The sequence below is a fragment of the Notechis scutatus genome, chromosome Z, assembly GCF_049901735.1.
Source record: "Notechis scutatus isolate UNSWTSFEM ecotype Mainland chromosome Z, rNotScu1.2, whole genome shotgun sequence".
NCBI classification, from domain to species: domain Eukaryota; kingdom Metazoa; phylum Chordata; class Lepidosauria; order Squamata; family Elapidae; genus Notechis; species Notechis scutatus.
In genome coordinates this window covers 135,295,581-135,367,669 of record NC_142025.1, presented here as the reverse complement: position 1 = coordinate 135,367,669, position 72,089 = coordinate 135,295,581, and the positions used below count along the sequence as shown (strand labels likewise).

At 40.8% G+C, this 72,089-nt stretch overlaps 3 protein-coding genes across 7 annotated transcripts; 2 read left to right on the top strand and 1 right to left on the bottom strand.

Annotated features, from left to right (window-relative positions):
- The first annotated feature begins 43,592 nt into the window (after positions 1-43,592).
- Positions 43,593-48,428, top strand: GRWD1 (glutamate rich WD repeat containing 1). Its single transcript, XM_026682378.2, is given in 8 exon segments — positions 43,593-43,750; positions 43,753-43,827; positions 44,781-44,898; positions 45,550-45,712; positions 45,820-46,033; positions 46,123-46,265; positions 46,860-47,057; positions 47,817-48,428. Coding segments are annotated over 8 exon segments (1,368 nt in total). The 5' UTR covers positions 43,593-43,602; the 3' UTR covers positions 48,126-48,428.
- A 1,551-nt stretch (positions 48,429-49,979) lies between these two features.
- TSEN34 (tRNA splicing endonuclease subunit 34) lies at positions 49,980-56,585 on the bottom strand. The gene is made up of 5 exons (XM_087948392.1): positions 56,291-56,585; positions 54,057-54,313; positions 52,808-52,976; positions 51,779-52,033; positions 49,980-50,991 (listed from the first exon to the last, which is right to left on the bottom strand). Exons 2-5 carry the CDS (start codon positions 54,303-54,305, stop codon positions 50,804-50,806), a joined length of 861 nt encoding a protein of 286 aa, XP_087804518.1. The 5' UTR covers positions 54,306-54,313; positions 56,291-56,585; the 3' UTR covers positions 49,980-50,803.
- Positions 56,556-70,958, top strand: LOC113421800 (membrane bound acylglycerophosphatidylinositol O-acyltransferase MBOAT7). 5 transcript variants are annotated; one of them, XM_026682397.2, is made up of 8 exons: positions 56,560-56,768; positions 60,063-60,143; positions 61,060-61,189; positions 62,912-63,038; positions 63,129-63,285; positions 65,553-65,913; positions 67,693-67,875; positions 68,834-70,958. In XM_026682397.2, the coding sequence occupies exons 2-8, from the start codon at positions 60,068-60,070 to the stop codon at positions 69,213-69,215; spliced, it is 1,416 nt and encodes a 471-aa protein (XP_026538182.1). In that variant the 5' UTR covers positions 56,560-56,768; positions 60,063-60,067; the 3' UTR covers positions 69,216-70,958. The 5 variants fall into 5 exon arrangements, with proteins under 5 accessions (XP_087804516.1, XP_026538182.1, XP_087804514.1 ...); XM_087948388.1 differs by having other exon boundaries at positions 60,035-60,143; XM_026682399.2 differs by lacking the exon at positions 56,560-56,768 and adding an exon at positions 56,911-56,934.
- Positions 70,959-72,089: the final 1,131 nt, after the last annotated feature.

The following is a 72,089-nucleotide window of genomic DNA, read 5'->3' as shown; positions in this document are numbered from 1 at the left end:
ACTCCAATAGACTGGCTGGGACAGCACAGTGACCCTAGCCTGGCTGAAAACTACAGACTAATCTCACTGTGTTGCGTCACATGCAAAATCATGGAATCAATTATTAACCAATCCATCACCCTCCACTTAGAGTCAAACATCCTACTCTCCAAAAAAACAATTTGGTTTCAGGAAAAAAATTGTCCTGCAATCTACAACTCATACATTGCAAAAACATATGGACTACTCTACTCGACCAGGGTAAAGCAATGTACATAGACTTCTGCAAAGTCTTTGATTCAGTAATACATGAAAAATTACTGTTAAAACTAAACTCTTACAGCATTTCCAGATCCCTTCATAAGTGGATGACTGCGTTCCTGTCAAACAAGCAACAGATAGTAAAAATAGAGAGTGCTATATCTAATCCTCCTCCAGTTAACAGTGGTGTCCCCCAAGGCTGCATTCTAGGACCCACACTCTTTATACTTTATATAAATTACCTTTGCAATCACTTTATAAGCAACGGCATCCTTTTCGCGGATGACGTAAAACTATTCAATACCACCAACAATGCTACTGTCCTTCAAAGCGACCTTAATTATGTGTCTGAATGGTCAAACAATTGGCAACTCCAAATCTCAACCAACAAATGCTCTGTCCTACACATTGGTAAAATAAATCAGTACACCAAATACAAACTAGGCAGATATGACCTTGTTGATGACCCTCACTCTGTCAAGGACCTTGGAGTACTCATATTAAATGACTCATATTAAGCACCAGAGCTCATTGTAACAGCATTGCCAAAACGGCATTAAGAGTTGTCAATCTAATCTTACAAAGTTTCTCCTCCGGAAATATTGAATTGCTAACTAGGGCATACAAAACCTTTGCTAGACCAATATTTGAATACACCTCATCTGTTTGGAATCCGCACTTTATATTGGACATTAATACAATTGAGCTTGTCCAGAAGTATTTTACGAGAAGAGTACTACACTCCTCAGCTCGCAACAGAATACCCTATATCACCAGGCTTGAAATTTTGGGATTGGACAACCTTGAACTATGCCGCCGAAAGTTGGACTTAAGTGTAGTACCCAAAATTACCTGCTACAATGTTCTACCAGTCAATGACTACTTCAGCTTCAACCGCAACAATACAAGAGCACACAACAGATACAAACTCAATGTAAACCACTCCAAACTTGATTGCAGAAAGTACAACTTCAGCAACAGAGTGGTCAATGCCTGGAATACACTATTTCAGTGGTCGCTAACCAGTGAGCCAGAGACCACTGGTGGTCCGTGAGAAAATTTTGGTGGTCCACAGAGAAATGTCACCCCCAAAGCACCCCCCAAAGCAATTAATCCAGGCTGTGTGGGAACACAAGGCTGCACCACCCACATGGCCCACAGGAACACAAGGCTTGCATTGCTTGCATTGTGAACAACACAAGATAATGAGAGGAGGGGGACAGGGTGGAGGGGGAGCACTTGCCCCACGCACCCCATGTGCCTCGCCTGGCCACCAGTCTTTCTTCTTCTGCTTTAGGCTGCATGCAAGGAAAGCAGCAAAAGTTTTATTTCTCTCCCCCAAACTCCGCCAGAAATGAGTCTTTGAGACTCTGCAAGGCATCCTGCTCCAAGAGGCTGCATCGGCAAAGACTCCTTTCTGGTGGAGTTTGGGGGAGAGAAAGAAAGACTTCTTCTGCTTCTGCTGCTTTCCTTGCATGAAGCCAAAAGTCTCTCCCCCAGAATGGAGCTGGAGACTGTAAAGAATGATCAATTGGTAGGAAAACCGATTTACCCTGGGAAAATCCCCAAAAAAGTCAGCAGGAAAATCCCCTACCCCGTTTTCCTACCAATCAATCGTTCTTTATTTGAGATCGCAGAATACCATCGAGAGAGAGAGAGAGAGAGAGAGAGAGGAGAGGAGGGAGGGAGGAAGAGAGAGAAGAAGCACATGGGGGGCAAGTTCCCCCACTCCGCCCTTTCCCCCCTCCTCTCTCCCCCTGAGAACGGAACTGAAAAGCAAGTTACGAATGTGGCTGCCTTGGAGGGTGTGTGTGTGTGTGTTTGTGAGGGACCTCTGTGTGTGCGTCTTCGTGTGTGTATGTGTGTGTATGTGAGAGAGAGAGAGGGGGAGAGGGAGAGGGAGAGAGAGAGAGAGAGAAAACATCACTGTCAGACCTCCGAGGTTAGATTGGAGATCTCTCTCTCTCTCTCTCTCTCTCTCTCTCTTCTCTCTCTCTCTTCTCCCACCAACGTCAGCAAGCCACCGTCAATCAAAATTCATATTAGTGGTGCACGGGATTTAAAATTATGAGATTGGTGGTCCCTGAGGTCCAAAAGGTTGGTGACCCCTGCTCTGGAGCACTGTCCTATCTGCCACTGTACAATTAGCAAACTATACACAGGTGCAGGAAGTTAAAATACTCTCTATAGTGCAGCGGTAGAAGGTCACCAGCACTTTTTCATTCAGTTGTTGTTTCCTGAGAAGTAAGATAGTATAATAGTGTGCCTTTGATGTTGTCTCTCCATCTTCTTTGGGGTCTGCCTTGTGTTGTTTGACCTTGTCCTCTTTTTATATTTGCCTTGTACAGTATGAAATCTGAAGACATCATCTCCAGGTGACCAAATCTCTTTATTTGCTGTTTTTGTATGAAGTTTAAGATTGGTTCTATGCCAATTCTTTTTCTTATGATCTCATTTCTGATTTTATCCTTTTGGGTCACTCCAACAGTTTTCCTCAAACATCTCATTTCCATAGTGACTAACTTTCACTTATTGTTTTATTGTAAATGTCCATGTTTGGCACTGGTAATATAAGATGAAGATGGATATCTTTTTTCCCCTTATGATCTGCATTATTTTAATTTCTTTCAAAGGTAAATGATATGATGATCTATATGTAGGTTTTAAGTATGTTCAAAATAAAAACAAAAAGAAGGGAAAATAATTAGCATGTAAAGAAATGATGAAATGCTGTTAAGTAAGAAAAAATAGAGCTATTCTACTTCTGTTTGGGTTCATTTTTCTCCAACAGAAAGGTATATGCTCCAACAGAAAACAATGATAAGTAGCATGAAAGTGCAGGATTGAAGCTTAAAATTAAACAGGATCAGGAATTACTTATTTACCTTGAATGAACTGAAATCTCCAGTGTTTATGTAATATCTCAGATAAATCATTGAAAATTGGTGAAGTGTCAGATAATGGGAGAAAAGTCAATAGGTTCAAAAAAGGAAAAAAAGGAAGACCTGCAAAATTAAATACCCATCAGACCACCAGCAATATCTGAGAAGATTATATATCAGATCATAATGGGATTGATTTGTAAGCACTTTGAAAGAAATATGGCCATTGCAAGAAGTCAGCATGGATTTATCAACATTTCTTACTACACTAATTAACTAACATTAACACAGAGGCAGGACAGAAAGAATATGGATGCTTTTGAATGTTGTTGTTAAAGAAGACTCCTGAGAATACCAGCAACAGCTAAGAAAACAAACAAATGAATCAATTCTCTCAAGATGAAAATGACCACACACATATTATTATATTTTGGTTGCCGTAGGTAAAAACCCAGCTCCCTTGAGGGGTGCCTAATGTTGGGAAAGGTGGAAGGAAAAAGAAGAAGACTGCAGTAGCAAAGTGAGATGGACTTGATTACAGGCGGGTTGCAGGGGTGGGATTCTACCAGTTCGCACCTATTCACTAGAACCGGTTGTTAACATTCTAAGCAGTTCAGATAACCAGTTGTTAGAAGAAATTACTGGCCTAATCCTGTAAGGAAGACAGGAAGGAAACATTCTGGTGTTGCTTACAGAAACTGCCTCTCCGTTAACCCTTATTACATTCTTGGCAGGACTAGACTTCCTGTCTCTGAAACTTCTTTGGAGTTTTTTTTCCTCCTTTGCTGGTTCTTTGTTTGTGTGGAGTGACCATTCAAAGTTACAATGGCACTGAAAAAAGTGACTTATGACCATTTTTCACACTTGTTGCAGCATCCCCACAGTCATGAGAGGCCAGGCGAAGAGATGTGTGCCTCGATGTGAGTGATATTCAGTTGGCCACGCCCAGCCAATAACATGACCACCAAGCCACGTCCACCCAGTCACATGACCACCAAGCCACGCCCACCAACTAAGCCACGCCCACAGCACTGATTGTTTTAAAAAATTTGAATCCCATCCCTAGCGGGGTGGGTACAAAGTTGAAAGCCTTGATTGGCCTGTCTAGGATTAAGTGATCCTAAAGAAGATTATTTGTTTGTTTGTTTATTGTATGGCATATCATACATGGACTAGCAATATATATTCATATTTCACTTAGATTAGTAAAACACAACAAAACATAAATATTAAAAGGGTTTCTGTTCAAATACCAATGTCTAGACCAGGGGTCCCCAACCCCACAGTCCATGGAATGGCACCGGGCCATGGAATGCCAAAAATGAGGCCACATAAACAAGGTAAGCCCCCTCTGTGGGATGCAAGCAAAATGTGAAACCGTGCCTCTTCTGTTCAGTGGAAAAACTCTCTCCACAGAATCGGTCCCTGTATGCCCAAAAGATTGGGGGCTGCTGGTCTAACCATTGAAGCATAGCATCATTTATATTTTTTAAAAAAATCAGATATTGGACTGGTAGATGCCCAGAGGCCTATCTATGTGATACATAATCAACCAGCCAAATTTCCTTAATAAATTGTGGGGGTGTTGTAGTCATAATACAGGTAGTCTTTGACTTACACCAGAGGTGGTCTTCAACAGGTTCTGACCAGTTCTGGAGAAGTACTAGCGGAAATTTTGAGTAGTTCAGAGAACCAGCAAATCCCACCTCTGACTGGCCCCGCCCCCATCTATTTTCTGCCTCCCAAGTCCCAGCTGATTGGCTGGGTCTTCTTTTGTTGCCCTGTACAGGAGAATGGAGCTGGAAAGCAGGTTAGTGGGGAGAGGAGGGAATGGGGATTTTGCAGTTATCTTCCCCTGCCACACCCACTAAGCCACGCCCACCACGCCACACCACAGAACCGGTAGGTGTTTTTTTTGAATCCCACCACTGACTTACAACCACAATTAAGCCCAAAATTTATGTTGGTAAGTGAGACATTTAGGTGAGTTTTGCTCCAATTTACGACCTTTCTAGCCACAGTTGTTAAATGAATCACTACAGTTATTGAGTTAGTATCATGGTTGCTAAGTGAATCTGGTTTTCCCATTGACAATGATGTCAGAAGGTCACAAAAGGTGATCATATGTCCCTAGGACACTGCAACTGTCATAAATATGGGTTATTTGCCAAGCGTCTGAATTTTGATCACGTGACCATGAGGATGCTGAAACGGTCGTAAGTTTGAAAAACACTCGTCACTTTTTCAGTGCTATTGTAACTTTAAATGGTCACTAAATGAACTGTTGTAAATTGAGGACTACCTGTATATCTTGATTTTAGTCATGGTAAGCATAGGCTGAATAGTAAGATAAGATATAGTCTGTTCAAAAAAACACAGTAATGGTTCCTCATCAAACAGTATAGAGGTATTGAATGGAGTGTCATGAGATTTAGCCCTGCACCCTCAACTTTCAATAGTTTTATTAACAGTTTGGATAAAGAAATTGAGAAAAAATGATCATGCATGGAAAATTGAGTGGGAGAACTAATTCACTGCAAAACAGAAATAAAATTCAAAACCAGTTTGATAGGTTAGAGAAAGCTGACCATAACAAAGTGAAATTTAATAAGACACAAATGCAAACTCTTCATTTAGGAAACAAAATGAACAAATATCAGCTGGGGGATACCTGCTTTAGTAATACTGTACAACTTGTGAGGGGGGGAAGTGAAAAAAAAAGTGAAACTGAATATGAGTCAGCAGTTATCACACAGCTGCAGGAAAAGGCATGTGCAATTTTTAATCTTCATCAACAAAAGTCTAGTTTCTAAATAAAGGGCAGTAATAGTTCCACTTTATCTGGATGCCATCCAAATAAGACACAATCTTATTTGGGCAGAAGCAATCTCAGCAATAGTTCACTTTTGAACATGACACTTTAAGAAAAATGGAGACAAACTGAAACAAGTTAGAAAAGGACAAGAAGGAGAATTAAGTTGATTAGAAACTCCTTTTGAGAGAGACTGAAGAAAATGGGTACAGTAGGTTTAACTTTAGATAGAGAAGACAAAGAGAGATATGATAGCACTTCTCAAAAATGTGAAAGGATGTCATACAGAAGTTCAAGATCTGCTTGCTACTGTTTCAAAATAAAATGTGGAACCATGAGTTAAGATTGCAGGTAAATAGACTTCAATTGAAGGTCAGAAAAATCTTCCTAATAATAAATTCAGGTAGACAGTACAGCCAGTTATATAGAGAGGTGGCAGTTTGTGTATCTTTCCACCCCATAGTTTACAGTATGAGCAGGAGTGGGATTCTACCAGTTCGCACCTATTCGCTAGAACCGGTTGTTAACATTCTAAGCAGTTCGGAGAACCGGTTGTTAGAAGGAATTACTGGCCTAATCCTGTAAGGAAGGCAGGAAGGAAACATTCTGGTGTTGCTTACAGAAACTGCCTCTCCATTAACTCTTATTACATTCTTGGCAGGACTAGATTTCCTGTCTCAGGAACGTCTCTGGAGTTTTTTTCCCCTCCTTTGCTGGTACTTCGCTTGTGTGGAGTGACCATTCAAAGTTCCAATAGCTCTGAAAAAAGTGACTTATGACCATTTTTCACAGTTACGACTGTTGCAGCATCCCCACTGTCATGAGAGGCCAAGCAAGGAGATGCATGCCTCGATGTGAGTGATATTGAGTTGGCCATGCCCAGATTTACTAACTTAGCAATTGCAGTGATTCACTTAACAACTGTGTCATGAACAACTGTAAAATGGGGCAAAACTCACTTAACAACTTTCTTATTTAACAACAGAAAGTCTGGGCTCAGTTGTGGTCATAAATCGAGGACTACCTGTACAGCCAATTGCCAGAGATTCTTTGATATGGATTCCTGTTGGACTCCAAGACGTGTGCCATTTTCCAGCTCTATGCTTCTAAAATACCGGTCCATTCCAATCCATTTCCTGTTCACCAAAACCCTGGTTTAGTTTAGTTTAGTTTATTGTCATTGCACGTCATACAACAAAATTAAATACCATCTTCAGTGCACATTATAACTTTAAAAACAAACACAAACACACATCCTTCACATTCTATACATTGAATGGAAAACCCCTGATATTGCATTCATGTTGCACTGTACAGCAGAATTCCAAAGAGCCCTGGGATAGAAGCTGTTTTTCAGCCTATTTGTGCTTGTTTTTATTATCCTGTACTGTCTGCCAGATGGTAATAGTTCAAAAAAAGAGTTCCCAGGATGAGATGGATCTTTGAGAATGTTTTGAACTTTCTTATGGCAGCGGAAGCTATAAAGCTCTTCCAAAGAGGGGAGAGGGCAACCAATGATCTTCTGGGCAATGACATTAACCCTCTGGAGTGCTTTCCTATCTGCCACGGTGCAATTGGCAAACCATACAGAGGTGCAGTAAGTTAAAATGCTCTCTATGGTGCAGTGGTAGAAGGTCACCAGCAGTTTTTCATTCAGTTTAGCAAATGTTTAGCAAACATTTCTATTAGTTTTAACCCATTTTCCATTAAACAGAAATATATAGAGGTACTCCTTGACTTACTGACGTAGTTGAGCCCAAAATTACAGTTGTAACTTATGGTGGTTACCATTTAACAGACCTGACTTTATGACTCTCTTTGTGTTGTTGACTGAATGTGATGGTCATTATTTAAGCAAAGGCCATTGTCTGCAATGAGTGTTTTTTGCAGGAAAAATGAAGTAAAGGCCAGTTTCCAGAGAAAAAACAAGTTGTAAATTGCAGTCATGTGATCACTGCAAACAGGGATGGGATTCTGCTGGCTCGGACCAGTCCGGGCGAACCCTTAGCTCCGATGATCGGTTGGTTCTGAATCGGTTCGCTCCGTCGATCATGTGGGCCTGCCTCCCTGCCCCTGTGCTGTACTCACCTACATCTGCTCAGCTGAATCACGTGGCAGAGCGGATTGCCACAACAAAAAAGCAGATTACCCATATCAATAAGGAAACTTCAATCCAAAAAGAGATCACTCTGGCGGAAAAACAAATCTGGTCACGTTGCCAATTTCAAAAACCGATACAAAAATTTATGCCACCAGATAAAGACTGAATGCACCAATTATCACATTAAACAAGAGGAAAACCTTCTAAGCACCAATTCCACCCGTGCTTTTTACAATTTTGTAAACAGCAAACTAAAAGACTCAAGGTCCATCCCTCCCTTGATAGGACCTGATGGTAAAGACTGCAACGACGACACCATAAAAGCCAACATCTTTAACACATTCTTCGGCTCAGTATTTGTAAATAGCAATGGATCATGCCCAGTATTTCCTAGCCGTACCACAGATAACAACAATGATCTAATACATATCGATTTCACAGAAGACAATGTTGAAAAAGCACTACGCAACCTAAAACTATCTCTATCTATTGGACCGGATGGAATATGTGCCTACTTCTTAAGAAAGCTATCCACTGCCATAGCCAAACCTCTAAGCATAATCTTTGAAAAATCTTTCAGGACCAGCTCCTTGCCTAACCTATGGTCACAAGCCACAGTCATCCCCATCTTCAAAAAGGGAGACCCAAGCCTAGTTGAAAATTACAGGCCAATCTCCTTATGCTGCGTCACCTGTAAAGTCATGGAATCAATTATTAACCAATCCATCATGCTCCACTTAGAGACAAACAACCTACTCTCCAATAAACAATTTGGTTTCAGAAAAAACTATCCTGTAATCTGCAACTCTTACACTGCAAAAACATATGGACGACACAACTCGACCAGGGCAAAGCAATAGACGAATCTACATAGACTTCTGTAAAGCCTTTGATTCAGTGGTACACGACAAACTACTCCTAAAAATAAAATCCTATGGTATCTCTGGACAACTGAATAACTGGATAGAAGCATTCCTATCAAACAGACAACAAATGGTCAAAATCGGGAGCGCCCTATCAAATCCAGTACCTGTCAATAGTGGTGTCCCTCAGGGCAGTGTTCTAGGACCAACTCTCTTCATGCTCTACATAAACGACCTCTGTGATCATATTAAGAGCAATTAGCGCCCTCTTCGCTGATGATGTAAAGCTGTTCAATACCACAGACAATACTGCTACCCTACAAAAGATCTTGACTATGTATCAGAATGGTCAAACAAATGGCAACTTCAAATCTCAACAAATAAATGCTCTGTCTTACATATTGGCAAAAAAATCAGAAAATAAAATACAAGCTGAATAGTCAAGAACTTGTTGATGACTCAAGCTCTGTAAAGGACCTTGGAATACTCACCTCTAATGATCTAAGTGCTAGAGCCCACTGCAACTACATAGCCAAAAAGGCATTAAGAGTTGTTAACCTAATCCTACGTAGCTTTTTCTCTGGTAATATCACACTACTAACCAGAGCATACAAAACATTTGCTAGACCAATACTCGAATACAGTTCATCAGTCTGGAACCCTCATTACGTATCTGATATTAGCACAATTGAGAAAGTCCAGAAATATTTCACAAGAAGAGTTCTCCACTCTTCTACTCGTTATAGAATACCTTATACCACCAGACTTGAAATTCTTGAACTAGAAAACCTTGAATTACGCCGTCTTCGGTCTGACTTAAGCATGGTATATAAAATCATACATTGCAATGTCCTACCCGTCAATGAATACTTCAGCTTCAACCATAACAACACAAGAGCACACAATAGATACAAACTCAAAGTAAACCGCACCAAACTTGATTGCAGGAAATACGACTTCAGCAATAGAGTGGTCAATGTCTGGAATACTCTACCCGACTCTGTAGTCTCTTCCCAAACCCCAAAAACTTTAACCTTAGACTGTCTACTATTGACCTCACCCCTTTCCTAAGAGGTCTGTAGGGGGCGTGCATAAGTGCACCAACGTGCCTACCGTCCCTGTCCTATTGTTTCTCTTATTCTTTTATTTTTCTTATATGTACCCATTTCATGTATCCACAACTATGTATACACTTATACTTACTATCTTGTAAACAATTGGCAAATCAAATAAATAAATAAAATAAATAAATAAACTCAGCTGTGTTACTTCCCTGAAGTAACATTGAATGTAAATAGTTTTGAAAGCTGTGCATGCATGTGCATCGTGCATAAGGCGTGTGTACATGCAAAGCGCACAATTAACGAACTGGTTGTTACACGGGCAACATCCCACCACTGACTGCAAATAGCCATAAATGCAGACTGACTGCCAAGAGCTCAAACTATGATCACATGACTATAGGGATGGGCGGCCATCATAACTTTGAAACTTCAAAAAGAGTCATCACTACTTTTTTGAGGGGTGATCTGTTGTAACTTTGAATGGTTGCTAAGATGAGAATAGACCAAGATTTTCTTCTAACATGTTCTGTTTTGCCTCTGGTCTGTTCTATATTTCCTTTACAATTCTGATATCTCGGTTCCTGTAAATTATTCTATTTTTTGCTCATTAGCGTTCTGTTCTGCCTCTCACCTTAGTTTAGATCCTATTAGCTCTGTTAAGCATTTTCTCTTGTACAGTGGGATTAAGAAAGAATGCTATGTAATGTGTTCCTTCTTCCAGAAAACTCTTTCTCAACTCAGGATTTTTATGTACAGTAGTGCTTAATCACAGTGTGACTAATCACACCCTGACTAAAGGGTGTGGTCAAAAGTGCTAAGGTGCTGCCAAACCTAAAAATAAAAAAATAAAACAGATGGAATTTTAATTGTATCACTGCAGCAATCGTTTTGACTTTTATGACCATACCCTGCAAGTAACTTGCTTATTAAATCCCAATAGGTAAAAAAATAATAAATTATTCAGCAACATTAATTAAAAGTTTCCTACCTGTGGATAATGCAGCCTGGGAGATTAGAAATGGATTTTCCTTTAATTTTGCTCTCCGAACAGGATATTAAATTTTGTGCATTTATTATTATTAATATTAACAATTATTATTATTGACTTTGAATGTCAAATGATTCCCCAAATAAAAAGATAGAGAAAAAAATATAAGCACAGATAACTATAATGTGTAGTGCCTGGTTTCATTGCTTTGTCCATTTAGAGGTTGCCAACTCCAGCTAAAACCAGTCTTACAGATATCTCCTTTCTCATAAATGTGAGTGTGTGACACACCTATATATGTCTGTGTAAGCTCTATGGCCTCCCCAAGATACACAAAGAAGGAATACCACTCAGACCCATAGTCAGCTCCATAGGCTCACCTCTACAGAATCTTGCCAAATTTCTCGCCAAACAACTCCAGCCCTACACAGAATCCATCACCTCACACGTACAAAACTCCTTCCACTTCATAGAAACAATAAAGAAACAAAACCTACAACCCAGTGACCTACTCGTGAGCTTCGATGTGATATCCCTCTTCACCCAAGTACCCATCAAAGAAGCCTTGACAGCCATCCAAAACAAATACAACCCCCCCAAACACATCCTAGATCTGCCTAACCAACACATACTTCATCCACAATGGACAGAGATACAAACAGATAGAAGGAGCACCCATGGGATCACCCCTCTCACCCATCATCGCTAACCTATACATGGAACACTTTGAAACCAACACTCTAGACAAATCCGAACACAAACCCAAACTCTGGCTCAGATATGTAGATGACACTTTTGTAATTTGGCCACATGGGAAAGAAAAACTGGACAACTTCCTCACACATCTTAACAACCTACACCCCAAAATACAATTCACCATGGAAACAGAAACCAACAACCAACTTCCCTTCCTGGACGTCCTAATTTACAAAAAAACCCAATGGCTGCCTAGGACACACCATCTACCAGAAAAAAACACACACCAACCGCTACCTAAATGCACAATCCCATCACCACCTTGCACAGATCAACTCTGTTGTGAATGAATAAAAATTACTAAACCTAAATGCAAAGCAGGTTTTGGAAGCCTGCACATTTGATTGGTCCTTAAACAACGAACAAGGATTGGTTCATAACAAGCCCCTGATTGGCCAAGCTTAGGACACTTCTTATTGGTTATTAGTTTGAACTTGATGCACTTAGTATTGGTTAATAGGGTAGCAGCCAACCCTATAAAAGGGGCTACTGCTGCCCATAGCTCTGCTCTGTTCTATTCTATTTACTGTTATTAAAGAGTTGAAGTCACTGGTCAGATGTCTGGTCTCCATTATTCTCCAAACTTAACAAACTCCGTAGCCAAGACCCTCATCTCCAGAACCAAACGCCTAGCTGACAAAGACCACCTGAGAACAGAACTACACACCCTCACTAACGTATTAATTTCCAACGGATTCCAAAGAAACACTATCACCAATCTAATCCGAAAAGAGATACCCCCCAAACACCAAGACACAGAACAAGACAACGGTATCGCACTCCTCCCCTACATCAAAAGCACCACAGACAAAATCAGCAAAATTCTCCATAAAAACAATATCAGGACAGCCTTCGGCACTGACCAAAAAATAGCCAACATCCTAAGAAACCCCAAAGACAAGATCCAGCTAGAAAACCAAGGAGTTTATGAAATACCATGCAACAATTGCCCAGCCACATACATTGGACAAACCAACAGGAGAATAAATGCACGCATTGCAGAACACAAAAATGCAGTCAGAAGAGAAGAAAATACTTCCTCCCTCTTCCAGCACCTTAAAGCCACAGGACATGAAAATAATTTTGAAGGAACCAAATTAATATCCAACACTGAACACTCCAGCAAGAGAATAATCAGGGAAGCCATCGAGATAGACAAACACCCCCATAACATGAATAGATGGGACGATACATCCCACCTACCAGACATCTGGAAGCTAGCCCTCACCAACATACGAGTCCCAGCCACCAGACCAAAAACAATGTGGGATACCACTGCCAATCCCCCTCATCAGACCCAGGCCCAAACCCATTCTATAAACGAAGGACAACCACCATCCAGAAAACAGACCATAGCTGCTTCGCCAGCTGTCGCACCCCCCGACCCCAAAACCAAACAAGCTGACACACACCAAGAACACAGACCCAGACCCCAAACTCGAAGCCAGACTAAAACTCAGAATGCTACATCACAGCCACCCGCTCAGGACATCATATCAGAAAACTCACAAAATTACACCACAAGAACTCAAGAAGTTACAACACAGCAAATGACCCAAGATATCACAGCACAAGACCAAGGATACCATAGCAATAAATCTCACAAGGTCATCACACAACCAATTACCCAAGCCGTTACTACACAGGAGGCTAATGGAAAAGAGATCAAAACACAAACGACCCAGGAGATTACAAGGACCCGGGATACCACAACAAAAGAACTCACAAGCCCATCACACAACCCATTGCCCAAGCCCATCATACAACGCATTGCCCAAGCCATTAAAACACAAGAGGCTAATGGAAAAAAGATCACTACAAAACAAACGACCCAGGAGATTACAGCACAAGATCCAGGATATCTCCACAACAAAACTCACAAGGCCATCACACAGCCCATTATACCAACATCAACTCCCTCAACCAATCAAAAGGCAGCAGCGCAGCCACCCAGCCCAGCACACCAGCCCCCCCACCAGTATATATAGAAAGATGGCAGCTCTGATCACACACTGCTTGCACTGGCACAAAGCCGAGGGCACCAGCCTGAGGATGGCGAGTGGGACCTCATCAAAACGTCGCCAAGATACTCTTAATCTTACACGGGAAAAGACCCAACCCACGTCATTATAGTTGTGCTTTTAAAGTTGTAGCAACGTTTCGGCAGAATCTCATCTGCCATCATCAGGCTTCTGTATTGTGTTCGTCTGTGAGTCAGACTTTTACAGTTGTTTCAGTTTTAAATTTGGGGCTAGCCTACATATATATATATATATATGTATATATATGTAGTCCTCAGCTTACAACAGTTCATTTAGTGACCATTCGAAGTTATAACAGCACTGAAAAAAGTGACATAGGACCGTTTTTCATACATACAACTGCTGCGGCATCCCTATAATCATGTGATCAAAATTCAGGCATATTTATGACAGTTACAACGTCCTGGGAAAATGTGATCCCCTTTTGCGACCTTCTCACCAGCAAAGTCAATGGGGAAGCCAGATTCACTTAACAACCATGTTACCAACTTAGTAACTGCAATGATTCACTTAACAAGTATGGCTGAAAAGTCGTAAATTGGGGCAAAGCTCACATAACAAATGTGTCAATAGAAATTTTGGGCTCAAATGTGGTCGTAAGTCGAGGACTACCTGAATGCTAATGTAACAACAGCCAGAAGCCAGATTCCCCCCCCCCCCAATTAAGAAAAAATACCAATTGAATTATTTCTGATTGAAATAAGTCACCTGTAAATGGCCCCATTTATAAAAGGCATATACAGATACATTGTCTGCATATACCAAACATTTTCCCTCTTCCATATTTGCTAAAAAAAGGGGGGGAAACCTACATGCATAGAATGAGAAACAGAAAGAGAGAGAAACTCTTTATGCTTTCTTTCTAGCAAAGACAGAGGAAAAAAAAGAATAAGATAGTTTAAAAGAAAGGGGCATTTATCCTGGACAGGAAGGAAAGAGAAGGAGAAAACTGGATGGCGGGGAGGAGGAGAATTAAGCTACTGAACAGAGAAGGAAAAACCCTCTTTTGAAATGCATTACAAATGTGCTGGTTTCAGCAGGCATGCAGCCGTTCTCTGTGATGGCCGATCTTCAAAGCAACTCAGTATAACAGGTATGCAGCCATTTGCACCTCCTACTACCACTTCCCCCACCCATTAACATTTTCTAGTCTTCTCTGCAAATATAAGAACACTCCCTCCCTTCAAAGGAAATTGTGGGGTGGGGGAAAGAACCTTCTTCCTTTTAGCTAAATACGGTATAATGTACTATATAACAAGAGGGAAAGAAATAATGGGAGGAATCCAATAATTTATGCATCAGGCATATAGGGAGCTGCAGCTTTCTTTGAAGGCAATTCATCTCAGTTCCTATACTAAATAGGATAAAGTAACCCAGACAGAACAGTTCCAAATCAAACATGAAATTTTACAGGAGGTCTATAAATGCCATCATGTGTCATTTGTAACCATCCCGTGTTTTCTCATCATTTATTTTATCTTTTTCCCCCCTTACAATAAAAAATCCATTAAGGAGGGGAAGATGGAGCAGCTGCCCAATTCCTTTTGATTAGAAATGCTTAAGTGTCATTTGTCTGGAAGCAGCCCTGATAATCCTCGCTCTGATTTCATCCTAGGACATTACAAGGAGCACCCTTCCTTTCTCTGGTTCCATCCAGGACATCCTTGACCTCCAGACAGGCCGATCTCTTTCCTATAGGGGGCAAATAATCAGAAAGATTGGTTTAATTGATCATTTCCATCCCAGCTACTAAGGGATCAGACCCACCATTTCACTGCTTCATGGTTTTATTGGGTTGCAGGTAGTCCACTGAAATTGAGCCCAAATTTTTTGTTGCTAAGCAAGGCAGTTGTTAAGTGAGTTTTGCCCCATTTGTGATATTTTGCCATATAAGGGGTTCTTGGCTTACAACTATAATTGAGTACAAAATTTCTGTTGCTAAGTTAAGTAAGTTTTGCCCTATTTTACAAGCCTTTCTTGCCACAGTTAGAATAGAATTCTTGATTGGCCAAGTGTGATTGGACACACAAGGAACTTGTCTTCGGTGCATAAGCTCTCAGTGTATATAAAAGATATAAGAGATGAATCATGATCATAGTCATCATAAATACACTCATCATGAATCATGATGTTAAATGAATTGCTACAACTGTTAAGTTAAAGGTTGTTAAGTGAATTTGTCTTCCCCATTGACTTTGCTTGTCAGAAGGTCGCAAAAGGTGATCTCGCATGACTCTGGGACACTGCAACCGTCATAAATATGAGTCAGTTGCCAAGCGCGGCTGAATGTTGATCATGTGACCATGGGGATGCGACAGTAGTCATGTGAAAAATGGTCATAAGTCACTTGTTTCAGTGCCGTTGTAACTTCAAATGATTACTAAATGAAGTGTTGTAAGTTGAGTACCTGTACTCAACTTAAGTGAACAACTGCAATTGTTTTTTTTTTTTGAACAAATTTTTATTAATTTTTAAGACATACAAAACATACAAAAATTCAAGACATAAAAACATAAAAAATCTCTTTTCTGAAAGTTGCTTAATCCCGGGTCAAAACTCTTGGTACAGACACACATTCAAATTCATATTCATTTACATACCATTCCATATCTTATTACATTTTCATTTTTCTATATAGCTTCTCCTTTCTTTTAAATTTTCTCAATTTTATTTTATTTATCTCCTCTCAATTCAAATCATAATATTTATTCTTTGTCTGTTCTATTTCCAACTATCCGTTTATCTTTCTTCTTAAAAGAAAAAAAAAGAAAAACCTTCTCCTGTACACTGATTGGAGTATGACGCCTATGTCTCTTTCCCCTATATTTATAATACTTGATTTAAAATACATAACTTACGTTGGGATTCTGTCTGGTACATTCTGACATTATACAATATCATCAAAACCAATACAAATCTATTCATTAATATTAATATTTATTCATATCTTAAACATCTAGCACATTTCTTATCAATTAGGTCACATATTTCTATGGGAGCACCTATTTGCCATATTAATTCAACTGCAATTGTTAAGTGAATCATGTGGTTATTAAGCAAATATGGCTTCCTCCATTGATTTTGCTTATGAAGATCACAAAAAATGATCACATGACTCCAGGACAGTGCAACTGTCATAAATACATGACAGTTGCCAAGTTCCCAAATTTTGATCATGTGACCATGGAGATGTTGCAATGGTCATGTGAAAACTGGTCATAAGTTGTCTTTTCCAGTGCTGTTGTAACACAGCTATTAAGTGCTCTTGGAACAGGAACTGCAAGTCCAGAAACACCTTTAACTTTCTCCAAAATTGGGAAGTCCAACCTCACCTAGGAATAAACACGGAAAATCTCTGGTCCAAACACCATCAGCCACACAGTCTTGCTTGAGCTAAGTCTGAATTTATTCCTCCCACCTACCCACCCTGGACTCTGACAGGCTTCCGACACAACTTTGACAAAAATCACATGAGCAATCCAGGACTGTGATATACAACTGGGTATCTTTGGCATGCTATATCTGACCCCAAATTGACAAATAACCTCATCTAGCAACTTTCTATAGATGTTAAAAGGAAGGGAAGAGACCATTCCATAAGTCAGGGACTTGAGGCCTTATCCCCATGCAAGATGGACTGAACTCTCCCACAAAAAAAGGAGGGGGATCCTAAAATTCCTCTGTGAGGTCCAGAAGGCCAGTATGATTCAAGGCATTGAAAGATGCTGAGAGGTCAACAAGAACCAGGATGGTATCCCAACTCCATCCCAGCTCTTTCAGAGGTCATCAGCAAGCATGATCAATGTTTTTTCATCACTATATTCTGATGTAAAACCGACTTGAAGGGGCTTCAGATAATCATTTTCCTCCCTGAAGCAATAATTCTTCAACTACTTTCTCTAACAAGGAAGAAAACTGGAGAATAGATAAAAGTTGCCTAGAATTGTTGGATTATACTTTTCTCTTTCTTTCTTCAAAGACATATCACACATGCAAGAGATATCTCTCCTCCTTTGCCACCCATCATTAGCCCTCCCCCTCCAGATGCCTTCCTCCGTTGGTTTCGCCCATTGACCAGACAGAGCTGGGGTTGTACCTGATGACAAAATACTAAGCCTTGCGTTCTTCGTAAACTTTACAAATCTTTGGGATTAACAGCCTAGTTAAAGATGAATTTGTTGCCCAAACCTATTCAGAGCAACTTCTCAGAGTTAATGAAATAGGTAATCAGAGATCAGAGAAGAGAGAAACAAGGCTCAAGAGGAGACAGTTTTGCCGAAGGGAGGGGAGGAAATCTATTCTCGCATAGGGAGCATGGGTTCTAATCTGAGATTCACTGGCTTTGTCTCCCAGCCTCATCATCGGTCACCTGGGTCAGGTCAGAGCAAGATAAATTGGTAGCTGCTCTGACGTGACACCCAAGTCCTTGAATTCTGGCAATTTATTATTCATTAAAAGCTGTGTGAGGCAATCACCTTGGATAGAGACATCTGTCTGCATTTATGAGACATCCCCAAAGTGGAATGCATCCAAAGTGGGTGGAAGGCAAGTGTATAGAGAAGGATGGACTTGGTCATATTCCTGATCATAATACAATGTGATAGAGCACATTTCAAATGTCCAAAGTGCTTTGCATGCATCTGCTCCATCTTTGCTAACCAAATTTTAGGTTCAGAGTTGAGAGGAAGGATGAATCTCCGAAGGCCACCCTAAACAGTTAATGATTCAGGGTAGCATTTTACTCAGGGAAACATTCATTTCTACACCCCAACTTCATATAAATGGGTCACCACATGTCTTCCATTGTTACCCAATGAGACAGAAAACAGCCATTGTGGGATCGTTTCCCAGAGTTTAATCTAAAAATCTGCTTTTGGTGCTCCATCCTAGAAGCGAAGCTGTCAGGAAAATAAGAGGGCATGCAGTCACATACCAAATGTGTTTTCTTCAGAGCGCTAACTACCATCCACTCCATTCTGCATCAGGGATTAGGTCTCCTAGGACAGAGGGAGGGCCTCAGATTCTGGCTCTGGCCCCAGAATCTTTCATTGTACAAATTAAACCATGAGATGAATAGCTTGGAAGGACGAGTGGGAAAAGATACAAAAGGTAGTCTGTTCCAAAAAGAATGTGGAGATAAATAGGAGACTGGGATGAAGATACTTCTGTCACATCACACAAAGGGTGTGGTGGTGTTTCCCCACACTTAGCAGATGTAGTCCTTGACGTATAACCGCAACTGAGATCAGAATTTCGGTTGCTAAGCAAGGCGATGGTTAAGTGACTCATAAATGAAGGTGAATATACATGTCCCAGGATAATGTTGCAGGATCCAATCTGGGTTGGTCACTGGGACCAGAGGTTTAGTCTTGCAAACTTTCAGACTCATGCAGGGGCCCATCGTAGCCAGAGAGAAGTTCCCTGAGGATACTGGACTTACTTGTTTTTCTTTGAAGACTTTTCGCTTCTCATCCAAGAAGCTTCTTCAGCTCTGATTGGAAGGTGGGGAATGGAAAGATTTATATTCCTTGCAGACAGCTGATCATCTGCATTCTTTTAGAGAGTCCCTGAGGCCACCTGGAGGTTTATCTGTATCCTCAGGGTCACCTGAGTAGTGCAAATGGGTTAGGTGCCTTCTTGGAACTACTCTAAGATTGTGTTGTAGACTGGAAATAGATGATGTCATATGCCTCTCTCTCTATTGAGAGAGGGACGTTCAATTTTGACATAGATGGCCTCTTTGATCCCTCGTTCAAAGCAGCGGTCCTCTCTGTCCAACATGTGGACTTTGCTTTCTTCAAAAGAGTGGCCATTGTCTTTTAAATGCAGATAGACTACTGAATTTAGTTCTGATGGGTTTGTTCTCCTATGTTGTGCCATGTGTTTATGAAGTGGTTGTTTTGTTTTCCCAATGTACAGATCTGCACATGGCTCACTGCATTGTACTGCATATACCACATTGCTCTATTTGTGTCTGGGTGTTTTATCCTTGGGGTGGATGAGCTTCTGCCTTAGTGTGTTCTTGAGTTTGAAGTGTGCATGTATTTTGTGTTGGCTGAAGATCCTCCTGAGCTTTTCTGATATTCCTGAAACATATGGATTGATAACATTGCTTCGTTTAGTGTTCTCTTTGTTGTCTGTTATGGAGGAGCTTCTGTTGGGTCTTTTTTTGAGATTTGAATGGCCCACTTGGGATAGCCACATGTTCTCAAGGATTCCTTGATGTGTTTTAGTTCTTTGCTTACTTTGCTTATCAGAAATTGGCTGGAAAGCTTGCAAATGGCAATCACATGACCTGTTGTAAATATATGCCAGTTGCCAAGCACCCAAAGTTTGATCACATTCTCATGGGGTTGCTGTGATGGCCATAAGTGCAAGGAATGGTTGTAGGCCACTTTTTTCATCACTATTGTAGCTTCTAATGGTCATTAAATGAATGGTTGTAAGATGAAGACTGATTGTATGCTACAACTAAAGAAGTCTTCTCCAGAAAAATCCTGCCCAGACAGTGTACATATGTAGTGCAATCACTTATTAAATAAAAGCCTAATAAGATGTATAGGTTGTTTGAGAAGATCTGTCAGTCTCCTTCTACAGAAGATCACTATAAAACTTGGACCTATGGAACAACAGAAAGCAGAACTATCTTTTCTGTAACATGGTCCAGCACATCATTAGCAGGAATGTTAAAGACAGTTACAGGATATTCACAAAAATTGATTATCATCATCATGCTAGCCATTGTCTGTCCACTGCAAGATGAAAGCCTCGACCACATGTTTCTAACCAATGATTGAGTATATTTGAGAACTATCTGTGCTGGGACATGTTACAGATAATGACACTATTAATTATTTCAACCAACTGCAATAATATTTTCATTATTTCAATGTAATAATATGGTCTCTCATCTTAAGTGATTCTAGGTGGCTAACATGGAATTAAAACATATTAAGACAACAACACAATAACCATTCATCCACGAACCTCCCAATCTTCATGCTTGGAAAAATGTCCATGTTTTAAAGATTTTATGAAATGCTAGCAGAGTCAGGACCAACCAAATCTCAGGGGTAGGGGTGGGAAGGGTATATTGTTCCAGAAAGCAGGCACAATAGAAAAATCCCACCCATTGACATCCCCCAATAGACAGGATTTGGAGTATCCCATTTTGTGGGACCCAGTAAGAGATACTCCCACAAATAACCCAGATGCATTAAAGATCATAGAAAAAGAAAGAAAAAAACCTTTGATTTATAGCCCTGTCATGACATGGCATGACAGCGTGCTATTTGTTTTTTGCTCCCAAGAAGAAAACACTCAGTTGAAGTTTGCATACTCACCGCTCCAGCAGTCTATTATCTAACAAATTCAAAATCTTTCCTTGGTGTGTGGGAACTCAGCTGATGGTTTTCACCTAAACACATTACTTTCTCCAGCAAGATGTGCTATTTACAAAAGAGTCTTTTGGGAACTGTAGTGCTACAGTCCATTTCCCCATTCCAATCTAAATAAATAAACTAAGCAGACAAACCTACTTCCCGGCAGGACATAATGGTAGACAAAAACAATATGAGACCTGCTTTACCAAGAAGATGGGTTGGCATATCACTATCATTTGTTACTGGAAAGATAACATAACAGAAAAGATGAAAATACAAAACAGTGTTCTGTTCCTTATTCTGAAGTTCTACAGCTACTTTTGTCATCTCTGGCACTGATAATTAGGTCTTTCCACCAGTTACCATGGCATGGATAAGTCTACCAGACTGCCTGAGAAATAGAAAACAACATGGGACAGCAGCCAACCTAATTTTTCTAAGAGGACAAGTCATAATGCAAAGTCCACTACACCTTATCAACAAAATGTGATGGCTTCTTCTGTTTTGCACAGGTGGCCATCCAAGACAGGAAGCATTTCACAAAATGCTATGATGATGCAAAGTAGACACCGGTGTTGGAAACATCCTCTTAAGCAACCCTAATTGACAGAGAGATTACAGAGCACCCTGGAGTACAGTTAGTCCTCGACTTACGATCATAATAGAACCCAAAATTTATGTTGCTAAGTGAGACATTTGTTAAGAGAGTTTTGCCCTACTTTATGACTTTTCTTAACACAGTTGTTAAGTGAAACACTGCATTTGCTAACAACCCGCTTGTTAAGTAAATCTTTCTTCCCCATTGACTTTGCAAAATCAATCAATCAATCAATCAATCAAACGTTTATTGTCAATGCACAACATGTGTACTATGAAATTGAAATGAGCCTCTCTTGGTGCAGCCCCCCAAAAAAAAAAAAACATACACCACAAAATACATCTTGCATGTTGTGCTGGCCCTGCAAATCTATCATATTTGTGGTGTTATATTGCATTCAGAAGTCTGACAGCTCACGGATAAAAGCTATTTTTCAGCCTATTTGTTCGGCTGGCTATGTTTCTATATCTCCTGCCCAATAGTAGGAGCGTAAAGAAGTGCTGACCAGGGTGTGAATCATCCCTTACTCTGAAAAAGGTAATCATGTGACTCCAGGACACTGGAACCGTTGTAAATATGAACCAGTTGCTAATTTTGATCACATGATCCTGGAGATGCCACAGTGGTCATAAGTGTGAGAAACAATCATAGGTCACTTTTTCAGTGCTGTTGTAACTTTGAACAGTCACTAAATGGACTGTTGTAAATCAAGGACTACCTGTACTTACAAAGGGAGAAGACACACAAATACCATAGTTAAATAAGGTGTCGTCATTTACTGGCCAAGCTGTATTTATCTTCATCTCTGCTTTATTTAAAAATTAATAATTTCCAGAAATAAGCAAAGCAATATCTTGGAAATACTCCGAGAAAGCTAATAGCCTAAGATGAGGACAACATGGATAGTTGTAAAGCTGACTTAGGGTGTCTTTGTATCATTATGGGAATTCCATGTGGAGGAACTATGTCGTCATGGTTTTTTTTTGACTCGTCTGTCCTACACAAAACCCAGATTCTTATTTCCAAACAATGTAAATTTCCATCAAGACTGTTCAATGTAGAACCCAGAAATCCTGCTTTCTACTCTTTCTGAGTTCTGAGTTCTTCACTTGTCCAACTCCTTTTTCAGAAAAGCCATAATATTAATCCAGCAGCAATAGGGGGTTAAATATTAGGACTCCTGTTGCGAAGGGTCATTGCTTTCTTTTACTGCCCCTGCTGGGCTCAGTCAGACATTTTCCAACCTGTCAGGAACTTCATTTTTAAAGCCAGGCTGATGTCTTCCTCCCTAAGGACGATGATAGGTTGAACTACAGGCCTCCCAGGTGGGTAGGGGAAGCAAGGGCCTGAAGAGAGTCACGTAGAGCTGTAAGAGATGGTGTTAAGAAAGACCATGGTTGCAATGGCCCTGGAGCCTTGAGAGAAGGCTCATTATAAAGAAATACAAAACACATTTCCCGTTCTTTATGAACCACCATTGTTCCACCTTGTGATCCAATTTTACAAACGAGGAACTGAGCTTGAAAAATGGGGAAGTCACCTAGATGGCCCACATTGGTTTTAATCTGTGACCCACTTACCTTGTTTCTCCTCCAATACTTCCCTCTCCTTTGTTCAGCTGCTTCCACGCATCTCTCCACTGTTCCAGTTTCCCCCCACAGATATTCACCCTCCCAGATACCGCGAGATTGTTTTACTAAAATGAAAATCCATGCATATACCTGGAAGTGTTGTTCTAAATCCTGGAAACTTCCTTCAGGGTGACATAGAACTTGGGCTGCTTTCATTTCACTTGGGAGAAGAACAAAAAAAGAGAGGTTGGCAGATCTCTAAGAAACCAGCTCATCTCCCCAAACTGTTTCTAACTGATCATAACGAACAGCTACCTTTCACTTTTGAGTTTCATTTTTAAATTTTTAAATTACTATTAATCTTCTCATCAGTCCTTATCGCCCATCCCCTCCCACTTGTGACTGTATGATTAACTGTTGCTTGTACCCTAATGATTTTTATTGACTGTTTCCTAGTATGATTTGATTGCTTATTGTACCCTATGACTGTTATTAAGTGTTGTACCTGATGATTCTTGACTCTTGACAAATGTATCTTTTCTTTTTATGTATACTGAGAGCATTTGCACCAAGACAAATTCCTTGTGTGTTCAATCACACTTGGCCAATAAAGAATTCTATCTATTCTAAATTGTAGGGTAATCAACTGGCACAACCTTGTATTTGGTTATCTTAAGCCACTCTGAGAACCTTTATTGCTAAAAAGAAGGATTACAAGGCACGAATCAAACGAATATCCCCTCTGCCTCCCCCATCTCTATCAGGTGAGAGTACACAGCAGTTATTTAAGAGTTTCATCTTACCTCAACTCTTATTTTCATGCACGGTCCAATCAGTGGAATGTAGGCAGCAGCAACCAAATTATTTAGAAGCTGAAGCTGATTCCCAGTGAAGGTAAGCTAAAGCATTAGGTGAGTTCAGTTTAAAAATATAATAGCGAGACAAGAAGGCCAACAATACCGAAGTTTATCAAATTAAGTATGAAAAGTGGAGAATGTAGATAGGGAAGATTATTTTCTCCCTCTCTTATCGTGCGAGCAGTTGAAGCCATCAATGAAATTGATGGGTCGTGGATTCGGGAAAGAAAGCAGAAAGTGTTTTTTTTTCTACAGCACATAATTAATTCATGGAATTTGCTACTGGAGGACAGGATGAGGACAGAGCGATAGCCATGAGCAAGAATACTTTCAAAGATAGCAAACCTCTAGCTTCTGGTTAGGAGAGGTATTGTGGAATCAAAGCTGGGTGGGAACAGCAGAAGTTGTCCCCAGCAGTGACTGTAACATACTGCTGAGCATTAATTACTACAGGCCAACAGCAGCTGCTACCTATTACCTTCTTGGGGGTTTCTGGAAACATCTGGTTGGCCACTGTAGGAAGTGAAATGTTAGGGCTAGATTGCCAGTTCAGATATATCTCAACAATCACCTTCTGTTTTCCCAAAGTGTGGAAGTTATCGGAATTCCAAACATCTAACACAGTCAAAATAACCATACCCAGCTTTCCATTGCTATACAGATAGTCCTCGACTTACAACAGTTCATTTAGTGGCTGTTTGACGTTACAATGGCATTGAAAAAAGTGACTTACAACCAGGGGTGGGATTCTACCAGTTTGCACCTATTCGCTAGAACCGGTTGTTAACATTCTAAGCAGTTCAGAGAACCGATTGTTAGAAGAAATTACTGGCCTAATCCTGTAAGGAAGGCAGGAAGGAAACATTCTGGTGTTGCTTACAGAAACTGCCTCTCCGTTAACCCTTATTACATTCTTGGCAGGACTAGACTTCCTGTCTCAGGAACATCTCTGGAGTTTTTTTTTCCCTTCCTTTGCTGGTACTTTGCTTATGTGGAGTGACCATTCAAAGTTACAGTGGCACTGAAAAAAGTGACTTATGACCATTTTTCACACTTGTTGCAGCATCCCCACAGTCATGAGAGGCCAGGCGAAGAGATGTGTGCCTCGATGTGAGTGATATTCAGTTGGCCACGCCCAGCCAATAACATGACCACCAAGCCACGTCCACCCAGTCACATGACCACCAACCACGCCCCCCAACTAAGCCACGTCCACAGAACCGGTTGTTAAAAAATTTAAATCCTACCCCTGCTTACAACTGTTTTTCACACTTACGACTGTTGCAAGCATCCCTACAGACACATGATGAAAATTTGAATGCTTGGCAATTGACTCATCTTTATAAAGGTTGCAGTGTCCTGGGGTCTTTAGATCACCTTTTGTGAACTTCTGACAAGCAAAGTCAACATGGAAGCCAGATTCACTTAACAACCGAGTTACTAACTCAACAATTGCAAAAATTCATTTAACAAATGTGGCAGGAAAAGTCGTAAAGTGGGGCAAAACTCACTTAACAACATAAATTTGGGGCTCAGTTGTGATCGTAAGTCAAAGACTACCTGTATTAATGTTTGCCAGGGAACAAATATTTTAAGACATGCCTTTATCCTTATCCTGGCCATTAGTACCCATCTCCATCCTTATTTTGGCTCTGTTGCAACAATGCTGTATTATTTTGTACTTGTGGAATTCAATGTAAATGTGAAATAATGAAGAGGAGGAGGACACTCAAAGGCCAAGAGTTGTGTAATGCTGTTACTTGGAAGTGATGCCAAAAGGTGCAGAAAGCCAAATCTCACAGGTTGGTCCAGAGCCAGATTGAGAACAACTGGATTATTCAGTTGACTTAATTAGCATGTATAAGTTAGCAACAGGTAGGGATTTTTCCTTTTCCCCTTGGAGACATTGCCAAGATCTTCCTTGTATCTCACTTTTTCTTTTTCTTCTTTTTTTTTTTTTTGGTATTGCAGCAAAGAATCACTGAATTTTGACTTTTGTTCTGAATCTATTGTAAACATCTTCCTAGGCTCTCAAAAAACTACTGATCCAATCTCTCCCTTAATAGAGATTTTTTTTTTCTCAGGCAATCTGTGACAGCCAGGCCAGGTCTCATCCTAGATCCAATTCAAGAAGAAATGAAGGTGATGCTGAAATGAGATGACAGACTATGTCTGGTTACTTGCTAAAGGTGAACGCTGCACAATTGCACTGGCTTTCTAGAATTAGAGAGGGAGTAGGCAGAGGAAGAGGGGGAAAGTAATGGTACCCATTTTTCTTGCCTTCTACAGGAAACAAGAAACCTTCTACAGGTTTTTTTTAAAGTATTTATTTATTATTAATGTCCATGGCTGCGAATCTTAAATTCACAATTCTGGGCAGATTACAGTTCAGTTTGGGATGCTGTGTGTTAGCTTATATCCATTCCACAACTGCGGTCAGTAGATAACTTCTTGTATTGAGGTGGTATTCAGCAGGTTCTGATCAGTTCTGGAAAACCAGTAGCGGAAATTTTGAGTAGTTCAGAGAACCAGCAAATACCACCTCTGACTGGCCCCGCTCCCATCTATTATCTGCCTCCCGAGTCCCAGCTGATCATCTGGGTCTTCTTTTGTTGCCCTGCACAGGAGAATGGAGCTGGAAAGCAGGCTAGTGCGGTGGGGAGGGAATGGGATTTTGCAGTAACCTTCCCCCAGGAGTGGGAAGGGAATGGAGATTTTATAGTATCCTTCCCCTGCCATGCCCACCAAGCCATGCCCACCAAGCCACACCCATAGAACTAGCAGTAAAAAAAAATTGAATCGCACCACTGATTGAGAAGGATCACACGGCAAAGAGATCAATCCTCTCTTTGGCTTGGACTGTGGAACAATAGTTCAATGACAAGTATTTTTTTAGTATTTATTTGATTTGTTAATCGCTTACAAGATACAGGTATAAGGATAAACATAGTTTTGAATACATGAGATAGATACTTATAAGAAAAATAAAAAGAAACAATAGGACAGGGACAGTAGGCACGATCGCTGCGCTTATGTATGCCCCTACAGACCTCTTAGGAAAGGGGTGAGGTCAATAGTAGACAGTCTAAGGTTAAAGTATTTGGGGTTTGGGGAAGAAACCACAGAGTCAGATAGATTATTCCAAACATTGACCACTCTGTTGCTGAAGTCATATTTCCTCAGTCAAGTTAGGTGCGGTTAACCTTGAGTTTGTATCTATTGTATGCTCTTGTATTGTTATGACTGAAGCTGAAGTATTCATTGACAGGTAGGACATTGCAATGTATGATTTTATATACTATACTTAGATCGGACCGGAGGCGGCGTAGTTCTAGGTTTTCTAGGTCTAGATTTTCAAGTCTGGTGGCATAAGGTATTCTGCAATGAGTAGAGGAGCGAAGAACTCTTCCTGTGAAATATTTCTGGACTTTTTCAATTGTGTTAATATTAGATACATGATATGGGATCCCTATCATATCATATCATATTCAACATTGCAATTTATATCTGCCTTCTACTGCTTGGCAGAATCCATGGCTGTGGTTCAGACCCTTCCAAATACAGTCAGTTAAAATAAACCCAGAGGGTTACAAGCCTCAGTCTCGGAACATAGACCATAAAATAATAGAGTTGGAAGAGACCTAGAGGGTCTTCTAACCTAACCCCCTATCTGAGCAGGAGATCTTATGCCATTCTGGATGAATGGATGTTCAGCCTCTTCTTGAAAACCTCCAGTGATGGAGGACCCACAACTTCCATTGATTAATTGATGTCGCTCTCAGGAAATTTTTCCTTAGTTCTAGGTTGCTTCTCTCCTTGATTAGTTTCCATCCATTGTTTCTTGTCCTGCCTTGAGGTGCTTTGGGAGAATAGGTCAACCCCTTCTTCTCTTTGACAGCCTGAAGTACTGGATGACTGCTGTCACAGTTCTAGTCCTCCTCGTCATTAGACTAACATACCTTTATTCCAGAGGTGGTATTCAGCAGGTTCTAAGCAGTTCTGGAGAATCGGTAGCGGAAATTTTGAGTAGTTTGGAGAACCAGCAAACACCACCTCTGACTGGCTCCGCCCCATCTATTCTCTGCCTCCCCATTGAGTCCCGGCTGATCGGCTGGGTCTTCTTTTGTTGCCCTGCACAGGAGAATGGATCTGGAAAGCAGGTTAGTGGCGTGGGGAGAGGATGGGGATTTTGCAGTATCCTTCCCCAGCCACCCCCACCAAGCCACGCCCACAGAACTGGTAGTAAAAATTTTTTTAATCCCACCACTGCCTAGTTCCCTTAATCAACTATCTTATGGTTTAGCAGCCCAGTGGTGGGATTCATATTTTTTTTTTTTACTACTGGTTCTGTGGGCGTGGCTTGGTGGGCCTGGCAGGGGAAGGATACTGTAAAATCTCCAGTCAGAAGTGGCATTTGCTGATTCTCTGAACTACTCAAAATTTCCGCTACCGGTTCTCCAGAACTGTTCAGAATCTGCTGAATACCACCTCTGGTTTAGCCTCCAGACTCCTTATCATCTTTTATGTTCTCCTCTGTACTCTTTCTAGGGGTTCTGAATATCTTTTTTGTAAAGAGAAGAAAACTAGTTCAGAAAGAAACAAAGCACACATTATTTAATTAATCAATTGCATTTGTACAGCCATCCATCTTACATAGTGATTCAAGCAGCATACATAATAATAATCAAGGATATATTTAAAAATTCACTAAAACAACCCACTGAAATTAAAATAAAAACAAATATAAAATAAAGCTCAAAAGAAATCCACGAAAAGACAAAGCACTGCTACGGCTATGGGTAGAAACAAAGACAGACTCGTTGGTGACTAATAATTTTTAAATTAACATATACAAATTAATGACTTTAAAGTTTGACAAGCTTAGTAATAGAAATATGGTGGCAGCATTGCATGTCATTTTTGAATTATTATATGACAAAACGGAACCCATACTGATGAAACGCATGCGTATCTTCTATAGTGTATTTAATAGTGAATACCTTAGTTCTTGGAGAAAGCAATTTATTTTGCTGAGGAAAAAAATGCTTACACTTTAGTCTGAAAATATGACGGAAGTGCAAAGTGGAAGAGAAGAGGTGTGCTGCTGTGCAACAAATGAATTAGAAGGGCAAATTTACTATGCAATAAAATCACTGCATAGAAAACCTTTTACCAGCCTCCAGCTGTTAAATCTTGAGCTCTAGTTAAAACTAAATAGATACCATAGGCCCGAAGTCTGCCTGCCTCCACTTTACAGAAGGACTGTTCAGACCAACAAATATCCAGTTCATAACTTGATACTCAACCTATAGCAGCCATTTGGAATAACACATTTTCAACGGTAAAAATCTTGGGATACAAATTAGCATTTGTAATTTTTGCAAATTTTGCAAATTTTGCAAAGTACCATATCAGAATAGAACATACCGAGGTTACATACCAGTCAGTTATTGTACAGGATATCCCAAATACACTCCAGAGTAAGCCTTATGATTCTACTTTCACATTTTATTTATTTGTTTATTTATTTACTTGCTTACTTACTTATTTATCATCAAATTTAGAAACTACTCACCCCTGTCACAGAGGAACTCTGGGTGGTGTACAAGTAAAATGTTACAAACATAAAAACTGAATATAAAATTTTAAAATAGAGGCAAGGATAGTTCAAATTCAACATTAAAAGTTCATTAAAAGGCAGAGGGAGGGCCTTCAGAGTACTAACCAGCCCCACGGCTGCCTGATCCTCCTCCTTTTTCTATCTGACTGTGAAAACAATTAGCTAATGGAACAACTTTCCTCTCTGAGTTGTGGCTGTACCATCGCTGGAGGTTTTTCACGAAAAGATTGGACACCCATTTGTCCAGAATGATATATGGTCTCATGCCATGGGCAGGTGATTGAACTAGAAGTCCCCCAAGATGCTTTCCAGCCCTATGATTCTATGATTCTATGAAGTGGTACTGATGATGTTATCTAGTTTGGTAATGAAATGTCTGCTAAAAACCTCCAAGCTCAGAAAACATCAAGGACACCATGATTCTATGATTTCTTTTTGAGTTCCAAGGTAGAGAAAATAATAGAATAACAGAATTGAAAGGGACCTTAGATGTCTTCTAGGCAGGGACCTTAGATGTCTTCTAGGCAGGAGACACTATACCATTTCCATACATAGCTGTCCAGTCCCTTCTGAACTTCTGAAAGAAAGTCGTTCTGAAGGCAGAGCCGAACCTTTAAATATTTCCAAAATGTCAGGTGGTCCACCTCACCTCCAAGGGGAGAAATTCCCAAGGGTGGAGGCAATGGCAGAGAAGGCTCACTTCTGGACCCACACCATCCAGAATCCCTATTTTCTACCTTTTTTTACTTTTATTTCTGCTCTAGTCCTCTCTCTCTTTTGTATAAATCTCTTTTTCCTTCCGTTGGCTTAGTCTAAAATGCTCGTAGCCAATCAGAAATCCCTCATATTAAAAAGTTTGCAACTCTTCTACAACAGGATTCATTCCTCTTCCCACAATTCTCCTTTCTCATTCATTCTCTCTCTCCTCCTCTGCAACTTTTCTGGTTTAATCTTCGACATCTCCACACGTCTTGGCTCGAAGACGCCAAGTTATTAACAGCTCAGAGATAGAGAATGATTCCCTCAGTCACTCCTTCCCTGCTGATGCAGCTGAACGTTGCCGCTATTTTGTAGAGGATTCCCATGCAACGCTCCCCAGGTCCGCTGCATCCTGACTCGTTGGAAACCTCAAGGTGCAAATGAGATGTTGAGAGAGACACACACACAAAACTCCGCACCAACCGACATCACACAAAACTGAGTGGCACTTTAGTCCATTAAACAATCCCTCTTATAATAGACACACAGACAAAAAAAAAAAAACCTTTGGGAAGTCTCCCTCGAAATGTGGCTCCAGCTACATCAATATAACTGTTGCAATACATGAATATATATATATCACCATCACAGACAAGTAGTCCATTCAATCCATTCTCCATTGGATGTCTGCGAAAGAATTCACATGCTTATTTTCTCAGGGATTGCAGAAACACAATGTTGAAGTAAAGGAATCAGATTAAACCCCCTCCCATTAAAACTGGTGTTAGAATGACACCAAAAGATCTTGACCCAGATAGAACATACCTGTCAAGTCCATTCTTAGTGCAACATTTGAAAGGCAATGGAACATCACAAATATCATTACATAGCTCACAATAGCTTTATAGCTATCGGAAAACTACCACTAATACAGACTCAAACATAATAGTGTGGATTTAAACACAATAATGACCTCTGCAGAACAAGCCCATCTAATCATGCTGCTAGAACTTTGCAAAGGAATTTAAAAATGTGTATGCACGCACATATGCATAGATTCCAGGTGTTATACATTCTTTACAAGGGGAAAAATAGTCTAGGAAGCCCCTTAATAAAAACTGTCATCAGGAAATGTTACTTCGAAGCCACACAAATATTGGCATCTTTCCATTCAGGATTTTAAAAAAGCAGATTGCAAGCTAAAATCATTTTAAGCCAGACACATATGCATCCACTAATATACCTAGCTTTGCAAATTTCTATAATCTTTAGGATCTGTTGCAGGGATGCCATGCTGTATGTACCTATGTGTGTTTTAATGTGTGTATGCATTCCCAAATCTGAGTTTTGACCTCATGGAACAGCCACAAAGAACCTTTGGCATGTTAGCAGCAACATAAGCAGAAATGCCACCAAATAATCTGGTTCTGTTGGTTATGTGTTATGATTTTTCCTTAACACAGGAAATTGTCCACAGGAACCTATGAGCTTATGAATCCTTTCAGTAGCTTATTCAGCCAAACCACAAATCTCCCCGCCCCACCCACAACCTTTAAAAATTTTTTTGTCTTCCACATCTTTTAAAACATCCGAGTGTCCTCAAGTTCACAGTCTTCACACTCTCCCTTCTTTTTTCCTTTCTCCATCTGCCCGGATCCAGGATGGAGTCCTTTCCTCCCCCTTCTTCTTCTTTTTAGCGATTTTCAGGCTGGCTGCAGCCCTAACAGGTGGCAGGTCCCAGGGGAAGCTTTCTGCAAACCCGTGAGGTGCCAACGCTTCTCTGGTATGCAGTGGGCGAGACCTGCAACCCTGCCACTGCTTAATTTAGCTTTCATATCAAATTGGGAAATCAGCAGAAAAGCTACATCATAAATAGTCCTGCAGTCCCAAGAGGAATCCATTAAATTAACCCAGTATGCTACAGCTCTACATCTGTAAGGCACCCTGGGCTGAGATAAGGGGAAGGGATGCTTGTCTGTGGTGGTGAGAGAATAAACCAGGCTTGAAATTATTATGCTTTGTGTATGGGAAAGGCAGTAGCTATAGATACAGCTGGCCCAGATTGGAGACTAATGGGACTTTTTGTCCCAAACATACAGGCTCTGCAGAGATTCCAACTAGCCAGCTGCTCTGATGCAGCAGGCAACAAGGCTGCCGGAGGTTCAGATATTTTTGTTTGCCTTGTGGTTGTGAACTAAGATTGCCACCTAGCGGGCCTCAACCTACTCTAAATTTTCCATTCTCCTTCTCAGCTGATATTTTCAGAAAGAATTCTCACCTCTCAGATGAGAGAGATGCAGTAGAACTCAGACTTTCTCGCTGGCACAGATTCAATTTGTTAAGTGTATATGCATATTACAAACCATAATTAATTCTACACCAAGCTTGTTTCGTATGACACCCATCCAGTCCTCTGAACATGTCCCTGTCACCTCAGTTAATTGGCCACGGTAGCTGAACTAATCCGGCCTTTCTCCTTAATTCATTAGCTTCCCTGCCAACCCAGGTGGGCAAGCAGCCTGCATTTGAACAGCAGGGGTGAAGTCACTGTCTGGCCTACACCCCAGGCATGGATTTGCCGGCTGCCAGAGGAAGGGGTGCTGGATTGAACAAAGGACCGTTCCAAGCAAAGGACAAAGACAGACCTCATGTCAAACAGTAGAAGAAACAGAACTTCTGGGAAGCCTCATAATTCAGTGTTAGAGTTCATGCTTTTAAAGAACTTCATCTGACAGGCAACAGATGTATTTCTGAATTAGCAATGAATTACCCTTCCAGATAAGGTAAACTAATGTCGTGACTTGGTATAAGATAGGGCTATCATATCTGGGCTGCAAAAACTGAGCAGATAATGGAAGCAACAAGGTGTAGAAAGGGGAAAATATCTAAATTTTTTTGCTGCCGTGTAATGAGCTTCTGGATTTTTGCTACTCAAATGCGGTAGCTCTAGTATTCAGTACTTCCCAATTCTCCTAATTGCCACTGATTTGTTTAGGTGGCAGCAGAATCTGTATATGAAGTCATTGTTTTGTACTCTCTAGTGCCTACTCTGGGTACAGCAGCACTTCAATATCCCCTAAGAGTGGGTTTTTCTCAGTACAGCTATTTGTGATAACTAGGATTAAAACTGGGGACTTTTAAATGGGCTCTCCAGCTAAGATATCCTCCAATATTAAGGTTCCCATATTAAGCCAAACCAATATCTGGTCTGGCTGTTTCTCAATGTGTTGTATGAACCCAGCTATTTTTATTTGTTAACCAAATATTATGGCTTAAGTATTGTTTGAACTTAACTGTAGTTTGTTTGTCAAACCATGATTAAACAAACCAGGGATTAACCCAATCAGCAATCCTAACTGTCAAGCCCTATTTCTACATTGTTATTCCAATCATCCCTATGTGAATTTAAAGCTAATAACAAGAACCAAGGTTGGGAATTACTGCTAGATAGAAAAGTACCATGGATTAGTTGTAGAAAATATCCCAGACTGTGCAAATTAAGGAAGATGGGTAAGACTCAAATCATGATTTCACCTATTTAGTTGTTTTAAAATAAGTGAATTCATAGAGCAGTGAGGTGGACTAAAAACTGAATTCACTTTTTTTCCTCCATTTTTGGGCCTCATTTGTATTCCTTTTCTGGTGCCCAACAGCCTGTTTGCTGTTAACCTAAAGAAACTTCTTTTTCGTTTACTCTAATTGGACACAAAAGTGTTGTGTGCTCAAGAGAATAAGCTGTTGGCTTTAGGCGACCAACTTTTTGGAAGCCCCTTTTCCCCCTTAAATAAGGAATTTATTCACATGCTTCAAAGGGTTTTTGCATTTAAGGCAGGTATTGCAGTTGTTACTTTCCAACAGAGGAACAAATCTTCAGAGAAGACAGCAAACAGCCTGGAATCCCTTGGAATCTCTGATTCTGTGCCCAAGCAAGATTCAGCCTGCACTGGCTTGGCAATGCAAAATGCCCAGCCAAGGGTGGCCTGGTTTATGCATCATTGGATGGGCATCCAAGGTAGTGCCAGAGTCACTTTTACAGGGAATTTACCTCTCCTATCTGCCTGCAGTCTTCTTAGAAATCATAGCCAGTGCACACAATCCCAGAATATGATCTGCTCTTCAGCTCCCCGCTCAGCCATGTTGTACACAGGATGATGACCTTGGAGAAACACAGTGCTTCTCAGCCTAACCACTTGGCTTCAGAGGGTGGTTATAACAGAATGATTGCAAATGCCATCCTGTGCTGAATGTCTCTGTGGATCAGAGAGAAAAGGGAGAGCTCACCAGCGGAGGAAGAATGTGAGAGGAAATTCAACAAAGCCATAGACAGAGAGATAGAGGAGAGGTAGATATGGATGGATGGATGGATGGATGGATGGATGGATGGATGGATGGATGGATGGATGGATGGATGGATGGATGGATGGATGGATGGATAGATAGATAGATAGATAGATAGATAGATAGATAGATAGATAGACAGACAGATAGATAATTTGTTTGTCTTTAGCCAGCCAGGTTAAACTAACAAATTTAGTCCATATTGGACTTTTAAAATTCCTATCCCTCAGAAGGAACATGAGTGGCAACTGTGGATGACGGTGGCTGTAATTCAACATATCTGGAGAGCTCAAGAATTGTCTTGGTATTATAGGGGCTGTTATGATTTTCACAGCTGCATCATAGGCAGAAATTCAACTATTCCCTTTGCTGTAATCAAACTAATGATGTTCTTGTCTTTGTGATGGTTATGGCATTGAGCCTTGCTGAAAAAAATAACAGCATCCAAACAGCTGAAACCCTTTCAAGATTTATTTATTTTTTAGTACTACTGTAATAATGTCCAGCGCCCCGTGACACTTCACTCTGCTAAAAAGGGTCCCTTTTCTTTGCTCTCTGAGAGAGATCGAAATAAAACCACAAAAAGGTGTTAACCTGGGAGATAAAACATATAAAATGACATAGTTAAATTACCTTTGAGTGGGACTTACAATCTGCCACCGCCTCACTCTCTTTGAATGTTAGCGCCAGGGATTTGAGCTCTGACAAATCACAACCTTACCTTCAAGGCAAGGCTGTTTTCTGCTACCCGTGTGTAAAGTAGCATTACCTCTGGGATACCCTCCCTGCAGCAGCCTGCACCAAAGCCCCCCAACCTCTTTCATCTCTGGCTGTCGCTCTTCTTCCCTCTTTCCAAATTCTCCCAATCTCTATTCCTGGCTGGCTCTGGCACCATCCAATCATTGCCACCAACAGTGGCCAGCTTCAGCTGCCTGCCATCCGAACCTGCCTGCATGCTGCCTGCCTTTTCACATGACGGGATGTGACCCTCCCGCTCGGTTGCACACAGCAAGTCTCTGGCTGAGCTGCGGCAGCCGGCAGACTTCGGGACATGCTTGTTAGCAATTTATGATCCTGCTGAGGATAGATGGCAGCCTGCAGGGCTAGGCTTCACGAAGAACAGACAGGGCTGTGATCTCCAGAACAAAAGCAGGAGGGAATGAATTGTCTTCGGGAAGCACGGGGAGCAGATGGTTCCGTGGTGGAAATATTTAGTCAAGATGGAAATTGGTTTCGAAACAAGAAGCCATTGGGACTGGGAATTCATCCAGCTGGGTGTGTGATGTACACGTATCTCCGCTTGGTCGAAGGATGTTCTACCAAACATGAATTCTTGTTAGTACATCTGTGTGCCATTATTCTCTAAGCTCCCTGTTTTATTATTATGATCAAGGAAACTAAGTGGAAAGACTTGGCTGTAAGAAGGATCCAGGAACGGTGGGATAAGAATTCCAGGAAAAGTCTATTCTTAGTATAGTTTGATAAGCTACACAACTAAAGGCCCCAAAGTAGATCCAAATGTAGTTATGTTTACAGTAGATTTATTAAAGGAAAGAAATAGTGTTAATGGGTTGACTTGAAATGTAATTAAACCTGGAATAATCTCTGACCTCTATGGTCTGTATATTCTTGAGGAAGCACTGCTGGTGAGTTAGGATCGCCTTTAGAACAGCAAAAACCCCAGAATTTTTGCAAGCTAGTAGGCAATAGTTAATTTGAATTTTGCTCCTAACCTTGAATAGCCCTACATCTGAGCCACAAAAATCAGGATAATCATTAGCAGAGATACAGAAAAGCTGCTTTGCTATCTAATAGATGTTCTGATATTTGCAACCCAGATATAATAAGTTTATTCTAACCATTTGAGGAAAGGCATAATATATTAGTAGGTTATTGTGGATTTATTGGCAAAAGTATTTTATTATTTATGGATAGTATTCATTATGGTATACAATTTTCTTATGAATTATTTCAGTTATGATTGGAATATGCTGATTCCGGGATTTGATGATTAGGTTTGTTATGATTATAGAAATATTCCGCATTGTTGGAGTTTAACAGATATATATATATTATGTTTTATGTATTAGTTTAAATTTAAAATAGGTATCACAGACAGATGTTTGATTATAGACATATATAGGTATATGTCTGGCTTATATATGTTTTATTTAGAATAAAAAACTATGATATTATATATTAGCATTATTTCATTATTAGATTATATATTTTATATTTTAGCTTTGTATCCTTTTTTGTTAAATGAAGACAAGAGATTTTATTCTATAATTGTACCCTTATTGAAGAAGGATGGAAGTAACTTTTTGATGTTGCTTTTGGGTTTTTATATGTGTGTGTATGTGTGTGTGTCACTTTTAAACTTTCTCCATTGGTCCCCATCCCTTTTTTCCCTTTTTTGTTGTAATTTTGTATTCTAATCTTTTATCTGTGAAAAATAATTAAAATTCTAAAAAAAATACAAACAAAACAAATATTGGAATACACTTAGATTTAGTGTTGTTGACAAATATGTGTTAAAAATAGGGGAAACTAACAGGTTCAGAGACAAACAGAACTGCAAGTAAGTCCATATTATGGTGTGTGGAATATTGTAGGATAAGCAATTTGCCATCTATATCCAATAGACAGGAATTAGAGGAAGGAGTTTTGCTGTCTTCTGCAACTACAGCTCTTCTTAGGTGGCTTTGGAATTTTTTTTAGTTTAGTTTAGTTTAGTTTATTGTCATTGCACCTCGTACAATGAAATTAAATGCCATCTTCAGTATACATTATGACTATGAAAACAAACACACGCATCCTTCACATTCTATACATTGAATTGAAAATCCCTGATATTGCATTAATATTGCACTATACAGTAGAATTCAATAGAGTTAATTTTTAAATCAGATAAAATTTGGGAAGTTATAGTCCAAAATGTTTGAAGATGTTATATTGAGGGTAGCTAAGCGGTATAGTCTTGGTCATTTTATGTTGCCATTTTTCTTCCTATTGGCAAATATAGTCCTCAACTTAAGACTACAATTGAGCTCAAAATTTCCATCCCTAGGCAAGGCAGTTGTTAAGTGAGTCATTCCCCATTTTATGACCTTTTTGCCATGGTTGCTAAGCAAATCACTACAGTTAAGTGAATCAGGCAATTGTTAAGCGAATGTGACTCCTCCCAGTGACTTCGCTTATCAGAAGCTCCCTGAGGAAGGTTGCAAATGACAATCCAGGACCATGGCATACTGCAACCATCATAAATGCATGCTGGTAGCCAAGCATCTGAAGTTTGATCACGGGATGCTGCAGTGGTCATAAGTATGAGAACTAATCATAAGTCACTTTTTCAGTGCTGTTGCAACTTGGAATGTTCATTAAATGAATGGTTGTAAGTCTGTGTTCCTTGTGACTTTAAGAATTACATGACAAGGAGATATTCAATATAGCCAGCTTCCCCACCACTAAATTGTAAAGAAAAGTTATCTCTGATTAATATCTTCCTGTCATACAAGCGTTAAAGAGACACACATTAGGATTTGGTCTGTATGACCCGCTAACAGCTCAGCAGTCATTGAGGCTTGAATGGATGACATCAACCTGTGATCACATCTATCTTGACATGGAGATAGTCTTCTTGCTCTGCTTCAAAAGCTACTTGTGCCAGCAGGCGCTGAACTATGCAACTTCTCTCCTTCTCTTTAATTTGATTTATGGAAATCTGCCCTCCTACTGGTCCTTATTCCCTCTAGTTCCTCTTCCCTCTAGTTATTTTTGGAGGTTTATGTCCAAGGAAGGTACATGAAGATCTGGCTCTGCTGGGGGAACTTCATACTGGAGGTGGTTAATTAATTAAATTGAACCTCACATGTCTAGCACCCCTCTTTGCCATTTTGTGTCTATGATTTTATCTGTCCATGTTTTTTACCTTTTTGTGATGTATGATTTTAATATTTTTCCATTTTTCTATGTTGTAAGCCTCTCAGAATGATTGGATATGAGATGGTCAGCAAATATTTTTTAAACAAACAAACAAACAAAGCCTTGCTGTGTTTTATAAGTTAGAGCAAGCAATAGCTGGTCAGGAAAAGTAATGAACAATTGGTCTTTCCCCCTCCAATGGTGGACCAATCAAACCAACATTTATTCTCCTCCTTCTCCTCCCCCTTGTCCTCCATCACAAATTCTGTTAATTTCCCCTTCTAGGCAAGTGTCAGAAAAAAGATATAATTATGGTTTGTGTATATTCTTTTCCCAGTTAATCTGCTGGATGGAAAAATATCCAGTATGAAGGGAATCAAGAGAGGATGGGTCCAACAATTGAATCCATGGGTTCCCAAAGACAGTTCCATGAAAATAGTTGATGCTTGCTTTCCCAGCATAATAATAGTCAACATTGTTACCAGAACAGAACAGAAACAGATTTGGAAGGGACCTTGGAGGTCTGCTGGTCCAGGGGTCACCAACCTTTTGGACCTCAGGGTCCACCAAACTCATAATTTTAAATCCCAGGGATCACTAACCGGTTCTGTGGGCATGGCCTAATTTGTGGGTGTGGCTTGGTGGTCATGTGACTGGCTGGACATGGCTTGTATGTAAATATTATATTTATATAAATATTGAATGTTTTATATAAAAAAGAGCAACTTTACCCAAAATCAGGCAAAGCAGGCAGGCAGATTGAGTTGCTCACAGAATCACAGATTCATTCAGAGATCTATCTATCTGCCATCAGCTAGCTCAGTCTGTCACATAAAATTTGCTTGCAAGCAAACTCACAAAATTAACTCACAACACCAACCATGTATGTAAATATTGAATTCCAAACCATGTATGTAAATATTGAATTTTTTATTTTAAAAAAAGAGCAACGTTTATCCAAAATCAGGCAAAGCAGGCAGGCAGATTGAGTTGCTTACAGAATCATTCAGTGATCTATCTGCCATCGGCTAGCTCAGTCTGTCACATAAAAGTTGCTTGCTGTGAGTCTGCACTCAATAATAGAACCTTCAGTCCTAAGGGATGTTCAAAAAGCAGAGCCAAAGATCTAAAGATTAGCTAGAAAGCAAGGAATCCAACCATTTCTTGCTTCCTAGCTAATCTAAATCTCCCGGCACAAAACAGCTAATGGTCAGAAAAATAGCAATTTAGCAGGCAAGTTTGCTGGGTAAGGAGTGAGAGGGCAGGGAGGGTTCCTGTGGGCCATGTGGGTGGTGCAGCCTGGTGTTTCTGCGCAGCCTGGATTAATTGCTTTGCGGGGTATGCTCTGGGGGTGAGATTTCTCTGTGGCCCACCAAAATTTTCTTGTGGCCCACCAGTGGGCCGCGGCCCACCAGTTGACGACCACTGTTCTAGTCCAACCCCCTGTTCAAACAGGAGATCTTATACAATCTGGACAAATAGGTGTGTCCAGTCTCTTCCTAAAAACTTCCAGTGATGGAAGATGGAAAGAAGAAGAAAAGATTATCTTGAGCAGTTTCTTAAGGTATCTTCTTTTCCAGCTGATGTGAACAGCAGAGACAATTGCTTAAGGCTGCCATGTAGAAGTATTCTTGATATTCATATGAGGAGAAATAAAACCTTTGTTCCAATTTTTCCTGATCCTTGGTCATTCCAACTTGCTATGTTACTTTTTTTGTGTGTCAAGTCTCCTTCCCCTTTTTAAAAGCTATAAATCTGAAGGTTGTTTCAATCCCCCAAAGTGTCTCCAAACCACAAGAGATTGTTCATAACGGATGATGGTACTTCACAGGCTTCACATTCAGCACCAAGAGTGTTTAATTTCAAGAGACAGAAGCTCTAATCCAATGTTTTTCAACCTTGGCAACTTTAAGATGGTTGTATTTCCACTCCCAGAATTTTCCAACCAACATGAGAAATACTGCTCTAATTCATTCTATCTTTAAACAGTATAAGGCTAGGTGGTCATCCAGAAATATGATTAAGACAACATTGTATGAATAACCTCTAAAGCCTATTGTTTATACACAATTCTAATCATTGGCAACTTCCTAGTTTCCTACATAACATAATTCAACAGGAAACAAACCATCTCAATTTATACGTCATGCTTGATTTCAGAAGATGGATCTTTATGCAAAAAAGAGGGAAACACTAGTGAGAGGCTAAGAAAGCATTTACATCTATAAGAATTAAATCCTTTAAGTCAGGACAGCTCACTCCTGGATAAACTGCAAAGACTGGAGCCTAAGATAGGCTTTATGGTGAAAAAGGATAGCTACTCTTTGGATAATGTTTCTCAACTGCAACAAGAAAATGGTGGACTTCAACTTCCAGAATCTCCACCCAACATGCTAGAGTTTAAGACCCCACATATTAAAATAGATAAGGTTGAAAAACATTGCTTGAGATTTTGCTGGAAGTAGAAAAAAAGCTTTTCCCCCCTTTACTAACTGTACATTCTTGCAATAGCAGCTTCATTTCTCAGAAAATAATGGAGTAGGTTCAAATTTACACAGAAAGCACCACCTTTAATGAGAAAATACTTCTCTCTCCAAAATATCTGAAAATTGGGGTTGCATAAGGGCACTCAAGTGCTGTACATATCCAGAGACACCTATTCCTCTGTCGCTGCTGGTGTGCATTATGAGCTTTGAAGCTTTTTGTCACATGTATTGATGCAGTTTATTTTGTATCTCTATCCAAATGGTTTGTACACATATTAAGAAATCTTGGCAACCCCTGATCCTTTGATCTGGGCTTTGCTGTTGTCCACCAAACAATGACTAAAAAACCCTCTAGTCATATTATATAATTGACTGCCTTGGCTCAGAATTGCATTTTGCTTTATATGTTGAATTTTATGTATTGTGTTGTATTGTATATATATTTTATATATATAGCATTTTCTGTTCAAAACTAGAGATGTGTACAAACGCTGCAAGATGATGCTAAAGCAAACAGATAATTACCGCTATTATTAATGCAAAATGTTTAGCTGGAAAACATTAACAGCTGAGCCTGAGAAGAAACGTCTCAAGTGGGAGATATTGCAAGCCATTCAGCAGCCCTTTTAAACCTAATTGATATGGCTGAGCTGAACTCTCCGTTACCATGGAGATTAAACCAACTGGACTTCTCAAGGGTATCTAAGTTGCGGTGGAATCATCTGCCCTTTCCCAAAATGCTGTTTCTTGTCTCTGCCCATATTGAAAATGGCTTCCGTGAATCATCTGTACTGTATCTGTAAAAGTATTACAGAACTCATTTTTTCAAAGATGGCTGCCTACTGCCCTTTTTCAAGATGGTGGCCCCCCAAAACAAGGCAGGCATCAGCTGCCCATAGTCAAAATGATGGTAGAGCTTTAAGGTTTTCGAAAAAGAATGGGAAGTGTTCATTCCTGGAAGGATAAGACAATGATTTTTTGAGGATCACCCTGTGCTTCCCTTGAGCAGATGTACATACTATGCAGAGTTTCCCTAACAAGCTGTTTCTTTTCCTTTAAGCGACATGAATGTACTTCCTTGGAAGTTTTAATTGGAATCTCAAGAGGGAGGAAGACTAAACGATGTTTACACACTACGATAGATAGATTCAACATTTATCTGTTGCTATTCTAAGTGTGTCTCAATTTATGATGACTGTATGAGAACACAGCCAGGAGAAGAATGGCTCTGGGCCTTGCTTCTAAGGGGAGGGGGGCTGGAGGCAAGACTACCAGGGATTTGCGCCCTAGATAGTTGGAGAGCCACCTGCCTAGTGTTGAATTTCAAGCAGTGTCTGACATTCTGGTTCGGACTTTGGCCCAAGAACTAACCTTCAGTATCTTCAAAGGATGCAAGCCAAGGAGCGGGGGCTACAGTCACATCCGGACCTATCAATTAATCAGAATAGAGCTGGAAGGGGCCTTTGAGGTCTTCTAGTCTAACCCCCTGCTCAAACAGGAGACCCTATACCATTTCAGACAAGTGGCTGTCCAGTCTCTTCTTAAAAACCTCCAGCGATAAAGCATCCACAACTCGTGAAGGCAAGCTGTTCCACTGATTGTTCTCACTGTTAGGGATTTTCTCTTTAATTCCAGGTTGCTTCTCTCCTTGATTAGTTTCCATAGTTTCTTGTCCTGCCTTCTGATGCTTTGGAGAACAGGTTGACTCCCCCTTCTTTTTTGGCAGCCCCCTCAAATATTGGAACACTGCTATCATGTCTTGTAAAAGTCCTTCTTTTCTCTAGACTAGCCAAACCCAAATCCTGCAACCGATCTCCATATATTTTTGCCTCCAGGCCTTTAATCATCTTAGTTGCTCTTCTTTGCAAGTCAAATGTTGTTGTTTTTTAAAAACCCGCTTAATATGCATTATAATAGTTGCATATGTATGTATACCGTATACATAGTTTTATTTATTTATTCAATTTCTACAGGTATGCCGCCTATCTCTGAAAAGCGACTCTGAGCGGCTTGCAATTAAAAGGACAGACACGTATGTAGCCACAGGCGCTGTCTCTTCGCTGCAACAAAATCCTCACTGCAAAGGACTTTCCAGAATCCGGGGACTTAAAAATAACAGATGCACCTCAACTTCCTTTTGTTACACTCCCTATAACAACTCCTGTTTTTCTTGAGCTAAAAGAGTTCATCAAACCTCTGTCTGTATCTTTGAAATATGCTCTATTTCGGAAACTAGTAATTTCTTTAAAGTGCTGTATTCTGTAAATCTTTGCCTCTCCTTCCTTCTCTATATTTGCTAAATATCTTAAGTGCGTCGTATCTCTACGATGCTGAAGCCAAAGCGCGACGTGATGGGCGGAGCCTGCGCCCTTTTTCAAGATGGAGGAATCCTGCACGTGGGAAGAGGAGAACCCTGCTTCTAGCAGCGGGAGTAGCGGCAGCAGCGATGAAATGGAGGATATGGAGATGGAGGAAAAAGAGGAGAAGAAGCAAGGAAAGTCTCAAGCAGGAGCTTATGTGCCGGGGAAAGATCCCCTCCAGCCCCTGGAGAAGAGCTGGTGATGGACGAAGGCGCATATCGACTCTACCATCGAGCAGGCACCGGTAGGAAGAATTGGGCAATTCTCACGTTATATTGGAGAAGGATGTGATCGCGGGCAAGAGAGAAAAACAGGGAGTATGAATCGCTAGTAATGCAAACCAAAAACTAGGGTTCGGCATTTGCTAGTAAATTAAATGGAGCAATTAAGAATTCAGCTTTCCGCCCTTCCGAGGTCGGTAAAATTAGGACCCGGATTATTGGAGGCAATGTGCTGACTCTAAACCCCTTAGGGCTGTAAAACATGTACATAAGTTTAAATGCTATTGCCAATTGAGCTTAGAATTTTTGTTCCTGCCACAAAAGGGTTGGTGATAAATATATCTATGATCCTACTGAGAAAACTGGAGTTTAGAATTACACTTAACTTATGTAAAGGGGGGGGTGTCCAAAACTGATGTTAGTTTCTCCGTTGCTGTGACTTTTAGGTCTGTTGCATCTCAGTTTCCACAATTCCAGGGATCCGTTTTGGATGATCCTGGATAGTAATTACAAGAATTGAACTCTAGAGGTTCAAGAAAGGATCAAATAGAAAAAAGTAGTCATAGAAGTTCCATTTAACCCTGAGGTATCAGACAGAGGATAGGGCAAAGCACCTTCCAAATACTTTAGAATTTGTAAAGTCTGCATTGCAAACAGAACCTGAGAGCTATTTTGTAAGTCTATATACTCAACACATGTTTGATAAAATGAAACCCAATGTTTACATGTAAGGAAAGAAGATGAGGTTAAGTTGTGAATAGGATAGCAAAAATTAGTAATAAACATCTAGATCAGGGGTCTCCAACCTTAGCAACTTTAAGCCTGGAGGACTTCAACTCCCAGGATTCCCAGCCAGCTTTGCTGGCTGGGGAATCCTGAGAGTTGAAGCCTCCAGGCTTAAAGTTGCTAAGGTTGGAGACCCCGATCTAGATAAATGGCCCAGATAAATGAGGTCCTTCTATTGCTACCAATTTAGGGGCTCCTTGCTTAAGCTTTGACATCTTGCGTGATGCACTTGGAGACAACCGAACTAGCTACCCACTGAGCCTTTTCCTTTGTGCGGGAACACAAGCCGAAACTGCCCAAGCGAACAGGTGAGTGCTTGGGATGGGTCAGTGCAAGTAATCCTTGGCTTATAAACCATTCGTTTTGCAACTGTTCAAAGTGACAGTGGAACTGAAAAAAGTGACTTATGACCAATTCTCACGGTTATGACTATCACAGGTTCTCCATAGCCACATGATCAAAATTTGGGCACTTGGTAACTGGCCTGTATTTATGATGTTTGCAGAGGCCTCTGGTCAGGTGATCACCCCCAGCAAAGTCAATGGGGAAGTGGAATTCACTTAACAACTGTGTGATTCACTTAACTTGCAGCCATTCTCTTTAACAACCACGGCAAAAGATTGTAAAATTGGGCATGGTTCATTTGACAACCGCCTTGCTTAGCCACAGAAATTCAGGACCCAATAATGGTCCCAAGTTGAGGACTACCTTATTGTAGGCTAAACTGACAATCATCTGAATGAGCAAGGAAGGGAATCTTCCATAGCCTGATACCTACTAAAAGTATTTGATTTCAACCCCCATCCTACTACTCAAACCGCATGGCCCATTGTAGGATGGGGTCTGAAATCCAGCACAGGTGGTTCCAGGTTGGGGAAAGGTAACAATCTTATCAATCCATTTTTATAACATTTATTTCCTCCCTCCCCGCCTCCAATCCCACCCTAATAAACCCACAGGTTGCTAGTGATGAAAATGCACAATCTCCATGGGACCAAGTCAGCTTGCAAAAATTCTTCTGAGTCGGAGAGTAGCAGCGAGAGTGAAGATGATGATGAGGACAAGAAACCCCAGCTAGAACTGGCCATGGTTCCCCACTATGGAGGGATTAACAGACTGCGAGTATGGAATGTTTCTTGCTGGTCTTTCCCATCTTTGCTTCCTTCGATAACATTGTTTCCCCCTTAATGCTTTCCCCTGCTATTTCCCCCTTCCCCCCTCCCCCATAGGTGACAGAGCTGGGAGAGACTCAGGTGGTTGCAGCATGGTCTGAGAAAGGGCAGGTGGATATATATGATCTTCAGCGCCTCTTGGTGGCTGTTTCTGACCCCCAAGCGTTGGCAGTCTTCTTGCGAGAAGAGCAGGCCAAGATCAAGCCCATCTTTTCATTTACTGGACATATGTCAGAGGGCTTTGCCATGGACTGGTCCCCTAAGAAACCAGGTAATGGAAGAAGGGAAGGGAAAGATAGTTGTAGGAGGTGAGAATGGATGAAGTCTAATACATGATATTTTGGATATTGCTTGTGGTAGGCACTCTTTTGACCGGGGACTGCAATAAAAATATCCATCTATGGACACCCAAGGAGGATGGATCGTGGTTTGTAGATCAGCGGCCTTTCACAGCCCACACAGCATCAGTGGAAGACATACAGTGGTCCCCAAATGAAGCTACAGTAAGTTATCGATAAGTTTGTGCAAGTTTGCGGGTCATCTTGCATATAGGGAAGAGGATATTTCAATAAAGTTTTATTTACTTTAAGAGACATCTTAATAATAATAAAAAAAAAAACCTTTTAACTGATTGGATAAGCCATTGTTTCTTCATCTTGGACATTTTTAAGATTTATGGACCTCAAATTCCAATATTTCCAGCCAGCGTTGTCTAAACGTTTGGACCTATTGATTTTTATTTGGGAATAAATATAACTGAACACATTAGGACACATTTCTGAGTAAGAATGCCTAACTGCTTCCTTCTCAGTTCTGAATAATTTTCATTAGCAAGAAAGTACAGTAGATACAGACAAAAAATACTGTATCCTATATATGCATAAAACCAATATACTAATTCTTTGGAACTATAAACCATGGAAATTTCAGGGAACTTTGATTCTGGGGTCTGCACCTTTATTAAAGACATTTACATGCAAAATAAATTAGTTCTTTTCTTCCTTTAAGAATGTACAGCAAGAAAGCCTGTTGTGGACATAAGAGAGCTTAGCTCCCCTTGTTGAAAAGGAAATGCATTTTTTGTATCTCTGGGTTAGGTTTTTGCTTCATGTTCGGCTGATGCCTCCATTCGCGTCTGGGACACACGGGCTGCACCAGGAAAAGCCTGCATGCTGACCACCAGCAAAGCGCACGATGCAGATGTCAATGTGATCAGTTGGAACCGAAATGAGCCCTTTATTGTTAGTGGTGGTGATGATGGGATCCTAAGGATTTGGGATCTGAGGCAGTTCCAGGTGAGCCAATGGATTCCTGCTGCCAGATGAAGTATGGAATAATCACAACTTAACCTGAGGCATCTGGTTGGTTTGGGTCTAATGGGAACACGACTATAAAAGTGATGCGACCTCGGTGGCTTTAAGATGTGTGGACTTCAACTCCCAGGATTCTCCGGCCAGCATTGCTGGAATTCTGTGAGCTGAAGTCCATGCATATCAAAACCATCAAGGTTGAGAAACATTGGCTCAGCCTTGGGGCCACACATTCGTTTTGTGATTGCAACATCCCCTACACTCCCTCCCTCCCTCCCTCCAATCTGACTTCTATTGAATATGGAGACTTGCAGTTGCCACTGTATCCATTTTGTACCTTAAAACTTCCAAAGTGAGCCTTATCTCACCAACTGGAAGCATGATTTTCAACATGTCCCACAAAACCTGGTATGGCCCTCAAGCCAATAGAAGGCACGGATTCCCTCCCTCTCTGCTATCCCACTTGCCCTTCTTTTGTTATCATAGTATTCCTGTACGTTCATTATTTTATTGTTCTATTATTTTACCTGTTTTGATTACATTTTTTTATTGTTACAAGATCCTAGAATAGCCCCATGATGAGATTGGTGGCAATTAAATTTAATAAATTGTAACATTTGGCTTCTGTGTTGTGTAATCCCAGAGTAACTGGGTTATTTAATGAATTCTACTTCAGCGAACATGGGCACCCGTCTCCATTTTTCCTTATCTTGGCTTATAATAATGGTCATTTTCTTCCCACAGAAAGGTTCAGCGGTTGCCACCTTCAAGCAACACACTGCACCCATCACATCAGTGGAATGGCACCCCACTGATAGCGGTGTCTTTGCTGCCTCTGGGGCCGATGACCAAGTGACTCAGTGGGACTTAGCTGTGGAACGTGACGAAGGAGAGGCTGAGGACCCAGCCTTGGCTACCATCCCACCCCAGCTGCTCTTCGTTCACCAGGGAGAGAACGATATCAAGGAGCTGCACTGGCACCCACAATGCCCTGGCACCCTCATCACCACCGCCCTCTCTGGGTTCAACATCTTTCGAACCATCAGCGTCTGAGGGAAACTTTCAAAATGGCTGCCCTCTAAATTCAGGCGGCACTTGCAGGGGTGGTCAAAGGAGTCAAGATGGTGCCCACCTTTTTACATGTGCAATATATCATGCATACAGAAGTTATCATTCTGCTATAAAAAAAGAAAATTCAAAACAGGTTTTTTATGTCTATAGAACTGTCCCAGCAAATATGTTGGCTTCCATATATCTATTATAGCCATAATGTACATTGGGAAGGAAACTATTTTGAAATAGATGCAAAAATGTGTTTAAATATAAATTATTTTAGAAATAAAATTCTGTGATTAAGCACTCTGAGACTGAGTTTTAAGAAAAACCTGGGATGGGTGCATTGAAACATTCATGCTTTGTTAGATGTTCATAAATGCTAAGATTGCACATGGAAGACCTGGTTTGAAAAAGAAATACGTCTCCAGAAAAGGGAAACAGGCTTCCTGCCAAAATACTTTTATTTGGTAGTCCTTGACTTACGACATTTGGGGGGAGAATTTTAATTTCTAAGGTTGCTGTTAAGTGAGTCATGCCTGAATTTAACCTTTTTTCCTCAGTGTTGAGTGAATCACTGCAGTCACTAAGAGATTCCAGTTTCCACCATTGACTTTCTTTGTCAGAAACCAGCTGGGGAGGTCACAAATGGTGATCAGGTGACCCTGGAACTGTTGTAAATAAATGCTAATTGCCAAGTGCCCAAATTTTGATTATGTGACCATGGAGGTGCTGTGATGGTTCATAAGTGCAAGGATTGGTCATAAGTCACTTTCCTCAGTGCCACTGTAACTTCAGTGAATGGTTTCAAGTTGAGGATTAATTGCATAGAGCAGTGATGGCTAACCTTTTCGTCGTCAGGTGCCAAACCCATAATGCAATGTGCGCATGACACCCGCCCCTCCTACGCATGCACATGCACCCTCCCTGTGTGCACGGCAGATTCCCGACGATCAGCTGGTGGGGGACACGCTCGCATGCGCAGTGGACCTGATCTGGGGCAACAGCTCGCATGCCGGCAGAGGTGGCTTTGTGTGCCACTTTCAGTATGCGTGCCATAGGTTCGCCATCACAGGCATAGAGCAACGTTTTTCAACCTGGGCAACTTCAGCTCCCAGTATTCCCATTTGAGAAACACTGGTATAGAGTGTAAACACTGGCTTTTGTGTTATTTCCCCATCCTTCATTTAGTCATTAGATTCCAGCTTGTGCTACTTGCAGCATGATATTTTTTCTCATGTTTCTCTGTTTGAAATACAAAGATACACCTGAAAAAAAGACCAAAGGTCTTTTATGTTGCTGCAGCAGTGCTATCTAACCCAGGAGTCCCCAACCCACAGTCTATGGGCCAGCACCAGTCCACAGCAGGCCAGAAACCAGGCTGCGTAAACAGGCGAAGCCCCATCATGAAATGTAGACAGCACATGAAACCACGCCCCCTCTAGTCCACGGAAAAACCTCTCCAAGAAACCAATATCTGGCGCTGAAAATATGATTTATCAAGATACCAGCCTTTCCAGCTACTGCCCTGGGAATGTGTTGAGCAATAGCTCTCCTCGTCCCCAACCAGCAGAGGTCATGAAAGGGGTCAAATAAAACCATAGGTGGTCAACTAGTAATAACTGCTTCCCCCGCCCCCAGTACAGATGTACAGCTTTTGGGGAGTTCAATACCAAGTGGCATGGGTCAAGAGATTGCAGGAGGTGTAATCCAAGCTACTAGGAGGACACGAAGCTACCTACCCCTGTTGAAAAAAATCTGCATTCCTTATATAGAGGAAACATGTTCAACCTGAGACTTTTCTGATATTAACTGACAGCAATCTTTTATCTGTTAGGAACTTACTTCAGCAACTTTTTTAGAACATCCCATTCTTTAATAACCATGCATACATGCAACATATTAAGCATATGGCTAAGAACACTTTTATAATTGCTATGTATGAATTGTAATTATAGGTCCTTAAGTTAAGAGCACTTATTCAGTGATCAGAGTTACAATGGTGGCAAACAAGGGACACCTACAATTGGCCCAGGTTGAGGCTGTTGCAGTGACTGAGGTCATGTGACCAAGATTACACACTTGGTAAACGCCTTGCAAAACTGATGGCTGCAGCATCCTACAGTCAATCGGCATTTGCCACTTTACCAATTTACCACTGGACTGATAGATTATGACTGCAATCATGAGATTACACTTTTCAACAGTATTGCTTAGCAACCAAAATTCCAATCCCAATTGCCATCATAATTCAGACTAATGTCAACGTAACAAACTTCCTCAATCCAGACTACAACTCCCAGCATTCCCGGTACTTTTACGCAAGATATCTGAGAACTCTGGAACAGAGCTCCCAAATTTTTCTGGCTTTGCAGAACCAGTGGGTGGGGAGAGGGGATGGTTCCACATGAGCAGCCGGCGCATGCGTGGATAGTTCCATTTGCATGAATGGTGGGCATGTGCACCCACCATGCTCACGCAAATGGAGCATGCACGAACTCACTCGCCTAAGTGGCTCTGCACACACATCGCTTCTGCGGCCGGGTTCTGAAAATCTCAACCCAGTAGTGAGACGCGGTCCAGGGGGTGGGGTTGGGGACCCCTGCTCTGGAAGACAAATAGGCAAGCATATGCTAACACTTCCAAATGGCAATCCTAGGATCTGAGCCACTCTGTTTTCACTGCATCCCACTCCACTGTAGGGATGTATATGCTACAGTCCCTTCCTGCTCCACTGAACAGAGCAAGACTGTCTTCTTGACGTTGGTGCCAAGGCGTCCAGCACTGATGATGTCACACAGAGAGATGGGTGCATCCTTGGAAAAACAGAGCGCGATGTAATGGGCGTGGAACCGCATGGGATCACCTATCAAGGGGAGAGGGAAGAGTTAGCAAAGCAATAAGGCTGGTCTCGGCATGATGTCCTCAACACTGGCTCGTTAAGTAGTATGAAGGAAAACCTACTTTATGTACTTTTCAATAGAAAAGCAAAAAATGTTCTTAATAGCTATTTGTCCTGCCAGAAAATTGCTGGAACAGTTTGCTGAGGATCTCTTCATAGTCTACATGCACAAACTCATTCTTAAAAAGGCCCTGGGTAGGTACATTTAAATAGGCAACTTTTAATATCCAGAAATTAATGAAAAAAGGAGCCAGATATTCTTTAATACATGAGCTTTGGGGAATCACCTATTATGAATGGCTTTATTTGACAGCCTTGTCTGCTAGATTATAAAGTCTCAGACATCTGGAGAATACCATATTCAGAAAATGGATTGTAACAGTCTTTGAGGAGGCCTACTTCACTCCATCTTTGTGAAGTCCCCATTCGCACTCCAATATCCTTTCTACTTCTGTTCAACTCACATATAGAATGACATTGTAATAAGCCATCATGTGCTTCTAGCTTAGCATGTTCTGTTTTACAATTCCCTGTATGCTACAAGCCATGATTTATAGCTTAAAAGATTGGATAAATCCAAGGTATCGTGGCTTCACACCTGGGCCAGAGAGAACAGTGAAGGGACACCTGTATATTTGCCTTGCCTTCCTCACAGATAGAAAGTTTAAGCCATCATTCTTCACCTCAAGAGAATCAATATTGTTCCCACACACAAGCATTCTTGTAAAATCTCTGAGAAATCTGCTTTCACCTGGATAAACGAGGAAGTCACCTCCAAATTTGCTCCCAGTTGTGACATAATAACCTCTTTCCCAGAGGTCCCGGAAAATGCTATAGTGCATCTCATGATGTTCTTGACCTGCATAAGGCCAGAGCTGGGATGCTACATGCCAGTCTACTGTTTCTTCTTGAGCTATCTGAGTCCGTTCAGTGGGGAGTTGGATCATCATTGATTCTCGGGGAAGCACAAAACAGGAACCAGACTCGGCAGGCCTTTTGAGGGGCTCTAGGAAAGGAAGAAGAAATGATCTAATTTTTCGTCTGAATGTCTTTATAAATGAACAGATTCCCACCCAGACATAATAGCTAAAAAAAATCCCACATGTTTCCCTCAGGATATAGCTGAACCAAAGTCCCTCAAATTTCTATAATTACATTTTTCTCTGCATACAGGTAGTTCTCAACTTTCGACCAATAGCAATCGTTCAGAGTGCTGACAGACCTTTCTAGGGAGATATTTACAACCTGGATTCAAAGTTCCAATGGACGCCCCCTGTCACATGAACACATTTTGATTGCTCAGCATCTGGGCAACATTTGCAGTGTCCCAAGATCATGTGACTTCATTTTACAACAGTTATGCCAATAAGTGACATTTACTTCCTATGTTCAGCAAAATTGGGTCCACAGCACATCATTGCTAAATGACCCTGGCATTAGTTTAATGATCACAGCTGTTTGCTGAATGACCATCACACAAAAATTACAAAGTTACGACTGTGATGGACAGTTTCCATTATGGTTGTAACTAGTGGATTATCTACACGGTGTAACTTTTTTTTTCAATCAAATATTGCAAAATAACAATTTGTCACTTTTGTCATAAATAAAATTCCACTTTGTATGCCCAGCGGTCTATCACTGTAAGTTGAAGGCTAGCAATGGTGGCCTCAAATAGGAGAAAGCGTGGGCAGAATTGTAGAGCAGGAGGTTCTATGGTATTATTAGTAGTAAAATCAACATCTACATTTAATTTTGGATCTACTGCTGTGATACACACCTCCTCCTTCTCCTTTCCGTTGCCATTTCTTTGCTCGGCCCTGGGTTATATGGTCTGCAAGAGACTCCAACGTGGTTTTCTTCTGTTCTGCAGAGAGCCTCAGCTGCTCCTGGTAGCTCTCCTCTAGCTCTTGCTCGTAGGCAACCACTTTCTCTGGGGCTAAGGCATCCTGCAGACACAAAGCAGCAAGCATACATAAGCAACCTTCCAGTCAGGTTGGCCATGCCGGTTAGGGATACTGGAAGGGGACATGATTGATAAACCTCATTCCTTTTTCTGAGCTCCAGAATAACCCAAGGCAGAGCTCTCATTTGCAGAAAAATGAGGTATCCCTTTATACATATATACACCTTCTGGATCATACATGGAAATATTCACTGCCAACTGAAAAGTAATATAAAAACAAAATGATGCATTGAAATTGCTTTGGAATTTTTACTACCTTCTCCCCCCCTCCCCCCCAACACAACATTTGGGATAGCTCCTATTGGCAGACAGAAATTATACGCACCCATTAGCACTTAATTCTGCTGCACATATAGCTCAGGAAGCGAAACTATAAAACATAAAACTGATGCCAACTTCTTGGATGTTACAATTGTGATGTTACAATGATGTCTGAGCTTATTTTACCTTACTGCACAGCTGGGGAGGAAGGGGAAGAAAAAGGATAAATGGCTGTTGAAAAAAAAAAAGAATACTACATCATAATTTCATTGCTGGAAGAAATTACAAGTAGACATTGATTTACAACATTTGTTTAGTGAGCATTTGAAATTACAACGGCACTGAAAAAAGTGACATAACTCAGACTTGTGACTGTCAGAGAGTCCCATGGTCATTTGATTAAAATTTGAGCGCTTGGCAACTGGCATGTATTTACGACAGTTGTGACATCCTGGCGTTATGTGATTACCATTTGTGACCTTCTTGGTCAGCTTCCAAGAAGCAAAAGTCAACAGGAGACGCCAGACTTACTTACTGACTGTATGATTCACTTAATAACTGCAGTGATTTATTTAACAACTATGGCAAAAAAAGATCATAAAATTGGGTGCAACTAACAACTGCCTTGCTTAGCAATGGATATTTTGGTCTCAATTGTAGTTGTAAGTCAAAGCCCACCTGTAGAGGAATGTCTCAAAAACATTGTAGACTATTGATCTCTACACTCTGCAGAGTTTGGGAACAAGGGAGCTTATCGTTCACTTTTAAATTAAAAAAAAATAAAGGTTGGTGAAATCATTACCTGGTTCTTCCCATGGCCAAGGGACTGAGATGTTGGGCTCCTAACCAGGGTTGCCAACCCCTTGTCCAATAACAGCCGAACCTCTTCAGGAAGCAGCTCCAAAGGCAGCCCAAGCCGCACATTCTGCCTCGGCTTCCGAGGCAATGCCCCCACCAGCACGCCGACAATGCGATGTTCCTCTCGGATTCGCCTCGCATCTGCATAGTTCCACACAAATGCCTTTCCCTCCAAGAGGTAGATTCGGATCATGCCTGAGCCTGCAACATCAGAAGAGGATCGAAGTAACAAGCTATTTGGGTATTTTTTTATATGGGAGGTGGAAGGCTCAGCAACTCCTGGGGATTTCCTAGTAAGCTTATAACCAGATAGTGATTTTTAACACAAACAAGCCCCTCATTTTCGTTTCCACTAGAAAAGCTCATTAACCAGGCTACCGGTGGCACTCCACATCTGGAGATTGTTTTTGAAGGAGCCCTTCAGATCTGGGTTAGGCTTAGCTAAGTAAATTAGAGTCGATTATTCGCAGAGTTCCCTTGTCAAACGTTTATTTTTTCCTGAGAAATAGGCAGTAAATATTTCAAGAGATTCACACATTCCACTAAGAGCTAAGAGCAAACCACAGGTAACAATCTTATGAACAGGGTCTGAAGCAGATGGCTTTGTTGCATGCTAACTTCTAAACAGATGAAGCAGGAGGAAGGAAAGTAGGAGAAAAGGAGAAGTGTCTGCAGCTAAATTGTCCCAAATTGCATATTTACCTGAAAGTAGGACCCACTGAATGTCGGGGGGGATGGTGGTTTCTGATTACCTGTTTGTGAGATTATGCCTAGATTGCTTGATAGTCATTTTCCAAAACAACTCAATTAATCCAGGGGTGGGATTCAATGGTGTTACTACCAGTTCGGTGACTGTGTTTTGCGCGCGTGTGTAAAAAAACTTAAGCTGTGCTACCCGGACAACTGAAAAGCACTGCGCACAGCTGCGTAGCATTTGAAAAGCCACTTTTTTCCTGCTTTTCAACCTCAGCTGTGCCGCGCAAAGCAGCTGAGGTTGAAAAAGCAGGAAATAAACGACAGATAAGAGCCCGGGTGGGCGGGTAGACCAAACAGCAGCAAACACAGAACTGGTTCGGTGTCTGTTGCTCTTCAGAGCTACCACCTCTATGGAGCCAGGCAGAACCGGTAGCATCCCACCCTTGAATTAATTCCTGCATGAACTCCATCTTAGCTGGGACTTTAGCAGACTATACTAAATATACAAGGGTATCCTGTCCTTTTTCATCACAGGAAGAGCTTTACCTACTTGTCGCCCTCCAAAAACCTAACCCACACAAAATGCAACAGATTGGAGTAAAAGTACCTCCCCAATTCCTGTAAGAGAACATTGGAGCTTCCAGTCCCTGCTCCAATCCTAAACTCAGCTATTTTATGGATTACTATATGTCCTTTATCATACAGGTTGTCCTTGACTTATGATCACAATTGAATCCAAAATTTCTGTTGTTAAGACAGTTGTTAAATGAATTTTGTACCATTTTAAACCTTTCTTGCTGCAATTGTTAAGTTAGTAATATGGTTAAGTGAATTTCGCCTCCCCATTGACTCTGCTTGTCAGATCACAAAAGGTGATCATATGACCTCTAGGACATTGCAACCATCATAAATCTGAATCATTTGCCAAGCATCTGAATTTTGCTCATGTGACCATGGGGATGCTGCAGTGATTGTGTGAAAAGTGCAAAAAATGGTCCAAAGTCACTTTTTTCAGTGCCACTAAAACCTAGAACGGTCACTAAGCAAGTAGTTAAGTTGATTTTATAGGTAGTCCTTTATTTCAGAAAACTCACTTTGGCCTTTATTTTGGAGCAGAGGTCTTCAAACTTGACAGCTTTAAAACTTGTGGACTTCAACTCCCAGAATTGACAACCTCTAAACCAAGTTGGCTCCCAGTTCAGACATTTTTATTAGAATATGCATTTTGTAAAGTTTTCTTGTTGGATTTGCTCTTGAGTTCTTCTTCGTAAAGTTATAAACAAATTCCCCCCCCCCCTTAATGCACCTTTTTCAAGTTTGCCCCTTTTTCTTCCCCCAAGAAAATTTGCTCAACGGAGTTAGGTTCTCCTCTCCCTTCCCTTTATTGCATCGGCAGCTCAAGCTTCCCGCGTTCGTGCAGACCGCACAACCGTGCCCTCGGCGACTCCCGCCCCCGCGAAGCTAAAGAAATTCTCCAATCACCTTTTTAAGCCACCGGCCGAGCGGGAAGAAAGACGCCTCCCCGAACCAATACGCAATGCAAGCAAAGGCCCCTGGCTGGTTTCCAGAGGCAAAGGAGGGAGCGGACGAAAAAGGGAACTGAGCGTGGGGGGGGGGGTTGAGAAAGAGAGACAGAAAAATACAGACACGCTCGTACCAGAGACACGCGCGCGAGAGAGAGACGCGGCGCTCGCCGATCCTTTTGCAAAGCAAAGGAAGCAATTGCAAGAGAGACAGGAAGCCAGGAGGCGCGCAGGCGAGTGGGAAGATCCCCAATCAAGGCGTGTTGATCCCAGCCGGGGAGGCGGGTCTCGCTCTGCCCTTCCTCGCCCTGGATGTTGCAAGAAGCTGAGACACACACACACGCACACCTCCTCGTTTGCCCGTCCTGCAAAGTGACCCCACTCCACCCTCCCTTGAGGCCAGCTTGCGCGTGGTGGAGGGGGTTCCCCTGCAAAAGGTGAGTGCGCGCGTGGGACGTGGAGATTAAGGAAGAGGGAAATCGGGATGGAGTGGAAAGCAACGCGGATGGGGACGAGGATGGTTGGGCGCCCTAACTTCTAGGCGAGGGTTGCAACCTCGGATTAATTTAAAAAGGCTTCTTCCAACTTCCCAGCATCCTCCAGGTGAGGTGGGTTACCGTGCCCTTCGCCCCCAACCAACGTTGTAATGCAGGGCAAAAAGAGGGTGCCGGATAGAGGCGAGAAGCTAGTCTAGAAATGTTTGCCTTGAAAGTGTAGCTAGCACAACTGTTGAACAGCCAATCATATTTTTTATAGACCCCAGATAGCTGCATTGAGCGTTTTTATGTAACCCGAGATACAAATTTGGTTACTTAAGGGACGGCAGGACCAAACTAGATTTCTAGGTTATTTAAATCTCGATTCTAGATTTTTAGAAAGCAGGAGATTCTGAGTTCGAAGTCCCACTTTGGGTACTAAAGCTATCTGGGTGACTTTGAGCCAGTCATTCTCTCAGCCCAGCCCACTTCTCAAAGTGATTGAAAATTAGAGGTAGAAGCATTATTAGGCATGTTTATCTCCTCGAGTTATTTATAATAATAATGATAATAATAATCAACCACTTAACGGATGAGTAATATCTTTATCATGCTATCAAATATTTTGTTTTGGAAATTATTTTTTAAGTTTTGCCCTTTACTCCAATGTTACTGAGTTGTTTATTTTTTAAAAATGCATTGTACATCTCTGAGGTGGTAAATCTGAGACCCAGAGCACCTTCTGAGTGGAATGGAAGCAGGCAAGGAAGAATTTGACAGGCCTTAAATTATACTGTACTTATTTTTACAGTGTTGCCTTTTGACATAGAAACTATACCTTTAAGCCTTTGGAAATTTATATGGTTGCACAAAATTTCCCTGAAGTTTTGCTTGTCCTATTATTTAAAAACTCTTCTACCATTCCTCCAAATTCTGTGGATATTTAACCTGAAAAGGAAATTCTCATTTTGTTTTCAATATCTCCTTTGGGCACATATCCTTGGCTACACAAACTGTGTATGTTCATTTAACCTCTGGGCCCATAACGTGCATTTTTTTTTTCATCATTACAAAGCCTCTGTACAATTTGTTCTGCCTGTACAAGTGCACTTCCACCTTCTTCCTTGCTGGATTTTTTTAAATTTTATTTTATTTTACATTAGTGAGTTCTTCAGAACCAGCTGGACAAAGGGGCGTGTATAAAATCTGTTTGACTCACAAGAGGGTTTTGGATCCTTCTACTTTCCTTCATCCAAATTGTTAACTAGTTGGAGAGGGTAGAAAAGAAGGGAAGGGAAGTAACTTGGTTTCTCTGGAGCTCTGATCTGCCCAAGTAAGTACATTTAGTGACAACCTCGCTTTTAAGGAGGAGTCTGACCTGTGGGGAGAGAAGCAAAAATTTGGGAAGACAGATTTTTGTAAGGAATAGCTGTGAGAAAGCAGGCTGGACAGAGAGGTGGAGTGGCTTGTGCAAGAGGGTGTAATCACGATTACAGGAAAGAGCTTATTTTTTTTTTTTTTTGTAATAGTAGAGTAAAAGGTTATTTTGTAATCATACTTACATTTGCTGCGAAAGTAATCAAAAGCTTTCTTTTTCTTCTTGCTTTTTTCGTGTTTGCTTTTTTCTTCTTTCTTTGCTACTTTTACTCTTTAAATTTTAGTTTTGGTTTTTCTGTTCTTTGTAAAACTTTTAATAAAATATATTGAAAATTCCCCTAAAGGGTGTGTTCATTTCCACTACTGAGAAAGGAAGGTTTCTGTAGAAAAGTTCAGAATGCAGTTGTGCAGGAAATTCATATTTTTAAGGGTTGCAAAAACAGGGAATGTTGCTCATTCTTGTCTATTCTCTTGAATTCTTCCTCACTTTTAGCATTCATTATCCTCTGCTGCTGCTACATCTGTTGTTGACAGTGTGATCTTAAACTACTTGCAATGTATTCCTTTTTTTAGCTGATCTCTCTTTTTCCACCTTTATGCAGTTTATTCCTGAAACATGTTTCATCAATCCTAAGAAGTAAGATGTCTAAAACAGATAAAAATGTTTCTTCCTAACACCCTTAAGTTGTCTTTTTTCTATTTAATGCAACAAGATCAGTCTTGGCAAAAGTTAGCATTCAAGATAATAATTCAAAAAGCACACATGTCCCTTGCTAGCATGCCTTTTTCCCTTCCCTTATTACATAATTTATTACCCTGCTGATTCACTGCTGAAAACCATCCCAAATGGTTTCCAAGCAGACAAAGAATATAAGAGGAGATGTTGTACTTTTGCAGGCATGGAGATGAAGTGCTAAAAAGAAGCATTGCCAGATTCCATTGCTGGTCTGAGCCATCAGAGATGAGAGGAGACAACCACTCAGCACTTGAGTCTTGATTGTCTTCGTCTTTCTCAGTTGGGACTGCAATATTTGCTGTTGATTTTTCTTCTCAAGATTGACAGTCTTGCCTGTCTCACAGAGAAAGATGGCAACAACTGGTTCACTTTGGTTGGTTCCAAAAAGACAATGAGTCCTGATTAACATTTTAGATAGCCTGAGAGCTATAGGCTACAGAGAGAAGGGGAGGATTGTCTCAGAAGAGGCCTCAATTTGAATGAAGCTTTAGTAACCTTGCCTAGCATACTTAGTTGGCCTTTATGACTCGTAGATAAATAATTGCCATATCTTGCAGTGCAAATTAAATGAACCACACATTTTTACTTAGTAGCGTTTTCTCACAAGTGCCAGATCTGCTTGTGTTGATCAACTTGGTTGTAACAGGAATTGACCAACCAGCTTGTTGCCCAAGCCTGATGTTGTGGACTGAGAGAAAGAGAGAAAGATGATTGGCCCAAAGTTACCCGACTGGCTTTTTTGGCTAAGGTGGAATTAGAACTCACAACCTCTTGGTATTTAGCCTGGTGTTTTAATCACTAGACCACAACTGGTTCTCCAAGTTAACCACACATTTTGCTGAAAATAACTTGTTAGGGCCAGTATTGATTTTTAAATCTGTTATTAATCTCTTATATCAAAATAATAATCCCTTTTCCCTGTCATCAAGTTTTCATCCTCAGGTGGTCTGACTACCTGTTTTATTTTTCTGTATCATGTGTAATGTGTATGCAGTCCAAAACGAGTAGATCACTTCCTTTCCCCCCCTTCATCCCTTCTTTCTCAAAAATCAAGTGTAGAGAAGGGGTCCCTGCCCTGTGTTCCATCTTTCCAATATTTTTCACTTTCATGCAGATTGACCTAACTCCCCATTTCTTGCCAGCTACAATGTCACCTGATGAAATTATCTACTTGGTGGTCCTTCTCATCTCTATACCTGTTGGTTTCCTCTTCAAGAAAGTGGGTAAGTGTGAAACCTGGAGAAGGAAATGCTGCTAGGCACCTCCTAGGAAACTATCCTGAGGTTCATGTAAGATGGCTTTGCCTTTAACTCCTCCTTGAAGAGCTTCCTGGTTTGAGCAAGCAAGTTGTAAGAAACGCATCTCCAAAGGAACTCTGAGAAGATGGGATATGAGATGGAGTGGGAATGGGAATGGTGAGAAATAACAAACAATACATGGGATCTGGATATTAAGGTAATCCTTGATTTATGACCGGTGGCTTAGCAACTGTTCCAAGTTATGAGGGACCTCTCAAGGAGTACTTATGATCAAGTTCCAAAATTCTGATAGTCACAGGGCTCCCTTCCTTGGTCAGTTTGTTGGCCACTCAGCAACTGACTCATATTTAAAGCCTTTTGCAGCACTCCATGGCCACACAGGGCTGCATTTTATGACGATTTTGCTGAAAACCGAGATTTCCAGATTTTGGCAAAAACAATCCACAGCAAACAGTGGATTTGTTTTACAGCCATTGCTGTAAAAAAAAGGTTGTAAAAATAGGTCAGTCACATAGGTGACCTGTTTTGCAACCATCATGACTTATGACCATAATGGCCAGATTCCATTACGGTCATACGTTGAGGATTATCTGTATTTGCCATGATCCAAGAAGAATCTTGGATGAGAAGCGAAACATTTTAAAAAGAAAAACGAAGAAAGTCCAGTTGTCTTTTGGGAAAAAACATCTTTGGGATAACCATGGGTGATTGAGAATCTCCATTGGCAATTTTGTAAATTTTATTCGATGTAGCTTCTTAAAAACTATGGAACTGGGTAGGTTGTACATCCAGCCAAGCAAATAAAGTCAAACGCAAACTCACAGCCCAGGGTGTGCATCTTTAGACAATGGGAAAACGTGTTCCTCTCTTTTTTTAATAGGTTTGAAGACCAAAAAATATGGGGCAGCTGTTATAGGACTTGCACTTATTCTGGTGACTTGCCAGATCCACATCCTTCATTCTCTTATCACCATCCTGGGGACATGGCTTATTATCAATATCTCACCAAGGTAAAGTGACTAACAATAATTGTGGCTGTGAGATGGTCTACATATGCAAATAAATACTCTGGGTGCAAAGATGGGATTATACATTTCCCAAATTTCCTAAAATCTAAGTTTTTGTCTCTCCTCTCCACCCCCCACCCCCGGGCTAGGTAGGTAGGTTCAGGACTTTCAAGCAAGACTCTCAGCTCCTTAGATGATAATGATTAAGCAATTAAGCAAAACATTGTTTAGTAGAATGTGTGAATTAGTGAAAACCTAAGGAACTGCATTTATGCAAGTTAAAAAATCCATTTATTGCTCATACAGGCATCATTAAAAACAAGTAAGTGAAAGAACTGTCCCAAAACTGACCAAAAAGGTATCAAGAAGAGATGGTGAGAATATACAGAGTAGCTGTAAGCAGGTAGCAGATTCCTCATGATCATTTCAGCAAATGGGTTGAATAAGAAATGCAAACTTGTTGTACTCCATTATCTTAAAGCAATCGATGTCTCCATATAGTGTTCACACAGTGGCTTTCTGATTTGTGTACAACGATTGCACCAACTTAACCAAATTTGCTGGTGTTTTCAGGTCTTGTAGGGCTCTCCATAGTTTCTCATCACAATACAATTTAAGGGTTCGTTGTAGTTGATGAAGCACTTGATATTTTGATGTTCATGAGATTTTTCCATGATCTAGTGTAGATTTGCAGAAGGGCCCCTTCGAAAGCTGTCTTGCACATTTGGTAATCCCCTTCTGATGGTTGGCGCTAGACGATGTATAATTTTAAGCAGCATCTTGCTGACGTGAGGGATGAGAGCAATTGTGCAATAATTGGAGCAATCTTTAGAATTATTCTTTTTTGGCAGTGGAATGATTACTAAGCGTTTCCAATCCATGTGTTGGTTTCCCAAATTTTCTGGTACAGGTCTCTAATGACAGTGGATGGTACAGATCTCTGTAAGTCTGCAGGGATAGTGTCACCTGGAGTTTTATTGTTTGGCAGTTGGTTCACTGCCCACGTGATCCTTTCCTCAAGACTGGCCGCTTCTATTTTTATTTCTCTTGTCTCATCATGAGACTGAGCCTCTTTGCTACCTGCGTACAGCTGTTCTGTATATTTTCACCGTCTTCTTTTTTGATGCCTTTTTGGTCAGTCAGTTCTTCCCCTTAACTTGTTTTTAATGATGCCTTCATGAGCAATAAATGGTGCTTGGGTCTTCTTAACTTGATAAATGCAACTCGTTAGGTTTTGACTAATTCACACATTCTGCTAAGCAATTATTTTCTTAATTGTGGTAGGTTATACCTTTTTGGTTTACATAAAACTGTAAGCCATGATCCCTATTTTCGCAGACTATGATAAACCAAAACCAAACAAAGCATACCTCTAATGTTTGAACACAATTTTCATGTTAGGATTTCTGGTTTCTAAAGGTTATCTATACTCTCAAGTGGGCAGGATCTTGTATTCAGTTCCCAGTGTTGTTCACATTAACTTGGCTGAAACAAATCGTGTAGTTTCCACTCGCCACATGATATCAGCAGGTTGGCTAGGGAATTCTGGGAGTTGCAACCCATACATTTTAAAAGTTGCCAAGGTTGAGAAACAGTGGGTTAGAAGAGTAGTTAGTGTATGTCAGTTAGTCAGTTCAAGGATATGTATGTGTGTTTTTGAAACTGATGTAGAAAAGGGATTAATAATTTTAACCTCCTCCTCCTCCTCCTCCTCCTAAAAAACAGGACTTGTCATCACCTGACGCTGGGATGGACATTTTCCTATTTATTATTTTTCCGCACGGTTACTTACTTCAACTATCCAGAGCCAACACCATTCACCAATGCTGTGCAACTTCTGCTCACTCTTAAGGTATTGGGCTATTTTTGGGATATTGAGAAGGAAGGGTGATTAGCGTGAAGAGGAAGTAAGGTTTCTTTTTCTGGAATTTTTGTCTCCCAGCTGCTGAGCTTAGCCATTGAGGTACAAGAACTCATTCAGGCGAAGAAACAGGAAGTCACAACTTTCACCAAATCTCCAATGATTGGTAAAGTTCTCCAAAAACCGGGGTTGGTGGAGATACTGTGCTACAGTTACTGCTACGTGGGGCTTATGACAGGTAAGGTGAACTGGCTAATAGGAAATGAAATGGGTCTACAGGTATAAACGCATGTGATGCATCTTCCCTTTGGTAGCCTTATGAGCAGTGGGTTTATGGGCATTTTAAAATGTTGGCGTCTTCTCACCACATATATAAACATCAATAAGAAAAAGTATTGGGCTGAAGAGCTACTCTTTATTGTTACAATTTCTTTTTAAAGGAAAAGGTAGTTAAGAGATCGGAGCAAGTTGAAAATTATAAAGCCCATTCCACTTTTTGCCTTCTCATCTACTTCTCACATCAGCCACCTATTGCTCTTGGTATTGTGCATGGTCATTGGGTGTAAGTGTGGCCTCTCCTATTTTTTGCAGAAGTATGTTTGAAACTACCTTGCTGATCAGACAAAAATAGCTATTCTTCCCACTAGCCTACACACTTCACTTGTATAGCTTCTCCTTTTTTGTTTTGTGAGAATTGCATGAAAAATGGCCATATGTTGCTGCTGCAAACATGAAGGCAGGAAATTACAGCAAAAAGTAAGATACCAGACATTATGTTTTTGTTGCCAGAGCTTGCAGGAAATCATAAAATTGTACAACTAGCAAATGCTTAGGGTAGTAATGACATCTTTTAATCTTGCAAATGTGAATTTAGTTATTACTCTTATTAAATAATTTAGAAGTAATTCTTGCTGATTAATCTGACCTCCATTGCTTATGTCTGTTTCATTGTAGTTCCCTTTTGTAATTTGTTTTCTGAATTAAAATCAGGCAACATCAATACTTTTTGATACACTCATTAGTGAAAGTCTGCCAGTTTATCTGCATTTAAATCCATAACTAGTAGATTATAATCCACCTATAGATTCTTCCCATCAACAAAAAGGCAAAGTAATTTTTATTACTGTGTTGATCTCAGTTTTGTATGTAACTTTTATTAAAATAAAGTGTTTAAAATCTGAAAAAAAATCCCTGTGTACTTCCCAAATTACACACAACCTTAACCTATCAAGCCTATCCAAAACAGAAGGACTCAGATCATATTGGATACCGTATCTCACAACACTCCACTAAATAGCAGGTAGTTCTCGAGCTACAACTGTTTTATTTAGTGATGGTTCAAAATTATAACGGCACTTAAAAAAAATTATGACTGGTCTTCGCACTTACGATCATGGCAGTGTTCCCACAGTCCCTTTATTCAGGTGCTTGGCAATGGGCATGTGTGTGCAATAGTTACAGCACCCCAGGGTCATGCGATTCCTGTTTCTGACCTTTTCAACTGGCTTCGATTCCACAAGCAAAGCCAATGGGGGAAGCTAGAGTTACTTAACAACCTTGTGTTTCACTTAATAAGTTCAGTGAGTCGCAGAAAAAAAATGAACATGAATTTGGACATGACTCACTTAAGAACTGCCTTGCTTAGCAACGGAAATCCTGGTCCCATCATAGGGGATCATAAGTGGAGGACTACTTATATTGGCTTTGGATTAAGGAAAATAATGTGAACACAACTAGAGGAAAGCAGGTTATGGAAACAGTGTCTTAAGTAGAAATAGAATAACAGAAGGGACCTTGGAGGTCTTCTAGTCCAACTCCCTGCTTAGGCAGGAAACCCTACACCATTTCAGACAAATGGTTATCCAATCTCCTCTTAAAAACTTCCAGTGTTGGAGCATTCACAACTTCTGGAGGTAAGTTGTTCCACTGATTAATTGTTCTAGCTGTCAGGAAATGTCTCCTTAGTTCTGGATTGTTTCTCTCCTTGATTAGTATCCACCCATTGCTTCTTGTCCTGCCCCCAGGTGCTATGGAGAATAGCTTGACCCTCCTGCCCCCCACTCTTCTTTGTGGCAGCCCCTGAGATATAGGAACACTGCTATCATGTCACCCCTCGTCCTTCTTTTCATCGGACTAGACATACCCAGTTCCAGCAACTGTTGTCCATATGTTTTAGCCTCCAGATCCCTAATCATCTGAGGCTCTTCTCTGCACTCTTTCTAGAGTCTCAACACCATTTTTACATCGTGGCGATCAAAACTGGATGCAGTATTTCAAGTGTGGCCTTACCCCGGCATTATAAAGTGGTATTAAAACTTCACGTGATCTTGATTTTATCCCTCTGTTTATGCAGCCTAGAACTGTGTTGGCTTTTTTGGCAGCTGTAATTTAACTGTGTGTGTGTGTGTCACATTCTCTCTGGACTAGTTTTATTTTTCCTCAGGCAAAATACTTCTCCCTTAAAATTGATATTAAAATTTCATTGTTTTCTGTTTTTGTACCCAGGCCCATTTTATCGCTATCGTACGTATCATGACTGGTTGAGCCAGATTGATTCTTCTGTTATCCCTAGCTGGCAGCCGATGCTTTACAGATTCAGAATGGTCCCCATCTTTGGAATATTTTTCCTGGTTGTCTCCCATTTCTTCCCCCTTGATTACGTCCGAAGCAACGCCTTCTACGAGAGAGGACTCCCTTTTCGCCTCTTCTACATGGTGCCCGTCTTCTTTGTCTTCCGTATGCGTTTCTACGTTGCCTGGCTTTGCGCCGAGTGTGCCTGCATTGCTGCTGCTTTTGGTGCCTATCCAGTCACTGCCAAATCTCGGTCAGGTGGAGGACCTACAGTGCAATATGAGCCCTTAAGTCCGTAAGTCAAGAACCTCTTCTTGGCCCTGTCTTCTCTAAAATAATACTTCTGCTTTCCACACAGCACTAATAACAGTGAACTGTGACCACAGGCTTTATATGGTGGGCTACCTCTCACCATAAAAAGCACCACTAATTCATTAGATATAGTAGAGCTAAAATATTCCACCTTTTTTGTGAGGTTGGGACAGTTTAAAGGAAATAGATGCACTGACCTTTGAAGAGGCCTTATGTCCACCTTTTCTTTATTTTTCATTGACGTGTACAAATTGTGCCTTCGTGTGTCTGAGTTCTACAGACCCAGTTTTGGAGTCATGAGAAGTTTCTTCTCAAATAAGAAGTGTGCTAATTCTAGCATGGAAATGGGATTTCCAAAGTCTCTCAGGATGCTGAACTCTTTCTGGTTCATATGATTGTAATTGACTTAAAACCCAGCTCTAATTCTTGCATGAAACTTAGCTGAGGCCCCTGTAGTTCAGTGTTGGTTTAGTTCCAGGCCCTGAGGTTGCCCGGTAATACTGCCTGTTCTAAAACTAAAGTACAGCCACTATCTGAAGTCTTTGAGAGAGAGAGAAATGAAATGAAATAGCATTGGTTATTTCCATGTGACTTTTGCTGAAAACTGCTTACAGAAAGTACATCCAATGTTGCACAGGACTAGCATCATTTGCTTTAGGTTAGCAAATTTACTTTTGGACCATACAAAAAGTAAAAGCTAAGTCCTTCTGCTAAATGCATACAGGTAGTCCTCAATTTACAACAGTTCATTTAGTGACCATTCAAAGTTACAACAGCACTGAAAAAATTTATGACAATTTTTCACAGTTACAACCTTTGTAATATCTCCATGATCATGTGATCAAAAGTCAGATTTTGGCAACGGGTTCATACTTACGATCATTGCTATGTCTCAAGGTCATGTGATCACCTTTTGAATAAAAGCAAAGTCAAAGGGGAAGCCAGATTCATTTAACAACCAGGTTACTAACTTACCAACCAAAATGATTCACTTAACAACTGTAGCAATCAAGTTAGTAAAATGGGGCAAAACTCATTTAACAAATGTCTCCCTTACAACAGAAATTTTGGGCTCAATTGTAAGTCAAGGACTACCTGTATAGACAACTACTTTCATTTACTATTTTTAAGAAGTCTGAAGATCGCAAACAAAAGATTCATTAGTAATACAGAGTACAACATAATTTAACAGAGCTAACCTTTCCATGACACTACGGTAATCTTTGACTTATGACCAGTTGCTAAACAACCATTTGATATTTTCACAGCCTGTAAAACACTTCTGTCTGTTGCAAAATGTTGAGGTTGCATCCACTCACCTACCAACCCCCACAGTTGCATTACAGGCACATGGCAGGCAACTTGTTCGCGCTTATGAATGCCCCATGAAAAATGGAGACAGCTGCCTTGGTCAGGGAGTTGGACTGCAGATCTCCAAGGTCCCTAAAAGCTCTGATTCCAAATAGCTGAGTATAAACTTGCAGATTTTTGTTTAGTGTGTGTGTGTATATCATTTTGCCTTCCAAACCACAAGGTGTTCAAAACAAATGGTAAGTTTTCTCATGATTTAACACAGTAGGAGGAGAGCTGCATTAATGTATGATAGTCCCAATCAGAATTAGTTCATTTGAAAAGATACTACCAGACTCCTTCTGTTAACAAACTATTTGACATTTTTAAGGTCAGCCTCATACATTTTTAGAACAGTTCTGGACATTAAAAATGCATGAAGGAATTAATTTTTCTCTTCTCTTACAAGCAGATCAGCTGACGGGGAAGCATCCAGTATTGCATATGATTATGAGACAATCAAAAACATTGATCCACACGGGACAGATTTTTGTGTCAAAGTAAAGGATGGCATGCGCTATTGGAACATGACTGTCCAGTGGTGGTTAGCACAATACATCTACAAAAGTGCACCTTTCCATTCCTACATCATGAGGTGTGGCAAGCAACACTGGGTTCAAATAAAGTGTCATTCAGGGCAAGGAATAGTCTTTGAGGATGAAGTGATAGGCAAGTGAACTGGGAGGCATCAGGTCAGTTGGGTTGGCATGAGAAGAAATCTTGCAGGACAAGGATTCTGGGACAGGAAGTGCTTCTTTTGAAGGTTCAGGGTGAACACTAGGCAAATTTGGGATGAGATGAATTAGGACCTGCCATCCAAAAAAGAGGAAGTCGGAAAATTTAAATAATTTATGAAAATCTAACCTCTTGAAGTAAACCCTGCAGCAGGGCTGTCAATCTCACATCATCACGGCGGTGTCACGTGACGTATTGGGACTTTTTCCCCCTTCGCTAAACTGGATATGGGCGTGGCCAGCACATGACGCATCCAGCCCATGGGTCGGAGTTTGACAGCCCTGCCATACAAGATTATGAGACTGATTTGAGTCACCAGGTGAGATGGGCAGTCTAGACAATAAATAAAAAGCTGCATAATTGTTTCCCATATTTGTATGCTCTAGAGCAGTGCCACCTCAACCTTTGCGGCTTGGCAGCCTGGTGGAGGGGGGGGGGGCGGAGAAAGGAACTGGGCCGCACGCAGGCACGGGTCAACTTGCACAAGCAGTGGGCCAGCACACATACACATGCATGTTTAGCTCCACTTGCACAAGTTCAGCTGCACATGCAAGCCAACCCACTACTCGTGCGGCCTGATTGCAGATAGGCCACGGCCAGGCATTGGGGACCCTTCTCTAGAGATGCTAGGTTTCAGCTCTCACTGTTCTCAAGCCAGCATAGTTCGACTGGGATCTTGAACTTCTGAAGGTTGTGACAGACTGAGCTAAATTTAACAAGGGCCATGAGTTGGGAATGATCAAGAGGATATGAGGAATTTTGGGATAGGTGGGTTTAAAGGGATGAATGTAGGACTGATCAGACTCTTTTCTTTTTAGGAATGCCTGGACAATGCTTATCTCGGCCTACTGGCATGGGATCCACCCTGGGTACTACATCAGCTTCCTTACCATCCCGCTCTGCCTACTAGCTGAGGGGGCCATGGAGAGTGGATTCTTGAAGCACCTCTCCCCGTCTGGGCGTCTTTGGGGTGACTGGATACAGTGGTTCATGAAGATGAGGGCCTATGACTACATGTGTATGGGTTTTGTGTTGCTCACCTTTGAGGATACTGTTCGCTATTGGAGCTCGATCTATTACTGCATCCATGTGGGAGCTGTGTTTTTCTTCCTGCTGGGAACAGTGTTGGGGATCCAGAGGAAATGGGGCTCCCCAAAAGATAAACAGGGTGCTCCACAGAATCCCAAGCAACAGGAATGAGAGGGCAAAATGATGTTGCTGTATGCCCACAGCAAGGAACACTACCATAGGCCAGTGAGGCTAAGGGAACAAATAAGACTCGGCGCGAGTCTAGTTTTGATATATGTCATGACTTAGGTGGGGATTGAAGGAAATAATCCAAGATTGAACTTGGAAATCCCTACTTTTGGTCTGCTTTGTGACAAGGCAATTTAGAAATCCTAAAGATATTGCCCCCTAGGCTATTCTACTTCAGGGGATTCTGAGAAGAGGAAATTCCAGATCTTAACTTCTAACCCAGTCTCAACAATTTTAAGACGTGTGGACTTCAACTCACATACTGGCTGGGGAATTCTGGGAGTTGAAGTCCAGCCATCTTAAAGTTGTTGAAGCTGAGAACTACTGTTCTGACTCTCTCTTTTGTTAGATTTCTTTCTAGCTTTCACTCTAGTCTTATTTTTTAATTTTTTAAAGTTGAAACCTCAGCCATTTTATAGGATAAGGTAAAGGAATTACACCCAACTAGCTGTTATGGAACTACAACTCCCAAGAACTCCAGCCAAATTTAACAATATAGGCAATAATATATATATTATAACTGCATAGCATCTGAAGGATTACACATTATCTGCCCTTTAGTCAGTAGGATTTTTAGTTCTGTAATACACATTCTGTAACTCTCTCTCATTTTTATTTTCTTTAAATGTCATCGTAGCCTTGAAAATATTTGCGTATATAGTGGAATTTCTTGAAAGGGTGAATCTGGGACTTTGTCCTGTGGTAGATAAGAAGTGAGGCTGTCATATTTGAGCTGCAAAAATCAGGATGGTCATTAGAGGACATCTTGCATCCAATGATAATCCAGATATTGGCAACTCAGATTTGGTAATTATACAGAAATGCTAAAATTTAACAAAAAATAAAAACTCCATCCAAATGTTTTTGATCACTTGTATGGAGAGATGTGCAAAAATGAATTAGGTCTCACAAAATCTTGAATTGGTGACCTTCTTACTCAAAGAGATGAGATTCTGGAATTCAACAAGATTTTCACAGGGCTGGATCCTGTTACACAAAAGTCATGGAAAAGATTAGTTTGCTGGTGCAGAGGTACAAGTGAGGCTGGTGGACTGGTAAAGAAATCAGATGTTGCACACAAAGGCTGCCATATTTAAATATGTTACTGTTAAATATAAGGAACAAATGCATGTTTGACTTTTTTAAAGCTATGATATTTGGGGCTGAAATGAAAGACTTTTTAGGACATATAGGGCTGTGTCTTATGAGACCTAAAATGTATATGCTGAGTATAAAGGGGTGAATTTTGGTTTGAAAAATGTAAACAAATATACTTACTACCAGAAAAATGATTGCTCAGGTAATATGTTTATGTCTTAAGGGAAACTATACATGAATCTGCTTATGTTTGCATTATTTTTGTTCCAAGCTTTTTGTTCCAAGATTTTATTGGAAGGTACTTGGAAAATAAAATTGTTTAAAAAAAGAAAAGAAACACACAAAAACATTAGTGTTTTGCAGTTACATCTTGCTGGTCCTGAACAAAGCAGCAGAAGATACATGTTGAATTTGAGAAGATCGGTCTCCTGTCCCTTACTCCAAGGAGCTGGATTTCAGGCATCCTCTTCTTCCCAAAGAACTAACCATCGTCTGTAATGTGAAACAATGTCAAACATTCATACCAGTTCTAGTTTCTTTCAACTATCTCACTTCCCTGACCCATTCAGTAAATCGAATCAATACCGATGTGCATTGCAATTTTTGTCTTGCTCAAACCAAATCCACCCCACTCAGATCTTGCATCCTTCACAGCTCAGCCTTTCTTTTCCTGAAAGCCAGCAGAACTTCACCAATCTGAATTCATCTCAGGTCCTCCATCATGCTGGTCATAGGGTGATCCCATCAGGATATGTTGAAGGATGTTTAATGCTTTTCTTATCAAAGCTTCTGGGCTGTTGCACTCAAGGGTATGAGTGACTCAGAAAACAGAAAGAAAGCTCATATATTGGTAAGAGGGAATGACTAGATTGATAGTGTATTCTACATCAGCGGTCACCAACTGGTGGGCTGCAAGAAAATTTTGGTGGGCCACAGAGAAATCTCACCCCCAGAGCACAACCCCAAAGCAATTAATCCAGGCTGTGCAGAAACAAGGCTACTCAGCCCACATGGCCAGTGGGAACCCTCCCGCCCACTCAACCTGGCAAACTTGTCTGTTAAGTTGCTATTTTTCTTTTTTCCAACCATCATCTGTTCTGCTGTGCTGGGAGATTTAGATTAGCTAGGAAGCAGGAAATGGTTGGATTTCTTGCTTTCTAGCTAAGCAGAGCCAAACCTCCCTTAGGACTGAAGGTTTGCTTGCAAGTAAATTCAGTGCAGACTCACCTCAAGCAAATTTGAGACTGAGCTAGCTGATGGCTGATAGATCGATCACTCAATGATTCTGGTGAGCAACTCAATCTGCCTGCTTTGCCTGATTTTGGATAAAAGTTGCTCTTTTTAAAAAAAATATTTACATGCATGGTGTGTTGTGAGTTAATTTTGTGAGTTTGCTTGCAAGCAAATTTTATGAGTTTGCTTGCAAGCAAATTTTGTGTGACAGACTGAGCTAGCCAGTGGCAGATAGATAGATCTCTGTATGAATCTGATTCTGTGAGCAACTCAATTTGCCTGCCTGCTTTGTCTGATTTTGGGTAAAAGTTGCTCTTTTTTATATAAAACATTCAATATTTATATAAATATTTATAATATTTACATACAAGCCATGCCCAGCCAGTCACATGACCACCAAGCCAAACCCATAAATTAGTCCACGCCCACATAACCGGTTAGTGGTCCCTGGGATTTAAAATTATGAGTTTGGTGGTCCCAGAGGTC

What these genes read in the sequence shown, in the direction of transcription:
- TSEN34 (XM_087948392.1), bottom strand. Translation starts at nt 54,305, where the DNA reads ATGATCCGAATCTACCTCTTGGAGGGAAAGGCATTTGTGTGGAACTAT. An exon ending in ACGGAAAGGAGAAGGAGGAG is followed by an intron (nt 52,034 to 52,807) that starts GTGTGTATCACA and finishes TTCCTTTCCTAG; the next exon opens with AGCCCCTCAAAAGGCCTGCC. An exon ending in TGACTTCCTCGTTTATCCAG is followed by an intron (nt 50,992 to 51,778) that starts GTGAAAGCAGAT and finishes TCCCCTTGATAG; the next exon opens with GTGATCCCATGCGGTTCCAC.
- LOC113421800 (XM_026682397.2), top strand. Translation starts at nt 60,068, where the DNA reads ATGTCACCTGATGAAATTATCTACTTGGTGGTCCTTCTCATCTCTATA. An exon ending in TTTCCTCTTCAAGAAAGTGG is followed by an intron (nt 60,144 to 61,059) that starts GTAAGTGTGAAA and finishes TTTTTTTAATAG; the next exon opens with GTTTGAAGACCAAAAAATAT. An exon ending in AACTTCTGCTCACTCTTAAG is followed by an intron (nt 63,039 to 63,128) that starts GTATTGGGCTAT and finishes TTTGTCTCCCAG; the next exon opens with CTGCTGAGCTTAGCCATTGA.